The sequence below is a fragment of the Rhyacophila brunnea genome, unplaced genomic scaffold (genome assembly GCF_057557595.1).
Source record: "Rhyacophila brunnea isolate RB1 unplaced genomic scaffold, BYU_Rbru_1.0 scaffold_8, whole genome shotgun sequence".
Classification (NCBI taxonomy): domain Eukaryota; kingdom Metazoa; phylum Arthropoda; class Insecta; order Trichoptera; family Rhyacophilidae; genus Rhyacophila; species Rhyacophila brunnea.
In genome coordinates this window covers 17,504,727-17,564,083 of record NW_028233350.1, presented here as the reverse complement: position 1 = coordinate 17,564,083, position 59,357 = coordinate 17,504,727, and the positions used below count along the sequence as shown (strand labels likewise).

At 33.2% G+C, this 59,357-nt stretch overlaps 6 protein-coding genes and 1 long non-coding RNA gene across 12 annotated transcripts; 4 read left to right on the top strand and 3 right to left on the bottom strand.

Annotated features, from left to right (window-relative positions):
- Positions 1 to 1,728: 1,728 nt before the first annotated feature.
- On the bottom strand, positions 1,729 to 5,444 carry LOC147063994 (RWD domain-containing protein 2A). Its single transcript, XM_085959023.1, has one exon. It carries the CDS (start codon positions 5,014 to 5,016, stop codon positions 4,087 to 4,089), a length of 930 nt encoding a protein of 309 aa, XP_085815149.1. The 5' UTR covers positions 5,017 to 5,444; the 3' UTR covers positions 1,729 to 4,086.
- Positions 5,445 to 10,353: 4,909 nt separating this feature from the next.
- Positions 10,354 to 12,559, top strand: clos (closca). Its single transcript, XM_085959131.1, has 3 exons — positions 10,354 to 10,479; positions 10,980 to 11,453; positions 11,894 to 12,559. Exons 2-3 carry the CDS (start codon positions 11,043 to 11,045, stop codon positions 12,557 to 12,559), a joined length of 1,077 nt encoding a protein of 358 aa, XP_085815257.1. The 5' UTR covers positions 10,354 to 10,479; positions 10,980 to 11,042.
- A 473-nt stretch (positions 12,560 to 13,032) lies between these two features.
- On the top strand, positions 13,033 to 17,606 carry LOC147063992 (uncharacterized). The gene is made up of 3 exons (XR_015071972.1): positions 13,033 to 13,168; positions 15,918 to 16,168; positions 17,140 to 17,606. It is a non-coding gene; the product is annotated as an uncharacterized LOC147063992 (long non-coding RNA).
- A 176-nt stretch (positions 17,607 to 17,782) lies between these two features.
- LOC147063991 (uncharacterized) lies at positions 17,783 to 28,061 on the top strand. Its single transcript, XM_085958911.1, has 10 exons — positions 17,783 to 18,008; positions 20,254 to 20,411; positions 21,363 to 21,612; positions 21,699 to 21,954; positions 22,881 to 23,058; positions 23,149 to 23,359; positions 24,211 to 24,408; positions 25,326 to 25,663; positions 26,129 to 26,331; positions 27,509 to 28,061. Exons 1-10 carry the CDS (start codon positions 17,882 to 17,884, stop codon positions 27,807 to 27,809), a joined length of 2,220 nt encoding a protein of 739 aa, XP_085815037.1. The 5' UTR covers positions 17,783 to 17,881; the 3' UTR covers positions 27,810 to 28,061.
- Positions 28,062 to 34,337: 6,276 nt separating this feature from the next.
- RpL31 (ribosomal protein L31) lies at positions 34,338 to 36,877 on the bottom strand. Of its 2 annotated transcripts, none has more exons than XM_085958740.1 (3): positions 36,840 to 36,877; positions 36,382 to 36,610; positions 34,338 to 34,527 (listed from the first exon to the last, which is right to left on the bottom strand). In XM_085958740.1, exons 2-3 carry the CDS (start codon positions 36,603 to 36,605, stop codon positions 34,377 to 34,379), a joined length of 375 nt encoding a protein of 124 aa, XP_085814866.1. In that variant the 5' UTR covers positions 36,606 to 36,610; positions 36,840 to 36,877; the 3' UTR covers positions 34,338 to 34,376. The 2 variants fall into 2 exon arrangements, with proteins under 2 accessions (XP_085814866.1, XP_085814867.1); XM_085958741.1 differs by having other exon boundaries at positions 36,829 to 36,864.
- A 735-nt stretch (positions 36,878 to 37,612) lies between these two features.
- On the top strand, positions 37,613 to 49,024 carry LOC147063989 (BBSome complex member BBS7-like). Its single transcript, XM_085959130.1, has 15 exons — positions 37,613 to 37,714; positions 37,820 to 37,946; positions 38,047 to 38,161; positions 38,291 to 38,420; positions 39,300 to 39,490; positions 40,502 to 40,700; positions 40,943 to 41,076; positions 41,604 to 41,721; positions 41,821 to 41,970; positions 45,392 to 45,603; positions 46,995 to 47,156; positions 47,794 to 47,903; positions 47,986 to 48,088; positions 48,170 to 48,297; positions 48,864 to 49,024. Exons 1-15 carry the CDS (start codon positions 37,613 to 37,615, stop codon positions 49,022 to 49,024), a joined length of 2,142 nt encoding a protein of 713 aa, XP_085815256.1.
- Positions 46,536 to 59,117, bottom strand: LOC147063988 (tRNA (carboxymethyluridine(34)-5-O)-methyltransferase alkbh8). Of its 5 annotated transcripts, none has more exons than XM_085958606.1 (10): positions 58,849 to 59,117; positions 57,475 to 57,706; positions 54,136 to 54,462; positions 52,668 to 52,824; positions 51,941 to 52,166; positions 51,165 to 51,320; positions 50,282 to 50,458; positions 49,282 to 49,748; positions 49,000 to 49,163; positions 46,536 to 46,711 (listed from the first exon to the last, which is right to left on the bottom strand). In XM_085958606.1, exons 1-9 carry the CDS (start codon positions 58,990 to 58,992, stop codon positions 49,028 to 49,030), a joined length of 2,022 nt encoding a protein of 673 aa, XP_085814732.1. In that variant the 5' UTR covers positions 58,993 to 59,117; the 3' UTR covers positions 46,536 to 46,711; positions 49,000 to 49,027. The 5 variants fall into 5 exon arrangements, with proteins under 5 accessions (XP_085814732.1, XP_085814734.1, XP_085814733.1 ...); XM_085958608.1 differs by having other exon boundaries at positions 59,020 to 59,117; XM_085958607.1 differs by lacking the exon at positions 46,536 to 46,711 and having other exon boundaries at positions 49,028 to 49,163; positions 59,038 to 59,117.
- Positions 59,118 to 59,357: the final 240 nt, after the last annotated feature.

Genomic DNA, 59,357 nt, shown 5'->3' with positions numbered 1-59,357 from the left:
AGTTATGAATTATATACCAATGTTCTACATTATTTTTTATACACAGTCGCTTAGTAAAATTGCTAAATAAAAACCGATTAAACTAAAAAAATTATGAGGGAAAATATAAATATTTAATTTTTCTAGACATTAATAAGAGTTTCAGTTTACAATTAAGTAAATGCATTATTGATTATTCATCCAGCCTCTATTTGCTTTTAATATTGTATTTGTAATAAAAGTAGGTACTGCTTATCACAATTATTGTCACAGCCGTTTTAATAACTGGCTTGAGTCAGTTTTTATATCATAATGTAAAATCAAATGGAAAATTATTATTGATACTTACCTATACAATGTGCTGATGAAATTCTAAATCAGGTCAACTTTTGAATAATATGAAGGTTATATTTTTTACAATATGTATTGCCATAATGTTACTAATATGATACTTATTGGAATTTATTATAAATTTCATAATTCTTCATAGTATAACTTATATAGTGCATATCAAGCACCCATGTTGGTCAGGTTCAGTGATTCTCAAAGTGGGTAATATCGCCCCCGGGCGGCAGCAGCCTCGTATGTAATTGGGGGACGGTGGAAATAAAAATAAAGTAGAAGTAAATTTCGAAAAACCATTAGTAGTAAATTGTGTAAATTACAGTTAATTTGTAGTTATTTGAATATTTTCCAAATGAACACAAAATTATAATATTGATAATATGTTTTATTTACTATGTTATACCGATGTTCAGGTCTGCTGACAGGTCTTAACAAGCACTTAGTCCTGGATTATAGGCAGTACAAGTTTTTAATTGCATTTCCTTTATTATATTTGGTGGAATATGGGTTCAACGTGAAATCTTTTAAAATAGTAAATAAAAGTCGAATATTAATGATTAATAGCAGCACACCGGGTATATCCTTCTCATTAGGATTATTTGTATTCTAATTAGGTTTCGTTTTCTTAATTTTCCATGTTTAATAAATAATTTTTCAATTTAGGCATTATCTGATTTATAACACCATCTTCCTTTAGTAAGTACTTATGCAAGTTCTATAGGTAAAAATATAGATATGTTCACAAAGGAACACAATTAATTTACCACAACATCTTTCTGTTTCTTTTGCTTAAAGAAGATAGATTCTCATGGATTTTTTTTTTCAGAAAAGGCTGCAGTGGGCCAAATAAGTTTGGGAATCTATGGACCTTATAACGTCGTGGGTCCTAGGTTCGAATCCTGGGTCTGGCAAATATACATTGTTTTTCAATTTGTGTTTGAGTCACAGTATGGACCTAATAGGTTGAGCAAGTAGCTTACATCCATACAGACTCTAGTTGGTAGAGTACCCACCTCGGAAGCCGTGGGTCACAGTTTCGATCATTTGGCTGGTAAAAAATACATGTTATTTTCCATTTTGTGTTTAATCTAATGCAAGGATCCAATGGGTTGGACAAATAACTAACAACCGTTCTTTGTAAAATGTATGTTAATTATAGCCTCTACTCTTATACTCGAGAACCCTGTTTGCCATGTTCATAGGTTACTCCTCTAATTATCTCTATGTACGATTAAAAAATAGATACCACACATTTCTTTCATAAAACTATGCCAAGCCGATTTGTTTAAAATAAAAATACTTGTGTATCATTTAGAAAATGTATTTACTCAAATATGTCAAAAGTCGTATTTATAGTTTTTTTTCTGATGACAACCATGTAATACAAGAACAGTGATTCACAATCTGTGAATTAGATATTTGACATAAATTCAAAATAGTAATTAATAATAATATTGTATAATATGAAGATTTATAGGTACTTCATTTGGAATACCTATTATAAAATATGTCAAGTCTAAACATTTGTTATAGATGATGTAAATATTTTTGTCTTTTACGATTGATGATAAAAATATATGCCTACATATTTTTATCGTCAATTTTTACAGTTTTTAGCCATTAAAATTATTATTATATCATAATAAACTTGAATTTTCTATGTATGTATTATAAAATAGTTTCGTTTATTGTTTAATCATAGATAATTATTAGAAAAAACTATTTAAATTTTTTAAAAATCAAAATGAATAACTTGGAAATGAGGTGGATCGCAACGAAATACAGATAATATTTATGGTAAATATTTTTTCCATTCCCATGGCTTATTTTTTGATTTTTTCAATATATTATAATGAATTTATTAAATAACTGGTATAACTGAGTAAAGCACCACATCCACAAAATTCTATGGACCATACACCGCTGATGCATATCTTAATGCAAATGAAATTAGATAATAAGAAATTTTATACTAACGTAAGTACAAATATTTGAGCAAATAGTAAGAGATTTTTATTGTTGGCGGTAAAAATACATTTAAACAAAATACAATATAATATGTAGATATTTCGATAACACATAAATTATAATAAAAAGAGCAGTCTAGTAAATGAAATAGGTTACTGTGAGAATAATCTAAGTAAAATGAATGATGATTATAATAATAGTTATGTACCTACTTTATATTCTAAGTGAACATTGAAGGAAATAAATTTGACAAAATGCTTTAATTATTAATAACAGGTTGATCATCACTTAGCATTAATGAGAAAAGTTAATTATGTGTCTCTCAAAATAATGAATTACAACAATAATTTTAATGTCCGTGTATTTGTGTAGTGAGTGAAAGTTTTCAATTATAAAATTATAAACGAGTTAATATTCTAATATATTAACGTAAAACATAGATGAATACCTCATGGATATCCCTCGCATTGATATATTTTATCGGGATGCTGAAGACAGCAAACTTACAACCGAGTATAGAATACTCCACGAAAAACTTTTACATAAACCTACACAATAAGTATGGCACGCAATGTGAGTATTGACAAGATTGAGCACCTACAAAATAAGTAGAATAATAATTAATGCACTTATACAATATTGAAAAAAAAACTTAAAATTTAGTTATAAATTAATTGGGAAGCTCTTCTATTATTGCATGGGTTCAATTTGGTATTGTTTTAGATTCTTAAGAAGATTTAAAAGTACAGATAAGAAATGAGAGTAGAATAAATTAACATAATTTGATAGTCATAGTCTCTTTGACTAGTAAAATATTATAATAATGTAACTAAGTACATTAATATAATTATTATAAGTATTTATATTGTTTTTCATAAAAAAAGTCACATGAAACATTCATACAACCAATAAATTGTACTCCTAATAAATGTCATAAAACTATGTACATAATATATTGCAGTATGAAATAGGATTTGTAGAAATTTTCCAGGTCTCTCGATATTGTATGGTGCACGGAGTCGAGTTTAGATGATTTTTACTGACATTGTTTTTTCTGAAAACTATTTGGTTCACTCATACACATTCAGATGTATAATTTTAACAAGAATGTTCGCAAAATATTTTTAGTAACATGCAATAAAACCATTTCTCAGATAGTATCACTCAACAAAGTCAGATATTGGACGAGATAGAATCTTTCAAAAAGCAGATTCATGGAAACTTGTCGAGAAAAAAACGAGATGCTTCATTCCTCGCTACTGATATTGATGCACATTTATTGCAAGAAAATGGTAAAGGTACGTAATGCCTGCATTCAGGTTTGTAGAAATATTAATATAAATTAAAAAATAGCTCATTCTTAAAAATAAGAATGAAAGTTTCAATGGAGATGAGATTAAGTACTAGGTATATTATTAAATTCATTATGAAAATGTAAATTTTCTATTTATTAAAATGTCTTAATATATACTTGGTCATTCTTTAAAGTAAATTAGAATTAAGGGGTCTGGCTAGAAGAGTAGTGTTAAGAACTTAACAAGAGTTTTTCTTTTTTTTTTTTAATTAAGTAATACAAAGTGTTTGTTTCAGTATGTTCACATTTTGACCACTAATGCAACATGTAAATATCCGATGAAAACGGTTTTTGGTGACATGGTAAATAAAAAATCAAAAATTGTAAAAGCACTGTTGCCCCTCTTCTGTCCAGCTCCTCAATTACAAATGAGATTGCTTAGTTTTATTTTTGAAATAATATTATGCATCTTATTTTCATGACTATTCTTAGTCGGATTATCAATTTGGTTTTCCGCTAACTCCAAAATAGTCCATAAATATATAAGCACAATTATGTTTGTCTAAATACTTGTAGAGCTCTCCCATGTCCATGTGGTGCTCGATCCCACGATTATTGACATTCTTGAAAGAGATCTCTTCAAAAACTAGAAATTTATTTAGAACAGGCTTCGACTGAAAAGGATACAATTCTTTTTTACGTACTACAATCTTCTTCCAGTTCATGGCGCGTATTCTTGACCACCATTCTTCGCAGTCTTGAGATTCCGCCTCGACGCAAATGATGCCAGGTTTCCCGGGCAGCATGAAACCGGTGAGATTAAAATCTGCCGCCAAGGACAGTATCTCCTTTCGCTTGTTCTTGCTATAAATATGATGAGAGTAAATCCAGAACCTGGAGAATGATTTTTCTCGCTCTATCTTTATCTCTTCTACGAGCGGTCCTTCCTTGGCGGAATAATTCTCCGAATTCTCTTGTAGCCAAGATATAACAGAACACAGACACGTCTCTCCTCGACCTAACAATGTAATGTAATTAGTGACGTCTTCGTTTAGCAGATGCTGTTGATGACGGTTTAATACATTACTTCGAACAAAAACATCCGGTTCAGTCACTGGATAATCTTGCGGCAAATTCACGCAGGCTTCCACTTTCATTTTGTCAAATGTTAAATTAATTGAAAAATCGAACCTCGGGGGTATCTTGGACGTTTTTCCCGCGACATATTCGTTGACATCGATCATCTGACTCGGATCGTCCATTACGAACTCGCCGGGATTGGAAAACATCGATTGGATCATTTCGATTTCCAACAGCTGTTGCTTCAGACACTCCTCTATGTCGCTTCGATCACATATTTGTGACAGCTGATCCTCCAAGTCGCGGAAATCTAGAATGTCATCTGACATCTCGTCGAATTTTGACGACATACTGCTTCAGATATGATGAGCGATATACACAAATTTGAAAGAATTGAACTGTTTTCATAATTTTCAAGTAGACGTTTACGCTGACCTTACTTTCGCGAGGTGCAGTTTTACTACTTTACGATTGCAATGCAAGCACGTGTATATACAACTTTAATAAACAATATGAATGTTGCCTGTTCACATACTTCTGACGCTGACGTTTAATTTTACACGTACCTAATAAAATAACGAAGAATTCTACAAAGATAAAGTGTAATTATGCTATTTGAATTAGATAAACAACCAAAGAATATGTCAACTACTGTTGGTTTCTTTGAAGATGTCAGTTTGACATTTCCTGTTGACAGCTGCATAAATATTTGCCATAAATAAGGTTTTTGAAAAACGAAAGTCAAAAATAATATTATGGATACTTGAATGCTGAGTTCAAGGTCATTAAAAATATTGCCAGCATTGAAAATTTAAACAAAAATCAGATATATCAGCGATAACCAACCTTTTTCGTGGAATGCTTCAGAACTTTCCATTTATCGACCAAAAATCTTCATGATTGTTATTATTATTATTATTAAACAGGTATATAATTAAATCATAATGTGTAATGATTCTACCACAGAAAAGAAAAAAGTATGTAGGTACCTGCACCGGGATTTCCTAACTATCGACTCGTGTGGCACCAGACGACATGACGTAATTGTGACGTCAGCCAATACACGCTCGAAGAATGCCGCCCGCCCGCAGTGCCCACCGTAGATATTATTACGATGAAACACCTATATGTGTATGGTGACAATGAATAGCGCCGCTGTCGGAGTAGCGTTATATTCTCGAGCGCTATTATCACTCCGGTAGTACGTCACAATGATGTCATATGACTTCATGTCGACCGGGCAGCTGGCACTCGCAAGTTCTAACATCGGGCCCCTGGGTACCAAAACCATTATTTCTAGTCCAAGATATATTTTTATTGTGCATCATCACAGTGTGGTCGTATCTAAACAGATTTTACAGGGATCGGTTATTGGTCATCGAGTCAACTCTATGGGGTAAATGGCTAAATTCAAACATGTGTCAAATTGGTTGAAAAAACACCATATTGTAACAGGTAACTGATACCCAGCCAGCGGGATTTGAGCTCATGATCAACTAACCAGAATCGCATTTTTAAAAGTTGATATTATAAAACCTCAAAATGTTTTTTTCCAGAAATGAGTCGATTCAAAACATTTACTGAAGCAGGACAAATACTTGTACCACATGCTAAAACCATAACATTATTTTCTCACATGAATGTGGATAAAACGATGATTTGGCATGCAATAACACTGCAAGATGATTACAAAACTATGGGTGACTTTTTGAAGTTATACAAATATAACCAAAATGTAATTTAGACTAAAATAGTCATTCATACATAATCTTATCTTCATTAATTTTTTATAGACACTCTTATTTTATAGACCTAGTATACTAGCATTTATTTTTGGTACTTATAAAAAAATAAGCCAAATTTTTATTCATAATTATTGCCTCATTATTTCCATTTAAATTGACCACAAAAAATATTTGTTTAATAAATTCATATAAGAATAAGATTCTTTATTTTATTATGTACCTACTATGTCTCCAACGCACTAGAAAAGTTATGTATTCACTAAAACAAACCGAATTCACATTACACTTAAGTATGTCATTACACATTATGCAGTAATTGAGCAATTCAAGCGTTGATAAAATTTTCAAAACCCAACATCAACTTAATTAAAAATATTTTCAAACCAACACAGTGTAACTTCTATTTTAGCAAGAAACTTGGATTCTATTATGGACAGAAAGTGTAATGAAATCGTCAAATGTTTATACCGTTCCTGAATCTGATGGAACCTTATTAGTGGTCTCTCACAATTGTATGTCGTCTCCTTCGAGTGATGGGGTGACAGTATTTTATCTGGATGATAACAGTAGACTGAAAAAGATGCAATCGCTGAAGACTTGCCCATATTCAGATGTGTTATTATGGTAACTATCATACATATTATACATTATTACCAGGTTTTTATTTCAGTAAACAAACATCTTTCGACTGTTACGATAAATGGATGTCAGCCACATGCTCAACCTATTAGGTCCATACTCTGACTCGTACACACATTGAAAAACAATATGTGTACTTGCCGGACCCAGGATTCAAACCTGGAACCCACGGCGCTATAGGCTGACGTTTAAGCCCATAGAACCCATAGATATAAATCCGTAATATTCTTTTTTATACCTACTTAATAATATGTTTTTTGGAAGTATATATTGAATGAAAATGAAATAATATTATTAATTATGACGCGGGTCGAGCGTCATCTTAAACACTAATTGATGACGATACACCCGTTGGCTGCACAGAATTTACCGCTTCTGGACTTATCATTTCCTATGCAACGTTTTTATAATAATATGGAGAAGAAAATAGTTGACAAGAATAAATTGAATGTAATCTTAATTATAGGTACATATTATATTCAAATCTTATTTCAGGACAGCTGATTACACGTATTTAGCATTCGCTCGGGACCATACAGAGATAAAAGACAGTGTGTTATTTGAAACTGATAGTTCTATATACGTGTGGAAGGGGAAACACTTCAATTTTTTACAAAACTTTGCAACGTCCAATGCAAAAAAAATTACTGCACTTCAGATCGGCGCATGCCATTACCTAGCTGTTGCTAATCATCAAAATAACTATGGTTTGATATATATTTTTTAAAAACATTGCAAATTTACGATTCTAGAAAAACGGTCCTTGGAAGTTGTGAAATTTTGGAATCTCTACCTATTGTAACAAAATATAAAATTTATATTATTACTCTTTCTACACATCCTCTTTGGTTTTAAATATTGTCTTTATTAGTTTTAATGAATCATATTATTTCATTTATAAAAAAATATAATAGAGTAGGTGCCTATATACTTTGCTGTGTTAAAAATAAGATAGGTACCTACTTACATACATAATAGTAATCATTTAAAATAAAACACAATAATTATATTATAATACTGAGAATATACACAATGAGAATGTTTTATTAAAGAGCATGAAACCAGTCCTGATCTATATTTTATTAGATAGATATTAGGTATATAATAATACAATATCTTTCCACCATGAATTCACAGTCAGCACTATCAACAATAAGGTTTCTGAAAATTAGTAAGGCTTTGATAAAATTAAAATATCCCTAGGCAATATTAAGTTTTTTATGCCAATTATTTGATTTTTTTTTGTCATAATATCGTTTTATAACAATTACAGTATCTACTATTTTATTCAATTCAATTTATTTTAACACAAATGATTATTACATAATATAGACATCATTAATTATTTATTATCAGTTCAATACGTTCACAGCATGATATTTAGATAATTTTTTCAAACAAATACATACACTGAGAAAATACCATAAGAACAAAGCCTATTTTAACAATGACAATGTCCATCTAAATTCGCCAAAATTCACCCTGTTGAATGTTGAATATATCAATATCCAACGCAATTTATGTGAGCACAGCTATTTTACGTACCTGGATATTATTGTGTTAGGTTGGTATCTCTGATATTAATTTCTATCACGTCTTTATTACAGTTGCTTTTATGTTTTTAGTATGATAATGAGACTTGCAAAAGACAGTTACAAAACCTTACAAAAAAATCTCAGACTCCTTATAATATTACTAAAATAAAAAAAATAAGTTCTTAAAATGAATAGAAATTAATTAAATTATTATTTTGTAGGTGAAAAGAAAATATTTTCGGAAATATTCAAATATGATGCACATGAAGAAAAATTTTTACCCTACCAAAAACTGGCCTCTAACGCAGCGGTAGACATTAACCTCTTCTCGTTTATGGATGGCTCATACGAAGAAAGCTATCTACTTATTGCCAACGAATATACTCTTAACAGCCATAATGATATTGGATCCCACGCTGTTATTTACAAATTTGAGAAAGATGTATTTGTACCATTTCAGAGTTTATACGCTATCGGAATCACAGAATGGAGTTCGGTTGTGGTAATCTATTAGTTTATTTAATCCTTTGCCGCAATTAGTTAATTGGTGTAATTAACATATGATTAGGGCGTGTAAATGCGCTTTCGGCAGTTAAACAGTCACCATGATTATTTAGGCCCATAAACTTAAATGTTGCAAACTTTTCGATGCAATTTGGCCATTTATATGGAATGAAAATACATTTACAGTCAAAATAATGCAATGAAATAACAAATTACATTACAAAAATTTTTCTTGTACCTGAATTAAATTGTTCTAATATTTCATGCAAATTTGTATAAAAAATGTGAATTTCGATTACAATTTTAATTACGTCAGAGAGTACTCGATGCAGTTCTGGAGATAATTTTTTCGCAGCAAGTTGCTCTATATACTGAAACTTTTTAATAAAATACGAAAATTGCAAATATATTCAAATTACTCTGCGGACCACAAAAATCCTCTCACCGGTTGGGGACCGCTAGTTTAGAATAAAATGTTTTTTTATTAAATAAAACATAATTCATCTTTAGATAGAAAAAATAACATAGAAACTCATTCACGTTGATTTTAATTATATTATTTTTAAATTTAATAACCACCCCACCAATTTTACACGCACACCTAATTTGTTCTACAGGGGCTTCCCGGAGAATTTTTTATTGTTGCTGCATCAGAAACTAGTGGTCTTACTGTTTTTCAACACAACGGATGGTATTTTGTGGAAGTACCTTATGAGCATGACACATGGTTTCAAAATCCAGGCAGAAGAATCATAAAATCCTATATTTTTTATGGAAAACCAATGATTGGTTTGTATATTTTTAAGTTTTCTTACAAACATGTAATAAATTCTCTAAATGATATTAGATTGTTTGATAGATTATCATTGTATTATGTAGATGGAGTATAATAATATGTAGCATGACAACCCTTGCAATACGGAGTCATGCAGTTACCATGACCATTTTTAATTGGATGATTGTTTGCAATGTGAAAACATTTATAACAAACTTCTTTCATTACCTATTGCATTGTTTATGCCACAAAATTTGGTAGTAAAAGGTACATTTTTAAATAGATAATTGAAGTTATTGATCACTTGTTTTGATTTAATCTTTTGCAGCAATTTCAGACCCGTATTATAATGATGGCTCTCTTCCTAACTTATACTACGCATTATTTGATAGAATAAATCCTGCCCGAGAAATCAGCGACCAATTATTATCATGGTGCTCGAAAGTTCAGGCTCTATCTTTCTGCACTGAGCAGTCAAAACACAATCAGCATAACAAAATCCAAGAACTTCTGAAAGTGATCAAAAACTACCATGTTTTGGAGAGTAACCAGTTGCAAGTCAACAAAAATGTTAACTTGAATCTGGCCTTGATTGGAAAAATAAAAACGAATGCAGTAAGAAATACAGATTTATTATTTGTTTCATCATCATAACCATCAGCCGGGGTCGATTCACTGCTGGCCCTAGCTCCATCCACTCTTCTCTGTTCTTAGTTTTTCGCTGCATGTTTTACGGCATCGGGTTATTTATTTAACACATACTATAAATAATGAAATAGTTTTATATTATATTGGCATGCAATAATCAAAGCTGTGAACCGAATGCCAGAACTCTAGTGATTGAAGCCTTGTATCAGAATTTTGAAAACCCTAGAATTGTCCACACTAAAGTAGTTCTAACGGTTTCATAAATGTACTTGAAACTTAACAAAATTACTTTGTCATCTATGCCAGGACTTGTAATATACATAATATAGAAGGTTGCTTTTTGGTAATCTACCATACATAATATAAGTACCTATATTTAATAAATTGTGCACTTAACTTTGAAGTATTCCAACTGTTTGTAAAACATGTTATTGTGATGGACATATTTATATCTTTATTTTTTACAGCTACACGCCAATGATATTACTCTGGATACTACTGTAATACGCAATATAAACAAACTTTATAAAATGTTCGATCTTCAACTTTCATCCTTGAAATCGTTAGAAGAAATTTTCCCCAACGCCATGTGTGACGATAGTAATGTTTATTTGGAATCACTTCATATAAAGAACTTGGAATTTGATTGTGCATCTGAACCGTGTACTTTGAACGATGTGGAAATATTAAAACTGAACCATAACGACGTGATTAAATACCAAAAGGAAGTATTCTACTCGGAGTATATTTATGATTTATACGATGAAGTAAGCTTTGACAGTTTAACAGTGGAAGAGGAGTTTGATGTTGAAAAAATAAATGGGAGATCAATTGAGAATGTCGATTTGTTCATCCAAGAGCTGGCTAAAGTGGCCGGGGTTATCGTGGATGGAGACGTCTTTCTATCTAGTGGAGTTTCCGTCGCTGGATTACTCGATGATGTGAGATTCATAACAATATTATTTCCACCTCTTCTTATACAATGTCCATAATAAACTATTACTATTTTAATAGTTTGCGTTGATCATCATTATAGTGATCGACTGAGTCTACAAAACTTAGTAGGTAATTCTGTATACTTACCTACCTATCTCGAAATGACCAATTTTGCACAAATCATATCATAAACTGACTAAAGGTCATGGAGTTGGTAGATTTGAAAATGCAGGAGAATGAAAAACTTCACATTTGTGTATATTTTTAACATATAACCCCATTTCTATCTAAAAGAATAATTGCATTCTGTATAATGGCAGTACCCACACGTTGTTGCACTTCGACCCGTTTTTAATGTAAAGAAAATAACAAATTATCTTTCTTTTATAATTTCTATTTATAATCGGTATTATGATACACTAAAATGTTTTATTTTCCATCTCAGATCAGAATATCTGAAGAATTTATTTTGCTGAGCGATGCTGATCAAAACCTCGTTGGAACTTTTTCAATCCCACATATACAAACTGTACTCTTGGAAGCGAATCAAATAAACGATTTGAGTTCTAAAGCGATACGAGATATTGTCGTAAATGAAAACAAAACAACATCATCTTCATACTTCTTGGCTAAGTTAACTGTCGAAGAAGCTTTCATCGAAGGACAGATAAACAAAATAAGTATCGATTCTATCAATTCAAACGCTCTAAGATTATCAGGAGATCAAGATATTGATGGTTTCTCTGAAATTTCTATCATAGAAACAATGGACATGTTTCTTTCTCCCTCGCCCGATCAAGCGCTAATGGAAAGTTTTATTTCAATAAAAGACGGAAACTTCGATATCGATCAAGATTTACAGTTCGATACTGTCAATACTGCAAACATAAATATCAAGGAGCGGCTGAACAGTGTCCCGATAACCGATGGTGAACTGTCGCTATTAATGTTGGAGTCTTCGAAGATGCAAAGAGTCACCGGAGAAAAGATGTTTCAGAATGTGGAACTGATGGGACCTATAACTTTGCAAGGTCGAGTCAACAGTCGTAGCTTGGAAAGAAAAAACCCTGTGACGATGATTGAGGAACCTCTTATTCTTTCGGGTCAGTAGTTTACTATATCATTTAGAATGACAGCATTATACGACTTAATTGACACTTTTATAAACAGTTTAACAGTTATCTCATACGTTTTTAAATATATTATTTGCTGTTAAAATTCTTATTAGGCATTTAATTTAATGTCGTGGATGACTTTTCTTTTGATACATTATAAGTTCTATGAATGCATGCAATAGTTTAAATTTTGTTGTGTTCGCGCAGAGCAAAAAAATATGTACCTAGTTTAAAAATGGACTTTTACAAAAACAAGTCAATCAATCATTTAGTTAACATAATACAATACAAAATAAAATATTGGTGGAGGTAAATAGGTATTGATTAGGTCGTCTGTTTGCATGATGACAACACAGGATGTAGAAAAAAATCTGTTTTGTGGTGAGGTATTTTTAAAATAGCAGAATATTAATAATAACATCTAAAAAAAACATATTTCAGGTAATTACATAATACAGGGGAATGTTTCCATTGAAAGGATATTATCGTGTGAAAATTTAATAAGCGAAGATAATAGTCGATCGGTGAAACATCTTCAGCAAAGAGGACTAAAGTTGACAGAAGACCGCATTCCTATGCCGCTGTTCTTTTCTCAACCGCTTGAAGTGAGTATTGAATGTATGCATGACATTAAATTTCATATTTTATCATTTTACCATGGACATCCAGGGACAACCGGTATTTTTGAGGGCATCCTTCAAAAACAAAACTATATGGGAGATTAGTAATGATTAAATTAAATACATAAATAATTTAACAAAAGTTTTTCATGCTCAAGCAACACCAAATTTAGATATTTCAAAGTAATCTGAAGTATTTGGAAATTTTTGTTTAACGTCAATCAACGCCAATCCAGTTCAGCTCATTCAGTCGCTCTTGGCCCATTGTTGATCATAATCCTTTTTTTGTAAATGATCTTTTAGCGTCTCATTTTACCCCTCTCCCCCAAATATTAAAAAAACAAATTCATTGAAAATTATCATTTCCAGTGTTCTCATGAAATATTTTATTCTCAAAATTTGTGATGGTACATTTTCTACAACCTTAACTCCTTCGTCAGAAATTATCACACTTTTTAGGGTGTGATGTCATATATGGGGGACCCCTGTTAGCTAACAACCAATTCTCCTGAAAATATGTTATGGTATAAATTTCCAGTGTGGAGGTTCATATACATGATAATATACCTTTATGTTTTGATAATAAAAAAAATCGGTGTGTGTACTTATGTAAGCGCGTTAGAAGTTATACTTCTTTGGCGTAACAAAACAAAAACAAAATTTGTGATAAACTAGATTCTTTGACTAGCTCTTAATTATCTTGTTAAATTACACACTCAAGAAAAAGGACCGCTTATTGGAACGCTGTTAGTTTATTTCTATACACTTATACTACTTCTAACTTATACTACTTCTAACTTATACTACTACTAACTTATATTACTAAATTATATAATGGTTTGTCGTTGTTTTTATTTTTAACTGTACCAACTGTCACTCTGACGTTTAATCGTTTGTTTACGTAAGGAATTGCAAATGGACGACAATAATAAATTCGCTGCCTAGGCAACGGAACAATTCTAATCTATAATATTATAATGTATAATCGTCATGATTGCACTACCATACCATGGCGTAAAGGTAGTGCGTTCGACTGATAACCGAACAATTGGTGGTTCGAATCTAATTGCGTTTTTTTTTCATGTGAAAAAATAAATTATGTGTTACATGTTGATACCGGCCTTTCTCCGTTGAGGGGAATGGTGAAGACCGTATCACTAGCAGGCCAGAAGCGGAGTGGAATTGAGAGAAACGCACATTGTCGAAGGTGGCAGGAGTTTATTATATGTCGTTAAGCAGGGTATTGTCGTTAAGCGGTGGGTTGTAGACGCGGTGTTCTGGCTGGAGATGCTGCGGCTTGGCGTTCGAGGCGAGAAGTCCGAGCTTGCGGCTTGGCATGCTGTCGACACGGTCTTTTTCTGGCTGGAGCTGCTTGTGGCTTGGCGTTCGAGGCGAGAGAGTTTTTTGGCGGTTGTAGACGCGGTGTTCTAGCTGGAGATGCTTGTGGCTTGGCGACCGGGGCAAGAGAGTTTTTTGGCGGTTGTAGACGCGGTGTTCTAGCTGGAGATGTTTGTGGCTTGGTGTCCGAGGCAAGAGAGGAAGAGGGCTTTTCGCGCGCATCCAAGTGTCGGATCCGCGGCGTCATGTTTGTCTGTCGGTCGCGAACCTCTCTGTTTTACCGACGGATTGACTAGTGGCAGCGCTATCTCATGTGGCCGTTTTCGACAGACCGCTGATACCAGATGGAAGTCTCCCACAGGAGACCACCTCAAAGGACAGACCGAACCATCAACTTTCCCATAACACCACAGCCTACGTCCACTCTTCGCGGTTCTCGCAACCCTCGGCCGAGCGGAACCCGCCGCTCCTCAAATCCGACTTTCGAATTCGTCCACGCTCCCGCCAAAACACAGACACGGTCTGTCGAAATGGCCGCTCGCGCCGCCACTAGTCAATCCGTCGGTAAAACAGAGAGCGCGATGATGCCAGCAATCTGACAGTTGGACGCGCGCGAAAATCTCTCTCTCGCATCAGACGCCAAACAGGCAACAGCTAGCATTCCAAGCATAGATAAGCCACAAGATGTCCAGCCAAAAAGACCGCATCGGCAGCATGCCAAGCCGCAAGCCCTGACTCTCTCGCATCGGACGCCGAACAGTCAGCATCTCACCTCGGACGCAAAAGCATCTCCAGCCCAGCCAGCATCTCCCGCCAAAAAGACCGCATCGGCAAGCCGCAAGCCCTGACTCTCTCGCCTCGGATGCCGACTAGCTAGCAGCATCTCAAGCAACAAGAATCAGCAGCCCAGCCCGCGACACCACGTCTGCAGCCCGCCAAATCGCTATTACCAACCCACCGCCTAACGACAATACCCTGCAACAAAGATAAAATAAACCAGCCTCAACAGCATACACCGTACATTATCACGGTCTGCCATCTCCGCTTAAGCGTAAAGAAGGCCGGTGATACCGCGTCTCTGTGGTTTGGCGGGAGCACGGACGAATTTGAAGTTCAGATTTTCAGTAGAGGTAGACTCCGCTCGGCCGGGGGTTGCGAGAACCGCGAAGAGTGGACGTAGGCTGTGATGTTTTGGGAAAGTTGATGGTTCAGTCCGCCCTTTGAGGTGGTCTCCTGTGGGAGACCATCATCTGGAATCAATGTCACACGCCAAAAATACACTCTGATCTGATTTCCCAGCCGCGCCAAAAGAAGTATAACTCAACTAAACAAAACTAACTAAAAACTAAAAAAAAATTCTACATACTTCTAAATTTTATATTTTTCCTTTTTACAGGTTAGAAATATTGATTGCGACACAATAAATGGCATCAATCCTTTGTCGTGGATATCCAGTCAGGGAAATAGTATGTCAACCGTATCAGGAAGGAAAACTTTTCTTGGCGGTCTAAGTATACAAGGAAGTTGCTCCATAACACAGACCCTTAATGAAATCAATCCGACACTTTTAGACGGGGATACGCTGAAAATTTCCGGAGATCAGCAAATTACAGGGAAAATGTTTTTTGCTAATTTGACTACAAAAGGGTAATCTTGATTGTTATTTGTGTTTTGAAAATAAGTCAAGAATTAAATCCATGCATGCTCACAACACCAATCTTACTATAAGACACCTGACTTTCAGGAGTCTTGGCTGGTTTAATTCTCTACACATGTGGAGTTATTTACAAACATTCTAATTGTTCAGAATCAGTTCAATTCTAATTCAATCAGAATTCAGTTCTAATTCAGTCTAATTGGACAGTATCATCCATTTTTATAGATCAAATTTAATGATGTTTGTGAAGTTGATAATATATTATAAAGGGTACACGGCAAATACAGACTCATCGCATTTATTTCATTTTTGAGATTTAAATGCCAATTTGTTCAATTGGAAGAGGAAGTGCTCAAGAATGGTATCATTAAAACTACCAAAATCGATTTCATTGCTTTATAAATGAAAGAAGAAGAAAGTCGCGAATCAGCTCATTGTGTATGAAACTGTACAAAAACGTAGTATATGTTTTTATTATTTTTTTCACTTTTATTATATTTCAAAATAAATGAGAAATCAACATATAAATTCGTTTACTTTAACACATTGACTGCTGACCAGATAATTACTAATTAATTACAACATTTAAATATCATGCTAATTATATCTAATGGCCAGCTAATCGTTACTTAAGCACTACGCGTCTTTAGCACTGAAAGACTTAATATCAAACCCATTCTCCAACTGATAACGATTTCATTCTTCTTTTTGCTCTCCTAGACAATTATTATCATTTTGTCGATGAGCCTGTTTTTGCCGTGTGCCCTTCATATTGTAAAAAGTGTTTCCCAAACTTACGACATGCTAGTACCCCGTTTTTTTATAATTGGTATCTACTTTTTTGATTTTCAAATTTATATTTTTTACATATACATGACACTATATTTTAGTACATATGCTATAATTATATAGCGCCTGTACACGTGCATGGATTTACTTGCAGTTTGTTAATTCTTTTCAGATTAAACTGCCAAAATATATCATTCGGAACGCAGCCATTTGATTCATTATTAACAGTCTCACGCGATCTAGCGATCACTGGCGAGGTAAATATAATCGGTGATGCCACAATACATGAAGTACTTTCCGCGGAACAAATTGAAGTCACGGGATCGATAGCTGGATTCAATTTAAATGACCTCTTTGGAGATACAGTTATGACATTCAGCAAATCATCTGAAATAAACGGCAACATAGTATTTCAAGAACCGCTAACTGTTAAGACTTTAGATTTGTACGGCATTTCTGGTGTCGATATACAAAAACTTCTATCATCAGAGAATTGGAATAAAGAAATATTATTTGACGAGCCCCTGTACATTAAAAAAAATGTCACTATACGGGATATAACGTTTGATGTATCGATTGCAGGAATTTCTAAAAATGATTTCGGTTACAGCTGGTTATTAACCGATGACTCACAAATGTTTCACGGCAATCAGCATTTTACTGAAATCGCTTGTGATGAAGGAATATATTTAGAAACAGGAAAAATAAATGATCACGATCTGGCATATGTGTATTCAAACATTGTTTGGCTGGATCAGTATGCATTTTTCACAAATATAGAATATAAAAATGGTGTATGCATCTACAATTCCTTAAATTTTGGTGGATTTTTAAATAATTTAATAGTGCCACAAGATTTGATCGTCAACAGGAAATATAACGGTGATCAACAGACTGTCCTTGGTCACAAGATAATGAAAAAGAATTTATACATTTCTGAATCTTTGTATGCTGATTATATTTCTGGTGTCAACCTGCCTTATTTTTGCCAAATAATTTTATCAACTGAAGAAATGCCTGTTTTTGGTCTGTATATTGGTGGTAAGCAAATTATAAATATTATTTTAGTGTTATAATCTATTAAAAACCCTCTTTGTGAGCTGGCCAAGATCGACAACAGAATGTAAAGCCAATGGAAAAAATATCTGTATTAGATATTATACAAGGAACATAATAATTGTGTTGATTGTCTCTATATAAAAATTAAAAACAATAATATGTTTGATATGGTATAAAATTTTTAATCAAAATAAATGTTAAACGTGTTGAAAAAGGATGCCCCACAATGGGTGAGCGGTTACGCGTCAGGCCTATAATGTTGTAGGTCCCGGGTCTGGCAAATTCACACATTATCTTTCAATATGTGTTTGAACCATTCTCTGGACCTAGTAGGTTAAGCAAGTGGCTGACATCCATTTCTCGTAAAACCAATAACCTATTAATATACCCTCCACTCTGAGGAAGCCCATTTTATGGTCTTCTTAGTAGCATACATGGTTTAAAAAAATATATATTCTTATTTTGATATAAAGTGCTCTTAATTTGTATTTACAATTTTTTGCCTAACCGATTTTAAAACACTGTTTTTGCTGCCTGTAAAATAATATTCTAGCAAAGAGATTGGACGTTGCTTTAAGGGGGGACATGCTCAGCGTAGGTTAAAATGCAGCTTTTGTTCTATTTTCAAAGCATGATCCTGGACATACCTTAAACGTTGTAGATAATCTATTTATATAATTTTGAAGCCTTATTATCCTTTATATGTATTTTAAACATTTCATGACTGCATTAAGTATTTTTATTACATAAAATAGTATTCTTTTAAACCTCTCGCTCTGGGTCTAGGACGATTTGGCACCGGACAACTGGACGCCATGGAATTCAAAAATAAATAGACGTTAGGTACTTTAAAAAAAAATATTCAATATTATTATTTATATTTCAATGATTATTACGATTTAATAGTTGGTGAGAATGTAAATATGCAGACGTAAACAATGATTTAATCGTGCATATGTTTAAGTTCCAACGAAAAAAGAGTTTTTTATTTTATATAAAGCCTTAGGCATGGTAATTCTCAATCCGCAATAAAGAATACATTATGTTAAGAGTAAAATGAATTCAAACTACTAAGTAGTAGATAGAAACTGATTAAAATACCTCGTCTACACGTGTCTACGACAGTGCGGCGTCCAATTGTTCGGAGGCCAGTCGTCCCATTCCCCTCGCTCTAATGTTTTAGAATATGTATAGTCATATTTATTATCACTTACTGGGGGATGCCAAAAGAAATGGCGTATTTCAAAAAAACTCTACCTTATTCTTAGGTCAATAATTATTATAAAGAAATCATTATTCGTAGGATGTTTATCACACTTGAATAGTCGACATAGCTTATAATGAGTATCTTTAGAATTATCTTCAAATGTGTTAATCTTGCCCATTTTTTGAATAATAAAATGCCCAATTCTTGTCAAATTTGGGATCACAGAGATTATCAATATCATTTTTTATCGTAAATAATTCACTATAATAATGTCGATATAAATAATACTGATGGTTTTATAAATGCGTTAAAAAATTAATAAATGTAAAAAATCTTTAACACCACTGCACATTTATGTACTGAAATATGACTATACATATTCTAAAACATTAGAGCGAGAGGTTTAAAATAATACTATTTTATGTAATAAAAATACTTAATTCAGTCATCAAATGTTTAAAATAAATATAAAGGATAATAAGGCTTCAAAATTATATAAATAGATTACCTACAACGTTTAAGGTATGTCCAGGATCATGCTTTGAAAATAGAAAAAAAGCTCAATTTTGACCCACGCTGAGCACGTCCGCCCTTAATCTCTTTGTGTTCCAGTCTATGTATAACCATTTGGTTATACATATAAGAATTGTTAAATAACAACTCTTTAAAATAATGAACACTTCCATAATAATAATGGATGATTATTCACAACTTGGGTTTTGCATTTCAGCATCTACAAGATATAATATGTATACAATTTACTGAAGATTTATTAAAAGAATGTTTTTGTCTTGAGATATGCAAATTGTGTTGTTTTTAAATCAATGCGTATTCGAATCAAGAGCTTGGATCATGGTGATGTTCTTCACCAAATAAGGATTGATTGAATGTCTGATGACTAATCATCAGAAAAAAGGCTATTATAGCTGCCTGTACACTGTCAAGATCTATATTATAATATGCTAAATCTGGACATAATCAGAGATTTACCTTTATAAGTATTAAATTATTGTTTTTCAGGATCTCTGAAATTTTATAAGGAGCCTGATATAGCGAAGCTGAACCATGTTGTTATTGATGAATTCATAAAAAACCTTTGGCTATCGGATGAACCTTCAGTACTGTATGGAGACAATTTCATAACCAAAATAACATTAGAAGACATAGCAACTGTACAGGTGATTAATTAGTTTTTATTCAATTAATAATACTGAAGAAAACCTTCTTCTGTTAAGATGGAACCTAAACATAAAAAAGAAGCTGAAAACACGGTTACAAACTAAAGGCTGATAATCATTTTGCATTGCAAATCGATTTGTATCAAACATTACACTCCAACTTTGAGATTTGTTTGCCATGGCTAAAATGAGGAATATATTTGTCTTCCATAATGCAAACCATACAGCGCTCGATGGGAAATTTTACAAACCGGAGCGCTCAATAATTTTCTGAAAATATTAACATAGTTATAAATTATAAAAATATAAATGTGTTAGATTTTTATATAGAAAGGAGGCTATCGAAATTCACAGGAACTTTGAACATAATAATAGGGACAATGGACTACATTTAGTAACGTCATGGCTGTCGGAGACTCTCTGCAAGATCCAATTTCCTATCTGGTCGTTGCAACTGACATAGAACACTATCACACCCTTTTGACTCTGAGCAACATTTGGTCTCAGCTAAACATACCCCTTTTCAATACGCATTCACATTCCTACACCTAATAGTACACTTCAACAAGCCCGAAAGATCGAGAAAAGAAGAAGGAACCCGTGATGATAACCCAAAAATCTATTACAATAACAAACAACCACGAATGTCTCAAAAATTATATAATGAACAATCATTATATAATATGTAATTTAGGATTACATACATGTATGTAAGTAATCGTAGCAAAATGTCCAGCACTTCTGATTATATTTACCATAAGTTGCCAACACGCAGAATGTTAAATTTTCTGTATATACCAATTCCAATTTCCATGGTCCAAACCTTCAGGTTTTATTATAAATTATAAACATTAGTAAAATAATATCTTACTTCTATTTCATGACAATTATGCCAGTATAGAAAATAATGCTGAAGAAATTTATATAATATGTGTATTCTAATGTTTTTAGGGATCTGTTGGAGGCGTGAATTTAAACAGTCTCTCTGAAAATTTTGTAAGCCTTACTGATAATCAGGACATAGTGAATTTATTAGAAATATCGCATATTAATTGTGATAAAATAAAAGTATATCAGGAAACAACAGTGGGTGAACACGTGCACGGCTTGGCATTTGACCACTTTTGCAACAATACCTTACAAATTGACGGCTACCAAACCATCTATAAACAAATTGATTTTGATACCATTTTTGTTAGAGGTAAGATTTCGCGGAAGCATTTTTTTGTTGTTGTTTAAAACATAATTTAGTAAGCATAATCTATATGTCTAACACTAACATTTCAGAAAGCTTTCGATTGGAGGGAACCGTAAACAACTTGAATTTCGAAACAGACGTGTTTCATTTGAACGGTGAAAATCATAATACACAACATATGACATTAAAGGCAGCAAGAATTAACAGCCTTTCAATGCCAAAAGGAAGTCTACAAAATGTTAATATTGAACAATATTTCAAAAATGTAATTGATAAAACTACATTACACACTTCCATTGTACGGGGTACAAAAACCATTGAACATTGCAGTTCTAGCGACATTAGGTAATACAATATAGTTTTATGACTTATGAATAGTGTAATTATTAGTAATTAGTCTACCATTCTCACTAGTGTTAATCTATCTAAGAAATCGTGAACATTAGTTTTGATTTCCCCACTAACCTGCCATTCATTGGTGATGTTGATTGGAATGGCAATGCCTATGTTCAAAAAAATTGCTTGCTTCACATATTGACATATTCCACTAACATGAGTGAGTTCAGATGAACACTGTTTCATGATTTCTTAAAATGGGTCCGTTTGATTCATCTTGTAGACTCATCACTGTTCGCTACATTTTTATATTTTGTTTCCGCTATTTTCAGTTATAATATGTTTTTTTATCTAGATGTCGTCAGGTCTTGAATTAATAATTTGTAATGTCTATGATATTATGTAGAAAGTACATAAAGAAATAAATTGAAATTATTATTCATAATAATAATAATACATATGTAACTTACAGATCATAATATAAGTTAGTGGATAATATAATATTTAAATCATAAGGGGTATTTTGAGAGAGGTATATGTTTATGCAACATTTTTTATCATGCTTTATTACAATTTTGAATTATATTATTTTTACTTAATAAATGATGACCGAAGATTTTCAAAACGAACAAATATAGCTTTGCTCTGATCATTTACATGTGGAGTGGGCTAGATAAAATTTAGTAACTTATTTACAGTCAGTAAAGTTAATAATAGTGATTACATATTTTACTTTTATATTAAATGCACTACCAAATACCAAGTCCCATACATACTACATTTGCTTCGATAGAGAGCAGTACCGGATGGCAGCTAGTATATAATATTATAATGTATTATTTATATAATACTACTACCGTTAGTCATTTTAATCATTATAATATTGGTAATACGACTGAAATATACTTTTCTATATATAAAAAAATATGCCAAAGTGTTTCAGGGTACGTGAATGGGAAAAAAATTATTGAAGAAAATATTTTTACCAGAAATATTCCCCAAATTGTAACTGGGAGAAAAACAATCAGTTCCAAGGATGTTACTTATTTCAGCAATGCAAAAATCAGTAAAAATGTGAACAGTTATAATGCATATGATACTTTTAAATCACTGGTAAGTTATTTTTATAGAATTGTATACTATTGAAAGCATTGGACGGCTATATTTAATTATTCCATAACATTCAATGTGATATATTTTCAGATTAATAGAAACAACGAAGTAATTATACAAAGTCCAAAAGTATTGGAATCTCAGATGTATTCTGATAATCTCTTTGTGGACGGTAGTGTGAATGGATTGAACTTCAGCAGCATGACAAAGTCTCTAAAAAATCCACAGCAATTTAAAAACTACGACAAAGAATACACCGAGTTGATCAACTATTCCTATCAGATCTCATCAAATTTTGAAAGTATGTATGCTATTGAGGAGATTGCTCTCATTTGTTCACTGTTCACATTACGAAAACATGTATCTTTCGTGAATTATTGATATTTTTTATTAGCCATTTTATTTTTTATAGAACGCGAGCCTAATACTACAAGGTTCTAAGTGTTCGTCCTTGAAAAAACAAACTCAACAATGAAGTAGTATTCTAAGCCGCCACATTGTTACTTTTGTTTCGTCAAGGACAAACACTTAGAACCTTGTAGTTCTCCACTCGCGAGAAGTTCTAAATAATGGTATTGTTTACAGTTATTTTGTCATATATGTTTTCGGATTTGGCTATAAATATTTTAGTTTTGGTGTGCAATTGGTATAGTTACACAAGTTATAAATTTTAAATAGTGAAAATAAGCTTAAGGTATTTAAACAGTCCCACGATGTCCGCGTCAGCCTTTAGCGTTGTGGGTCCCAGGTTCGAATCCTGGGTCTGGCAAGTACACATATTGTTTTTCAATTTGTGCATGAGTCAGAGTATGGACCTAATAGGTTGAGCAAGTTACAGACGTCTATTTCCTGTAAAAACAAAATCAGTTAATACAAACCTCCACCCTGTGGAGGCCCATATTATGATCTTATTAGGATTAAACATGGTCAGAAAAATTTAAAAATAAAGATATTAATAATCCGTCAGCAAATCTACTAAAATTTGAACATAACAATATTTTAAATGCAAATAAGCTAAATAATTTTATGCATACATATTAGTTTTTTTTAATACACTATTTTATTATGTATTGAATTTATCTTGTGATTATATTTAGAAACAGCACTATTATTGCAATCTATTTTTGTTTAAAACATTTCTAATTTCAATAGGACATGCAAGAAAATTAGTTGATTTGAAGATATCTAATGTAATACCTGGAGAAATTCTGTGCATCACCTCTATACCTCAAACATCAGAAAATATTGTAGAAACACAAATGGCAATTGCTTTTAAAAATCCAGCTGGATTATCAGAAATCAGATTCTACTCATGGAACAAATATCATCATGTTTTTGAACAGAATTTTGGTAAGACATTCATTTTAATGTGTACTCATTTAAACAGGGTAATTTTTCAACGTAATAAATTCTTGGGATTCCACCGCGTGTACTTCTTCCTTCTTTCCTCGACGTTTCGTGCTCATTGCAGAGGCCATTATCAAGAGATGTGTTATGATGAAGTGTAGCATAGGTGTATGAATGCAAACATCGCCCTAAGAATGCCAAAAGGAATCCGATTAGCTAAGAGCAAACGTTGCTCAGAGTAATGTGTCAATCTTTACGATCAGAGGTTTCGAGGAAAGAAGGAAGTACATAATACACGCGGTCGAAACCCAAGAATTTATTATGTTAAAAAGTCTCAAACATTATCGGGAAATTTTTCATTTGTATAATTATTACGCGTATCAACTAATTATATATTATTTATCATAACTTTCGAGGTGGGATCTGAAATTTCCTCATCATAATAAATAATTGCACATTGACAACTGTCGGGCCTCGGCTAAAATTTTGATTTAAGTATTTTATCAAAAGATGGAAGTGATTTAGAGATCTGGTTATATAGTTATCAAAAGACAATTATTGTTAATTGTAATAAAAAAGATAATTGCATGCTAGTAATCTGTAGTTATGACCAACGTTCCCTCTAATTTTTCTCTTGTGTGTGTGGATCATCAACGTATCTGAGAAGTGGCATAACTAGACTGCAGCAAGTTTAACATGAAGCGTGGCCGTTTCGAGGACTGCAATACTGACAATCCTTTCATTCACCTTACAGGGAACATTGGTTATGACCCTATAGCCATCAGTGTGTGATATTATGTCTGATTTGCCAAAATATACATTTACTCGGGTAATCCCAGATAATATACCACTGGTCTATGGTAGAGAAATATGTGAATATTCACACAACTTTTTATTGATATTTTGTATTTGAATTTCAGGTATAAAGCCACTTGCTTACTATGAAATTGTTACAAAACTATTCTCGTTCGCATTGGGAAGATGGACAGTTCTCTTCATCGAGATATCTGATCCCAACGGTTATCGCAGAATACTTTTAATACCATTTGATGAAGGACTGCGTCAGTTTGATGAACAATCTCATAACCAATTTGATAGCAATGTCACTACAACTGCAGTGTCTCTAGAATCCACAGACCAGAATTGCATGTTCGTCTCATCTGTCTTTGGTCCATGCCAGTTGTATTGTCATGAAAAGCACAGCAGTGTTCATGATTTGCGATGGCATCAATCTATACCTATTTACAACAGTACAGAGGTATCTACAAATTTAATAAAACATTTAATAACACAGTTTTAAAAACAGAAAAAACATTGAGAAACATCTACCTCTCTGCATTTTGATATTGAACATGTTGATTGTGTTGATGCATTGCACATTGATGTTTATATTTTTAATAACTATTGTCAGTCAATCCTTCACTCTGCTTACTTAAAAAATCATCTTATGTTTTCAACACTCCATTTCGTTTAAATATGTTGCAATCTATACCATGTAGGTATATTATGAAAAGATTTTTCACACAAAGAAATGAGGTATGCAACACTGTCCACCAAGGTCCTCGTGTAGGACCTTGCGTGCAAGTCCGTCATTATTAATCACGATCTTTAATAATTTTCAAGCTAAAATAACTGTTAAAATACACACGCCATTACTCACCTTTACTTGATAGCACTAGAATAATTCATAAATTTAATCTGATAATTACTTTATATTTTATAGATTGGTGTACTGAACATATCAGGTATTGTCCATGTCCTGGTCGCAAGTTCAGAAAGCATACAAGTTCTCCGGTGGGTGGGAACAGGGCGCGGCACTCTGGCCACCCTTCAGTCTCTACCTGGAGCCTCGTCTTTTGCCGCAGCCACATTGGACTATCACCACTTTGTGGCAGCAATACACCAGAATATCGTCACCATTTACAAGTAATTAATCTATTTTCCTTTTGATGGAAATTGAGCGCAAATTGTGAGAAATCCATTTACTCCATCCTGAGTGATCCTCACATGAATACAATAATTTCTCTCGAATTCAGTATTCTCAATATGCATAGGTAAAAAAGGTATATTACCATCTTCGTTCCCATCCGCATCCATCATGGAAGTTGTAATATGCTGCTTATATGATAAATGGATGGATATAGCCATTTGCCCAACCCATTGGGTCTTTGCTTTGGATCCAACCGATGTTGCCAACCGTACTATGAATATTATAGTACAATACCATAATTAATTACCCGAAAAATGTAAAATACTATAATAATTACGATTGCAATACTGAATCAAACACAAATAGAAGACATGAATTTGCCAGACGTACGACTCAAACCTGTGATTTTAGCGGTAGACAGTCACTGCCCCACACAGCCGCAGTACAGACGAATTTTTTTGACTGTTTAACTTCAATATTTAATTAAATTAAAGAATGTAAAATTCTCTGTTGAAAATTGGTTGCCATTATTGACAGGATTTTAAAACACCCTAGATGTGTAGTTGTTGGGTAATATCGGCATAGATAGTATTGGAAGTCAGTAGCTTAATTAGTAAATCGTAGGATGTGATTCAAATCTCACTCGGTCCAAGATTTGTTCTACTAGGTACTTATATTTCTGATACACATCTTGAAATTTAAATATTTTAGTAGCAGTTTTGCTTTGAAGATTTTTAAATGTGATGTTGATCATAATAGTCATTAATAAGGTATAATTCCAACCTTCATCAAAACACACTTTCAAAAAGTCAGGAATCGAGGGCATCCGTTGTTTGTTCTCCCAAGATGCAGAATTAGTGATGCCGATTGGGAGGGCACTAACCATGTTTAATAAAATCGCTTCGGATATTGATATACTCCACCTACGTGAGGATGAGATAGGTGGACATTGTTTTATAAACTCTTAAAATAGGGACTGCTTAACTCATCCGGTGTACTTATCTAATTAATATTTTTTGTATTTACACTTTGCAACTGCTTAATAACTTAATACTGGTCTATCTCTTTTTTATGTAATACTGTTTTAATATTTCTTAAATACTTCTTTCTCGTCTTAAATTAATAATTTGTAATGTTCATTTTATGTAAAAATAAATAAAATTTGAATTTTAGATTCAACAGCGATGTACAAAGATTCGACATGCACCAACAACTATTCGGTTTAGACGGTGCAGAAAAATTGCAGCTGATTGTTCTACCAGGAAAGCAACTAATATTATACATTTTGGATTCACAATCACGTCTCGCCGTCTATGTTGATGCTGGCATCGCAGGATTCCAATTGGAGTTTATGCATTACGCTTCCATTCCCCACATATCCAATCTGATGAACATAATATCACGAGATGGCCAATATTTTATAGCTCTTGTATCTACTAATCAAGTGCAGATAGTGGAAACCATTTTAAAATAGTCACAATGTTATCGCTTCAATTTTCTAAATTAAAATACTTTTAAATGCAATTCGAAGTATCGAAAATGTATCAGAATTTTATTAATTGTTATAAATATTAATTATTTATCATTTAAAACTCACAGGCATGCAACATTATGTATAGAATATTACGTACCATTATTTAAGTAAAGAATACTTAATTATTTTCTTGCCTTTTTTTATAATTATGGTCGAGTGTTTACTATATTATTATAAAACTTGTTTTTATTGAATATTTGTTTCATTTTCCCACTAAATGTCTCATTACTAATGCATACCCAGACAGGGTGAATTTTCAATCACTTAAAAAGACACACTGATTACTAAAATTGATACAACTCATTTATTCAAATAAATATTTATAGGTATTGAATTCTTCTATTATTTTTTTTAATTTAAATTAATTTTGTGCATCAGTGGAATCAAAAAACATGTCAAATAGTTTTTTGGCGTTTTTAACCTTCTAGTAAATAATAATGAAAGAAAGATAATATATTAAAACTGGAGCTAAATATAATACTCTTCAAGATATTTAGACGATGGAGGGGCTATTATGTTTTTACTCTCTGAAAGACCTCATACCTACCAAACCGATCATTATTTTGACAAATTTCAATAAAAATCGATTTTATAAATCAAATAATTCTTAAAAAATATATCGGACTGTATATAACTAACATCACAAAATGATAGCGACACCTATTTAGTAGTTTCAACTTTTAAAAAAAATCAAAATATGATTAAAGTTGGTTGATTTTCACTGTCCTGCACATGGCCCCCACAAAGGGGGGGCAGGGCTGACAGGGCTAGAGCCTGGGGGCCCGGCGTGGCGGGTCGATTAAGCAAGATAAACACACATTACAAATTCGCGCTAATAGTAAAAAAGTCGCCTGTGGCGCTATTTCACGAATAGAATTTTATTTTATAATTATTTTTAGTGTACTTCCTGGCTAATAAAACGACTATTTATCCAATACGGCGAAAGGTCGCATGTTACTTGGCTATCACAAAAGGTGGTCGCGATCATCGCTTCATAATATGATAGGTGCTGACAATTTAAGTTGATTTATTTAAAAATGCCAGAAGCCTGCATTTCCGCAGAATACCATTTGGGGATCACTATTGTAGCACATTACACGGCTCTTAACCTTAGCAATAGGTAGGGGGCCCGCCAAACATCTTGGACTGGGGGTCCGCTTCAGGATATGGTCCTGCAACAGCAGTGCCGATTGGGTCCAATAGGTTAATATTATATCATTTTTTGCATGAATGAGAATAAAAAGCTTTAATTATTGTATATCGAGGGTATACTGACAGAAAGCATTATCTCATTAAAACAAGTTCTGAGATAATCGCAAAAAGGACTTTAATTTTTTTTTTTTTGCGTTCTCCCACATAGATTTTTTTATGATTTAAAAACATTTTTTCTACATTATAAAGACTAACCTTTATAGCAAACACAACATACGACATGTTACAAGTCCTGTATTTTGTATACGCAGAACGCATTAGGTCATTATCATGTTTTCTATCAGAATAAAAAAATAACAATATGATTTAATAATGTTTCTATTTTCTCACCATTATATCCTATACCTTTGTGCGTTTTACCCAGGACGTAGAGCGTAAAATTGTATACATTTTGGCATTTAAAACAGAAAAAACTGAAATAATGCGTTCTGTCAGTATACCCTCGATATACACTAGAACCCTACCGGCATAAGAAGACCCGCGAGATGAAGCGGGGGGAAAAGAAAGAAAAATATTGCCAGGTTCAATACATATTTTGCCTCGTTAAATAATTAATCTTTGCTTCTAATAATAATAGTTTTATAGAAGTCCATTTGTGTAATAATTAAATTATAATACATGGAATTTTAACGAAATCATATGTAGGTATAGAACGTATAATGCACTATTAATTATTGATGAATGAACTCATTCAAAAACTCAGAACATTACATCACCTTAAAAATGTATGTGTCCGAAAGATTTAAGACAGCACTTACATAAAAAAATATACTTACCTAATTGTTTCCAAGAATTTAAGTAGGTATGAGCTTCGCCCCAGACAATATTTATATTTTACAACCCCATGTGGCATCCATGTGTTTGGGACTTTGGGCAGTTTGGAAGTATTTTAGGCGATTTAAAAGGCAGCAAGGCCTATTGTTTACTTAATTGGTATGCCGGTCTTTGTTATTGATACGAAACATGAATTTGGTAGGTATATGATAATATGCATTGAAATAAGTAGGTAGGTATATAATATTTATAAAAATTACTTATTTATTTGACACTCCTAAAACAATGAAAACATAATAGCGTACATAAAAGGAATGGATATTAAGTGTATATAGGCAGGTACTTTTTGTAGTTATAAGTGTAGATATTATAATTTGCGCAAGAAAAATAGAATAGTTGGTCTGAGTGGGTACTAATACAAAATACAATAGTCATATTAAAGCACACATTTTCAAACACTACTTAGAAATCAATGTCTTTTTGAAACTATTACAAGAAATAAAAATAAAGCTTCATTTTTTTCTTTAAAAAATATCAAACTAAATTTTAAATTATTGAGTATATTTTATCAGCGTATGGCAACATTCAAATATATAGCAAGACCGTACACATGTCATCATGGACACTCTAAGACAGTCTAAGAATTGAATTTTGCAAAGGGATAATGACTTGCTTAATCTCTACTTCTTCATCGCAAAATTTTGCAACGTTATAAAACAATCTCCCTGGCAGGTCCGGGTATTGGTTTTCCAGACTTTGAAGTCATTTTGTAAGAGATATTGTTAAAATATTGGAGTTGTTCGCGGTAAGTGTTTACTGAATGGAATGTGTCGCTGGACATGAGTGGACCTATCACTACCCCCACCTTTCGCAAGTCTTTCCTCTCACCCCGCTTCATCTCACGGGTCTTCTTATGCTGGTAGGGCTCTAATAATTAACTCTGCCAAGGTTTGCACTAGACTTTCCATCTTCATGTAGATCAATGGTACTCAACCTATTTTTCTTCGGGCAAAATACATATCGACTGTAAAAAGGAAAAAGGGCGTAATCCACACAAAGCAAATTTTACAGGAGGAGCAAAAAACGTTTTTTCAATGATTTTCTGTCAAAATCAAAATAAAAAATATACACAGACTTAAAGTGCATAATGATTAATAATTTGGTGTATTATTTTCCCAATCTGACATTAATTACGTAAGTTATTAGAGAAAAACCGATAAAAATGATGGTAACATCCTTTTTCCTTACCAATTTCAAATGTCGTATTCATAAAATACAGTGGACTTACGCAGCAAATAGCCTTTTTTCACACTTATTTTTAATTAAATTCATGGGAATGTATTTCTTTATAGTGTTTCACTAGGTGTTTATTTAATATTTTTTCATTTCCTATGGTTTAATTATATTATGTTTAAAATTAGAACAATCATAATTTATTATTTTCAGAAAAAAAGTATTTTATTAAACCATAAATGACACATAATCATTACATAATAGTAATAATGATAATAGTAAATATAGCAAATATTTTATTATATATAGATAGACATAGTATATTGATTCAAGCTAATCTTAGTTATTTACAATAATTATAACAAATAACCAATATTTGCGGATGTATTTGGTTCTTGACAATCACTTGTCACTTTGATCAGTGGCTATTGACAACAAATTAAAACAAAACGCATTTTACTCGAGATTTATGTTATTACTATAAATAATACGGTGCATAATTATAATTTTTGTCCATTAAAATGATTTTAATCGTAAATATAAGCGTACATAGGACCAAGTTCAGTTTAAAATTGTGTTTGACATGTCACATAACCTATAAACCGCACGGCGGTGTTTGAAGTAAATATAGCAAATATTTTATTAATTTTATCATCTAATATGAACAAGAGATCATTAACCAATGATTAAGACACAATATAAGTTGTAACATAATGTTTTATAACAATTTACAGAGAATTAATGATGACGCTTCACTTGTGCGGCATAAAAATTTCAAGGCGTAATTTTAAGGTCTTACCATTTTTCTTTGTGTTGTTTATTCCATCCATGTTAACACCACACATTTTAAGAATATTTTAACTTCTTTCTATTGCCATTTTCACTGGATTAGTATACTTTAAATGAATTTTAATGGAGAGAGTGTCGAAAAACGTGTTGGACTGTCAAACGAGCGAGCGAAACTATTAGGTGGCTTAATCTTCATTATGGTTCATACCTGAGCCAGCCGGCGGTCAGCGTTTAGTAAAACTGCCATTATCCTCATACATTTACGGATTAAGTTGCTTACCGCCCTTTTCCTTACCACAAAAGATTGCTTAAACGACTTATAATGTCATTAACGTGGTTTGAGCCCCTTTTCCTGGACGTAAAATTCACACGCCCTTCATTTCTAAAAACTAAAAGCTAAATTTTCATAATAATTCGTCATTTGCAGCTTAAATCCTTTGGGCATACCATGTATTGAGTTGAATACTTTGCTAATAACAAATAAAACCCACTTTGCAAAAACTGAGGCTTACGCCCCTTTTCCTTTCCACAGTCGATATATTTGTAATGTAACGTGGGCCGCATCACTACTGGTGTGACAAAAAAAATCATGATATGCCGTTTCTAGAGGTCAGGGTTACGTTTCGACTTATGACTACTAAATGATTATTTTACACCGGGAGAAGCCCGCCTGTAACGGGTGTATCAACGCCTTTTGCAATTTCCTCATGCGCCCCCCATGCATTACCCCCTAAAATCATACATGTTAATTTCAAAGGCCCCTAAAACGGTAGTTGAGTTTCAAAGTCCCCTAAAATGAAAATCATTTGATTTTTAATAAATTCTCTCAGTAAAATATGCAAAGAGTGAGTAAGGGATACTAAATATTATACTCTTTATAGTGTATAAATCAAATAATAAATACATAAAGTTCACGCATTCAATAGATATGACTTTTTCTCAGAACTGTCAAAAGTCGTTTTAGGGGCTTTTGAAACTAGACGCTTCATATGATGTTTTACATATGAGACTATATTATGGTCAATCTCATTGACACAAAATTTATATATGTTTGTATGGATGAGGATTTAGGTATGTATTATATACATATATATTATTAGGTGAGTTATATATATTATAATTAAGGGAGTTTATATGTATATTTTTTAAAAAATAATCCTATAAAAGTAGGTACCATGTAAGAGTATTATTAAAGACTAATATCTCATTAGTTAACTCCATTAATTATTTTTCTTAGAATTGACGATTTACACCTCTTGAGTGTAATATTTTTATTGTTTATAAAGAATAATGACCTATTATTAGGTTTGACGATTTATTATAATAATATGCTATCCAGTGTATTGTTATTAATAAGATAGGGTTTTTACTAATTAGGTTTTTTACTGATACTTCAACTATTCATAAATTGTTTGTTGTATTTTTTCTTTTTTGTAACCTCTGACTAGATAGGTAGGTAATGGAGTTTTTACCTACTCTATTGTATTGATTTACTATATAAGGTAGAGTTAAGATTGTTCGTTGTCAGTGTGTGTTTGCCTTTGGTGAGTGTACACAACGCCTGAAGATGCCGAAAGGCGAAACCCGGGTCGCGAGAAACGACTTAAATGGAATAGTACAGAGCTTGAGTCATGTAATCAAAGCATGCATTCAATATTGGTGATATTTGAGGACATTATTCTGAGGCTGTATACGTCAAGCATTTTAGAGCTTGGCTGTCATCAGTCATAAATAAAATTCGGCTTCAAAATCTGTGTCTATAGAGCCTGGCTTTACATTTCTATCATATTAATCTGTTGTGGATATACTTTAAATATAATTATATATACGACTATCACAAAGCTGTATCAACATTTTTATTTAAACTATTTTGATGAGCTAACTTGATGTACACATAAAATAAAACACAATAATGATTGAATTCCAACCTAGCAAAAACTATATGTTGGACAAGTTAAATGTGTGTGGGCGAATTTGTCCACCACCATTTCTCACAACAGCCCTTTAGCTGCCCACATGTTCCACTAATCAGTGAAAATGGTAATTTCCCTTTTCTTTTTATAAACGCAGCTGCTCATTCCAAATATTACATTTTATAGTGACCACAGAACAGATTAATAAATAGAATTCTGTTAGGCTATATTCCAATACAGTACATTTTGACGCAGGGTTTTAAATGCGTGTCCTACGAAAATGAACATTACGGACATGCAATAGTATGTTGTAACCTTCAATACACCAATATTAAATGAGTGTCATTGCATAAACAGTTGTCAGTATTCGACGCATATTTTTGACACATGTTTAAGTTTACCCCGTATTTTCCACACTCGAGATCGGTTGCCTGCTTTTCCACACCCGTTAGGTATTGCAGTACCCATTATTTCAGAGTTCCCTGATAGTGACATTGTCTCAAGAAATAAATTTGAAATGAGGGATAAATAAATAAAAACAAGTGAGTTTGTTTTTCCAAATTTAATTAGAAACTATAGATAATTTTCATTCTTGGCTGGCGTCAACATTCTCAGTTTGCAGACCCTTCAGAGTGGGTACAGCGACGTACGTTACAAGGGTGAACAGTTTGTTTGCGGAGTCTTCGTCATCATTTCGGCGGCGAGATAAACGGACGCGGACTCTGAAGGGGACATTTCTATAACAAATAGAGAAAATATTTCAGTTTAATCAATCATATTAATAAACGTCTACACTAGTAACTGTTTATACACCTGAAGACGAGTGCACAGGCGGCCCATCCAAAGAGATTTGAGTAATGTTTCTGTTCTAAGTATTCTCGCTTCCATATTCATTTACTATATTGAACACAATATACAGTAGAACCTCGTTAATAAGAACACGGATAATTCAAAATTCGCCGTAATTCGTAATTTTTGCGAAAACGAGGTTTTACTCATATATAAATTATTTCATTTATGTAGTAAACTCTGAAAATAATATTTGATATTTAAACGAAACTAGTGTTCGATTAAAAAAATATGTACCTATATTGTGGTGGAAACCAACTGTTAAATTTATTATGAATTATCACTAAGTAAACACTACATCTCTTTGAAGATTTTGGTCTGTACCTTTACCAAATTTTCCGACACTTATTCCACTATGATTTGATTTAATTTTAAATTGGTCATATGTGGCTACAAAAGTATAATTTAGCCATATCATAATCATAGCGCCTGTACACGTGCACGAATTTATTACCAGCAATCGATAGCTTGTACATTAAACCATGACGATAAACACACAAAAATGCCAATTGTTGCACCAATCTCATTTTCAAGTACCAGCAAGACACATTGGTCGGTGTTATGTGCATGTTTTCTACAGTGCGCAGTTTAATTGGTTTGTGCATGCATGACTTATCACGTAAATTCAGAAGCCACTAAACATTTTTGGGTAAATGTGCCATGCCGTAGATGCCCGCATGAGTTTTTTATAACTTTCTTTTTAGACCAAACCCAACCTAACCTAACCTACACCAACCTAATATAATCTTAGTGTATGATAATGATGCATCAATATGTATGAAAATTTCAAATTTTAAATAAACAATTATTGGATCGAAAAGCATCTGCGTCAACAGAAAAAAGTATTTAGTATAATTGTCTACATGGAATACTGTTTTCACAAAAAAAAAAATTATGAAAGCTCATCCAGACATCTGCAGCATAATTACCCCTTTTTGATACATGCATGCAGTCTTGCAACTTTCACTATAATACGTTTTTCGGTACTATACAGTTATCCTGGATACTGCGGCAAACAAATTTTGAAAATAGCCGATATACTGGATTATTTGTTAGGATAACCTAAACTAACCCAAACTAACAAAAAATCCAGTATATCGGCTATTTTCAAAATGTGTTTGCCGCTGTATCCAGAATAAACGTATAGTACCCGTTATTCCACTTGCATTTTATTATTACGGTAGCGACAGTGCGTACCGCTTCACAGTAAATCCATATACGTTAAAACGAGGTATTACATCCTACTGCATTTCTGACCAAACAAACACAATTAAAACTCTTTTCGATGTTCACACTTGTCGCTTATGAACATCGGTGAAATGTTTCAAATATTTTTCTCACCGTATTCTCACTACAAATAATATTGAGTATTAGAAGAATAAATGTATGGTTGATCACTGATACTTGTTCCATGCATCTCAACTATGAAACTTTGCATAATTAATCACTCAATTCACTTTTCACGGACACAAGAAGTTTTCACTGAACCAAGAATCTGATAATAAAAATGTCTATGGTTAAGTATATAATCTTTCAATTATACATCTTTCGATTTGAATTGTTATTGTTTGACATAATGAAATATTGACTTTCCGTTGATGGTCAATGTATTAAATTCACCTATTGCGTGACGTCAGTAATTATTTTCAGTGGTCCGAAAAAAAACAAGGGGCAAAGGGCTATTAGCCAATGTAAGGTTATGTTAAAGTTGGACCAATTTGACAGCAACAAAGAATTCGTACCTGATTCCCTTAGACCATAAGAATTTGTTTAGTCTTGTGTCAACTCGAACATCGGGGGTACCCATCTGCTTTTCGGCGAACTTCCTGATTTCCTTGATGGCTCTGGGCGCCCTTTTCTTGAGGCCGACTCCATGTAGCCTTTTATGAAGGTTCACGGTATATTCCCTTGTGACGACTTCATTGATGGCAGATTTGCCCTTCTTCTCGCCTTTTGTTTTGGCCATGTCAGCTAAAATATAAAATTAATTCAGAAATATTATCGTGTAAGTACTCGCGACCAGTGACAGATCCATCAACACGGGTCGAAACCCCGTTCATCGCGAAACAACTATGTCGGACAAAAAATCACAGCGTTCGCACATTCTTGGGGAATATATCTAGGAGCTGGATGGATGAAAAAGCATAATTATCCATTAAATTAACAGGATTAAAACAGATAAAACATACACCACGCGTACCTTTGACAGTGAACGGATTGGAAAGAAACAGAAAATGTGGCGACAGCTAGCGTTAAAATTTGACAACAATTGCTATCGTTGCCATTTTTCTGATGTATTTTTTTACACTGGCGACACACTACATTAAAATATTTTTTATTACAAAAATAATTATATTGTCTAAATAACAGTTCGTAAAATACAACTAAAATTATTTGGCGTGAAAATATTAATTTTCGGGTATTTTTATTAAAAATAAATACAATGGTGGTATTTTAATGACATAAATATGAATAACCAAAGAGTTGGACTCCTCCCAGTCTTCAATCTCTTTGCGAATAAACAATAGCTGATAATAAATAGAAAATAAATGTATTGTACAAACATATTCTGATACTACCTCGGTATATTTTTAATGAACAGAGTTTCAAACTATCTACATCTCTTTCTGTTCTGGAAAGTACCTACCTATGGTGGTCGCGGACAAATTCATAGATAAAACTATTTACCTATTCGAAAAAAGAAAAGGCCTATAAACAAAGAGGTCACCTTGCCTATAAATTATTTTTTTATTGAATATCAATTTCATTCAAGTATTAGGTACATAAGGATAATCCAAATATTATTGTATTCTATAAAATCTGGCAATGATATAATAGTAAAATACTCTTGTATAAGTAGGTATTGTGTTGTGTCCTATGGTTGCTATGACTCTTATTGATTAGTAAGAAATTAAATGAAAGATTCTGACTTCCTCAGTAAACTATGTTCATATTTCTTAAAATAGTATCATTATGGATTTAGATTTATCTTACACTGACTATACGGTAATCGGGTTAACATTACCCAATACCCTAAAACTTTTACCGTCCACTGGAACAAAATCAGGTCTCAAAGTTGGTACTCTCATAATTTTTCTAATTATTATACCATGATATAATAATTGTACACATGATTACAAATTAATTTCTTTATCCTTCTTAAAAAATATTCATAATCAGGTTGTAACTGGAGATCAAGACGGAGTCCTGCAAGTGTGTTCATTTAAAAATGACGAAATTCAACTCAATTTTAAAACATTACCCGGTGAACCGATTACATCGGTTCATCTTGGAGGCTCAGCCCAAGGTTGGTGTTTTTATAAATAAATATATAAATAATAGCATATTAAAAAGCTATTTCTATTATCAACCTGTTATTAATTATTAATTGGTAAAAATTCTTGCAGGCGGATTGACTGACAAAATATTTGTATCGTCTGGCACAGAAGTTCGTGGATATACAAAAAAGGGAAAATTATTTCTTTCTCTGGAAACCAATTTAGCAGAACAAATAATCGCTATGTGAGATCATTTTCCATAATGAATATAATATTATTTATGCAATTAAATTATTAATTGATATTCTGTTTTACTACCTATCATTAAAATGACGTGTTATCCCATAAATACATTTTAATTTGCAATTTTTAGGTGGGTGCACGAAGCTGATCTTTTAGTAGCTGGTACTCACTGCGTGACTCACTATAGAGACTGTAAGGAAGTCGGCAGTTACTTGTGCGGAGATACAATAATTGATTTGGCAGCAATTCAATTACCTAATGTAAGATTGTACATAAGGTTTTCAAAAATGTTTCTAATAAATAATATTATGTGGGTAGATAGATTTCACTTACTGCTGAATTCTACGCCACACAATGCCCGTATCAGTGGAAGACACCAGTGGCGCACTCAGGAATTAATATTGGGGGTAACCCAAGGAGGAGAATGTAATAATTACAAGATAAAAAGAACTTTTTATATACAACGTTTTTAAATTTTCTGATGAATCATATAAACTTGTCTTGACTAGCTTAAATGATCAAAAAAATTTGTACTTGATAGAAAATAATACTGAAATGTCATTTTGACATGTCATATTGATTTCCATAGTAACACTCGTATATATTAATAATTTAGTTGCTAGGACCCGAAACCCCTAGCAACCAATAATGGTGTCGAAATAACTTTTCATACAAAACAAAATTAACTGAAAATGAATTCAATTCTACTTAAAGATGACATAGAACAGACGCTAATAATATTCCTAATAATTATAACTGTCAGGTCACACGCATGCAATAACCACTTGTGGATGCGACCGGTTGCAACAACTCGTAGGTGAGCACCTGTGTTATAGCCGCAGGCTACTGCAAAGTGCGGAATATCTGGGTATAAAGGATGTACCCGGAAAGTCTGCTGTCTGCAGGGTAAATGCGGAAGTCAATGGCAAATGCTAGATTTTTGATCCCCGCCGCCTTATAAAATTAATAATAAATTATTGTGCATAATTTTTTGAAATGTACCCCCTTCATACTATCACTAATGAAATGATGTATACTTTGGACATTTTTGGAATGCGGAGTATCAGCTCTTACTCTGGCACGGAACAGGCACTACATCAGGAAGGAAATGGAATAAAAGTGTAATATTTTTTTTGCAGAGCAGTCGTTTGGTAGGGGTGGTGTCGTGTGGTGGAGGTGCGGTGCGAGCTATCGAGAGGGGTCGCGCACTGGCCACCGGGCGACTTCCCGCCGGACCACGAGTCCTTTGCGGACCTCTGCAACCTCGTCCTCCGCCATATTTACTTTGCGGCGCAGACAGTGGATCTTTGCATTCGATTTCACTGGACAAGTACAATTTTCATATTTTCTAACAATAAATAATTACTTCAGAACAAGCTCTGTATTTCCAAACACCAATAATATCCACTAAGTATATTATCTATCTATCATCTAAAAAAGGATATGAAACTATTCTTTAATATCTATGTAATTTCACACAATTAGCAATAATCTCAAATTTCCAAAACCCACAAAATGTAAGTAAAAAATTGTTCAAAAAGTTAATGACTTGAAATTGATACAACTAAAAGATGCCTAAAAAAACTAAGAAAATGCCGATATATCTATGTAATTCTATTGAAATATTGGATAAAAATGGGCATTATGTTCTAAGTTTAAAATACAATTCATACAATGGAAAACAATCGAACGTTAATCGTTTAAGCTTGAAACACAAAAATGATGATCATTACAAATGTGAGCATATCGGTATGTATTTGGAAAAAAAAATCCTCATACAGTGGAACCCCGATTCTCGCATAAATCGTTTTCCCGCACGGATCATTCATTTTTGAAAGTCCCGCCAAACACCCATAAGAACAATGTTAAATCATCCCGCATTAACCGTTCCCCGATTTATCGTTTTCCTCGATCTATCGTCTAAATATTATGGTCCCGTCACAAATATTATCCCGATTGACCGTTCTTGTTGAATATTTTTCATTTCGCTTTCGTAGAATTGTTTATGATTACGGACTATTACAGACCTTTCAGTCGCGTCGCTTTGTTTGCACAGGTTTGGTCGACGCTCAGGCTTGCCTCGCATCTCGTATCACAAATTTTTCGCAAAATTTATCACGAAAAGTCGCAACAAAAAATGCCCCCCATGAAGAAAACTAGAACTCTAGCTGAGAAACTGAGACGACATCGAAAAAATACAGGAGAAAATTAGTTTAATTAATTTTTTTGTATATCTCGCATTTATCGTTTTTTTTCTAGGGTCCCTTGAAAATCGTAGAATCGGGGTTTCACTGTACATGTATGTTAATTGTGTATTGAATTAGTTGACATTACCTTTCAGAGAGCACGGCAGTATACTGATCCAAGATTTTACCGGCATAGAATGTGCCGCGGGGGTGACAGCAATGGGCTGGTGGGAGAGCGGTTCATCGGCAGGAAGCGCTCCTCTATTTCTTTTGGCTCGCTCGGATGGACTCGTCCAGGTGTACCGACTACAGCCCGAAGAACCCCAGAACACGGCGCAAATTCTATTTTCACACGTGTGTATTATTCCAACATTATTGAATATTAATTGGTATAACGAATGTATTATAAAGTCTTCGGCTATTGTGGGCATAACACCCCCCCCCCCCCCCCACCACCCATTTCTCGTAAATCAAAACTCTGTTAATACAACCTTCACTCCATGAAGGCCCATTATGATCATCTCTGGATCAAACACGGTTAACAAAAAATAAAAATGAATATACGGTACGGTAACTGTATTAATTTGTTATTGTAGAGATGCGGTGAAAGTGTAACGTCAATATGGGGCTGGAGTGGAGGAATTGTTTCAGCGACACGCACGGGTCGTCTCTTTGGATTGTCTCCTTCCATTTCTCCGGCTACAGCTGCTGCGAGACTTCAAACCCTCAAGTTTGTACATTATACAGGTCACACACTAGGGATTGCAATTCCAATTAAAATTTTCGATCCCAGTATCCTGTTAGACAAAAACAGGTAAAATCTATCCTATTTTAATTTGTTTATGATACTTACCAAATTATTACAAAAACATAAAAAATGACATTTAGTAGCACTTTTTACAATAATTTCGTTAGCCATTGTCTAATTATGCATATTATTTTTCCTAATATCACAATACTTATAAAATTACCAAATTAACACATTGGTTTGTAGAGCCAATGAAAAAATAATGCTTATTATCCATTCAAATAATTATTCTTGTATTTTCAATATGTACCTATTTGTCAGATTCAAGATTTGAAAGTATAACCTTCAGATTTAAAAACTGATGCTCTGGCACTACTCCACAGTGGGCAGTACATTACATTGCAATAGATAATACAATAATTATTGTAAGCTACTACAATGTAATTTTAACCTTAGCTGGAATAAAATTTGTAAATATAAGTAATATTATTTTTTCTTCGTAATACTAGAAGCGAAGTAGATGAGCTAGAAGTGAGAGTTGAAAAGGAAAGAACACGCTATAGAACTGCCACTCAACCGTTATCTCAAGGATTGTCAGCAATACCAGCACTTCAGATCAGCGAAGAAGTAAGCAAATCATTTTACAATATTAAATGACTTGATCAAATTAAACCATTATTACATTGAAGAAAAAAGAAAACGGTAATGCAAACTTTTTTATTTCAGTGGGGTCCTGTAGAGGGTGATGGTGCAAGACGTGTTTGCGTGTCATTGGGTGCTCCATTAGACACACTCCTTCTTCAGAGTTCAGCGCCACTGCAATTACTTGATGCAGCCCCTAATACTGCACTCCTTACACGAGCATGTGATCCTCAGGTATAAATAACTACATAATAAAGCATTGAATATTATATTTTATCCAAGGGATGATAGAGACACCCTAAGTTCTTCCAGGTGAAGGTCATAAAGGTGAAGAGGCCTACGAAAAGCGGTAAATAGAAGATAGCCGACCATAAAAAATTAAAAAACTCTCTAATTTTTTCAGATAAACAGATGTAAAAACGTTTACAATTGAAAATATCAACAATAAAATAAGGGTTTTAGAGTGTCGGTATTTAATGACTTTTTAATACTTTCGACCGAAGGTACTTGATGGAATTTGAATTTAAATTCTAATGGATTCAAGCTCTGTACTATTCCATTTAAGTCGTTTTTTGCGACCCGGGTTTCGCCTTTCGGCATCTTCAGGCGTCGTGTACACTCACCAAAGGCAAACACACACTGACAACGAACACCCTTAACTCTACATATAGTAAAACAATACAATAAAGTAGGTAAAAACTCCATTACCTACCCATTTAGTCAGAAATTACAACAAAAAGTACAATAAACAAATTATGAATAGCTGAAGTGTCAGTAAAAAACCCAATTAGTAAAAACCCTATCTTATTAATAACAATACACTGGACAGCATATTATTATAATAAATCGTCAAACCTAATAATAGGTCAAAATTCTTTATAACAATAAAAAATACTACACTCAAGAGGTGTAAATCGTCAATTCTAAGAAAAATAATTAATCGAGTTAACTAATGAGATGTCTATAATAATACTACTTACAAGGTACCTACTTTTATTTTTATAACATTATTTTTTAACAAAAACAAAATTATACATATAAACACGCTTAATATAATATAATATATAACTCACCTAATATAATATATATATATATATATATTATACAATTATGCATACCTAAATCCTCATCCCTAAACTCTCATACAAATATATATAATCTCATACAAACATATATAAATTGTGTGTCAATACAATTGACCATAATATAGTCTCATATGTAAAACATCATATAGGATATAACAAAGGGCTACTAGGAAAGCTGAGTTGATCGTTCAATATAGGTAAGCTCTGCAACTGTGCTCTATTTATTTCTAATATTTCTTGGTAGAATAATTTATAATCACCCGTATGACTGTGAAGTAGTTTTGCACCCTTTTCAATGTCAAACGTGTGTTTTTCATTTAATAAGTGGTTAGCAAACGTTGAAGTATCCTTCTCCAATCTTTGGGCTGCTAAATGTTCTGAAATTCTAATATTTAGGCTCCTCGTAGTTTTCCCAATGTAAAATTTAGGACAGTTGTTACAGTCTAATTTGTAAATACCGGATTTATTTTTAATCTCTATGGAGTCTTTATTATTTATTAAAGAAGGATGTTTTGGGAGTCTTTAATAAATAATAAAGACTCCATAGAGATTAAAAATAAATCCGGTATTTACAAATTAGACTGTAACAACTGTCCTAAATTTTACATTGGGAAAACTACGAGGAGCCTAAATATTAGAATTTCAGAACATTTAGCAGCCCAAAGATTGGAGAAGGATACTTCAACGTTTGCTAACCACTTATTAAATGAAAAACACACGTTTGACATTGAAAAGGGTGCAAAACTACTTCACAGTCATACGGGTGATTATAAATTATTCTACCAAGAAATATTAGAAATAAATAGAGCACAGTTGCAGAGCTTACCTATATTGAACGATCAACTCAGCTTTCCTAGTAGCCCTTTGTTATATCCTATATGATGTTTTACATATGAGACTATATTATGGTCAATTGTATTGACACACAATTTATATATGTTTGTATGAGATTATATATATTTGTATGAGAGTTTAGGGATGAGGATTTAGGTATGCATAATTGTATAATATATATATATATATATATTATATTAGGTGAGTTATATATTATATTATATTAAGCGTGTTTATATGTATAATTTTGTTTTTGTTAAAAAATAATGTTATAAAAATAAAAGTAGGTACCTTGTAAGTAGTATTATTATAGACATCTCATTAGTTAACTCGATTAATTATTTTTCTTAGAATTGACGATTTACACCTCTTGAGTGTAGTATTTTTTATTGTTATAAAGAATTTTGACCTATTATTCGGTTTGACGATTTATTATAATAATATGCTGTCCAGTGTATTGTTATTAATAAGATAGGGTTTTTACTAATTGGGTTTTTTACTGACACTTCAGCTATTCATAATTTGTTTATTGTACTTTTTGTTGTAATTTCTGACTAAATAGGTAGGTAATGGAGTTTTTACCTACTTTATTGTATTGTTTTACTATATAAGGTAGAGTTAAGGGTGTTCGTTGTCAGTGTGTGTTTGCCTTTGGTGAGTGTACACGACGCCTGAAGATGCCGAAAGGCGAAACCCGGGTCGCAAAAAACGACTTAAATGGAATAGTACAGAGCTTGAATCCATTAGAATTTTAATGGCTTTTTTATTAACTACAAAATGTTTATTTAGCTTATAAAAAGTATTTTAATATAAAAAAATTCAACATCAAAGTTTCTCCAATCCTTGAGCAATTCGATACTTACATATAATACCATTTTACAATCAATTTAACAAATTATGTATAAGCCAGTGGCGAAGGTTTGATGTAGGGTGTTATGATCCAACATAAATAGTTCACATTAAGATTTGTCTGTCATACATATTTGTTTTCATTGAACTAAGACTACAAATTTCAGATAGTATTGGCTAGTTTTTAAAATTTAATTAAACCCTGCATTAACCAAGCATAATCAATCCCTATTTTGCTAGTCCGCCATATTATGCTGGATACACCTTACCATGTTTCTCAACCTATTAAGACTTTCTATGTAAACCAAGCCATAGATTAATAGATAATAAACAAAAAATATTCATCTGCATAGAAAATATCTAAATTGTGGCATTAAATCATACTTCATTTTAGATATTTCATAGATAGAAAAATGTTGTTTATCTATAACGATTTGGTTTAGGCATGGATAACGTGAATTTAAAAAAAACTAACCATCATCTGCAATTTGTACTCTTAATTCAATGAAAATAATTAATTGTGACTGACAAAGTGTATACTATTTTTATCAGATCTCCACTATAATGGTTTGCTTTAGGCAGGGTTTAATTTAATTTAAAAAAATAACCAGCACCATCTGCAATTTGTATTCTCAGTTCAACGAAAACAAATAAGTATGACTGACAAAGTTTATGTCGGATCCTAACTGCCTACCACCACCCTTCGCCACTGGTATGAGTAGAAAGTACTATAATCTGTAACAGTTGTGTGTTTACCATAGTTGAACATGCATCGTGCCTGAAGATGCCAGAAGGCGAAATCCGTGTCTTTAAAAGGAATTCGAATGGAATAAGTACAAAACTTTTTAGACAGTTATATTAATTAGACTATTATTAAATCTTTTCAGAATAGCAACAGTCTTTTGGCTACATACAGATGCCAAGCTAATACTCAGAGATTGGAAATGAGAGTTGGAGCTACTAAAGAAGGTCTATCGGCAGCAGGAGACTTGCGCATATATGTAACACCGCTCCTGCAGCCCAAATGTAGCCAACTTCTTATTTATCACATCCCTCCCCTCTCTTGGCATGTTTCAATACAAGATATAGACAGCGATAGGTCAGTAACTGAACTGTTTCTTTGAGTACTTACCGAAATAAATAATACAGTAGAGCAGGGGAGGGCAAACTGCGGCCCGCGGGCCGCATGTGGCCCGCCGGGTTTTTTTGCGGCCCGCCATCATTAATTGTACTTCTGATTACGAATAACTTTTTTTATATATTTTTTAAAAAATATTGAAAAATTTGAAGAATTTGTTGTTTCGTTAATGTATTATCTCAGTACGTCTTCCTTGCGTCTCGTCTCACACTATGTAACCACTATTTTCTATGTTGAACATCGTGACACATTTAAATACTTTTAACTCTGCGTTGCAAGGAAAAAAAATATATGCCCACGATATGGTGAAGAGTTTGAATGGATTTCAATTAAAACTCAAGTTGTTCCTTCGACAAATATCGAATAAGAACGTGGACCACTTTCCAACTTTGAAGTTGCTGAATATACCAGAATATAAATTTGATGAATATGGTAAAATTATTAAAGCTCTGAATGACGATTTTTTACAAAGATTTGGTGACTTCCGAAAAACTGAGACAAGTTTAGCAACAGTACGCGATCCATTTTCAATAGATATTGATAGTGTACTGACAGAGCTACAACTTGAGATTATTGGTCTGCAGTGTGACACTGATTTAAGAGAATTGCATCGTCGTGAAGATATATCCAAATTTTACAATGCCCTTAATTCAGACAAATTCGAACAACTTAAAGATTATGCAAGAAAAATGTTCGTTGTTTTTGGATCAACCTATATATGTGAACAAACATTTTCGATCATGATCCTCAATAAAAATTCTTTACGATCAAATATCTCCGATACCCATTTACAAGCAGTTTTTAAAATATCGACCACAAAATTAACACCTGAATTTGAAAAAATTTACAACACTTTCATTCTTCTCATTAATTTTTTTGTAATGTTTATTTTTCGTGATAATAAATAGTGTATATCTAAAAATGGTATTTTACTTGCGGCCCGCCGCTCATTTTGAATTCTTGAATTTGGCCCTCCATCCAAAAAGTTTGCCCGCCCCTGCAGTAGAGTCTCACTAATCCGGCACTATATAAAATCCGACGGTGCCGGATTAATAGAATGTATGGAAAACTGAAAAATAAAAATACATGAATTTTTAAGTATACACACATTACACACGTAAAGTTTAAGATAATATTATGTATTTCCTACGAATACATATGAATTTTGTAAATCAGAGTTTTGATTGTTCAATTCTCAAATTTTGTGAATTATTCGTTAAATAAAAAAAATCGTTACAAAATATATTATATAATATCGTCACCTCACTAATAAATCACTCCACATGTTATGTTGGAATAATATTATGTAGTACAATAATGAGAATGTCAATTTAAAATGAAATAATTTTCAGAGAATACAACACACTGTCAGTAAAGGGAGCATTTAGCCGAGCAGAACTACACGCTTGGCTGGCTCGCCTCTTGCCAGATATTCCATCACGAGCACCCACTTCTAATGATCCCCTGGTTCTCCGATCAGTTATCACCGATACTATCTTGTATTGCTCATATCAGTAAGGCAGAAAACATTTACTCTGTATATAATAGATATGATACATTATTCATCTATATTCACCAGAGTTGGAAATAGAACTGGAATCGAAACAGTGACTTCAAATCTTGAGAACCCTAAACCGGAATCCCTTAAAAATGTCCTATTATTTCTGGTCATCTGTCACTCATGCTGGAACTTAGTTAAACCATTTATTCTAAAAAACTATATTAATTAATGTATTATACATTCTGACACGTTTCAAAAAGTTTTTTTTACTAATGTAGTTGAAAACCTATAAATTGTGGTAACCATATGCTCCACCTAGTAAAGATATCTTGACATAATAGTATATACACCTACTTTTTGTGATAATTATTTATAAATCAAAATAAAATATAGGTGTAAGTGGGTAAGCATGTTGATTTTTAAGTTTAGTTTTGAATATTTTGATGGAACCAAATTCAATTTGATTTTTCCACTGGAACGGAACCAAAACCAAACCTTTTAAAAAAATGGGTATTCCAACAATTCTAATATTCAATACTTCAAGGAAAAAGGTCAAACATTTCACACAAATTAGTGATATTTACAAAATGTTGGACACTACTGAGCTAATTATATATTGGTGACTTTAATCTTGTTTAATGATTAATCAGGAAAGGAGAAGCAGATTTCAAATCCGATAATGTGACAACAATATCGATTGTTAAGGATTTTTTGTCACTTGAGGCTACAAAAAAGAAAGTTCGATTGGACATTTCATGTAGTAAGTCTTCAACATATTGTAATAATTGATTATTTTCTAATATGCATACACATGATTTTATAAAAAGCTATTATCATTTCAGACGTTAATGATGAAACAATAATTAGTACAATAAAGAAATTGCATCCCAAAATTGAAGAATCCGCCCATCAAATCAAAGAAACTAAGCTTCTAGACGCTTTGAGGTGATATATTTTTAAAATTGTATAGCAAGATTTGGGTAAACTATATTCAAAGTTATTAATGCTACATAAACTATTTTTTAGAGAACTTGAAATCAACAGCACAGACATGATGCTAGATGACAAGCTTTGCAAGGAATATGCAGATGCTCTACGCAGGCCACCGGCTTCATCAAAAGAAAATAAACAACCGAGCCTGTCGCAGTTACAAGGTAATAGTGCCTGTACACGTGCATGGATTTACTGGCAGCAATAGTGTGTATTTTAAACTATCGTGACAATAACTGTTGACATGTAAAAGTACTGACTGTCTCTCCAATCTCATTCTTCAAGGGTATTTATTGTCATTTTATGGTACTATTTGACAGGTTGTAAAATCGGTTAACCTCAAAATGAGTCTCTCCGTGGCGTAGTTCGTTTTTTTGCCGGCAGGTTTGCCACTATCGTTCTACTGCGTAGGCGCAGATTGAAAAAATCCAAACTGTCGCATAAAAATTCAGAAGCTTCCGAACTTTTTTGATTCATGCATGCAATCTTGCAACTTGTATGACAATACGTGTTTACACGTACATTTTCTTGTTATTTCCACGATAATACATACTGTCAGCAGTAAATCCATGCACGTGCACATAAGTAATGGATTCTTAGTTTAAAACAATAAAATTAGTGTCACTTCTTTTTACTTTAGAATGGGTATGTAAACCCAGATATGGTATAGTTTTTTTATAAAGCATAGTTGCTTTGTAATATATTTTATAATTATGTAAATTGAACAAAGATACTTATGGATTGTTTTCAGATGTAATAGCAGATTTGTTTATTGACCGGAACAGATTGAAAGGTGTCAATGTGAAAAGCAAAGTTCCTCAGCTGAGAGAGCTGTTGGAAGATTATAATCTGGATTCATTACTCACATTCTTCAAAACAATTTATGTCTGAATATTATGTCCGTATCATGATGGAGAAAAATCTATAAGACTGGTTTGATGGCAACACACCATTCTTGTTCCAAACAGCTATTTCTAAAATACCAATAGCTACATGGATGATATCCAACGAAGTAGAAGAAGCGGATAAACTAAAAATTAATATAATATTTAATAAAATATGTAAATATAAAGGCCACTTTCTGATTTCAAATATATATTTTATTTTTTACAAAATATCACGGTAAAGATTTCTTTAAAATTACACACCAGTTTCCTTGTTCGTAAAAACTGTTTAAAACTATTGCTCCAGGCACTGTTTTACACAGACTTACTAACTCTCCTTCTTCAAAGACATGATAAAATCTCATAAATGTGTGCTCCTTCTCATCATTATCCGATGCCATATTATTATCACTATTAATATTGAGGTTTTTTAACTTCCACGGGACAAGTAAATCCTGATGCAAAAACTTAGTCCTGTTCACGTGGACTGGCAAGTTAATATTCAACGAAACACCGTTGTCATCTTTGATTTCTTCCACGGCAGAGGTTTCATTGGTTGCCAGACTACTATCTAAGTTTTGTCCGTCTGGTTTTCGGTTTTTTCTACTTTGTTTAAGGTAACTAGTTTTACTGTCCCCTCTGGCTTGGTCGCGAGCCCAAACCGATATCAAAGCCTGCCCGTCTGGCTTCAGCACTCGGATAGCTTCACGAATCGCCTGACGTCTTCTCTCCTAAGGAAATATGAAACAATTATAATGTGCAGTGACAATTTCTTCAGATGCATGGCAACAATATTTAATCTAATTTCAATTACGCCAAAAATTTAATACATAGAATAATACAGTTTTATAAGTGATTATAATATTATCATCAATCAAATTGGCAACATCTTTTTTCTTTCTTTGTGCCATTCATATGTTGGTTTTGTTCCATGCCAGGTAAATGTACGCTACCGACTGAGACATCTGAATGGCATACGAAAAAAAAAACTGGAGTCACGTGTCATTTGTAATTCAAATGTACAGCTGTAACACAGGCCTCAGCATGCTGACCGCTTACCCATTCAATGTCATACCGATACTGTATCTACCTGTCAGGGAGCAACCTACTGCTGTCAACCTAATTTCGTTTGAACCACATGGCTGGGCTCACTAATAATGAAAAAAAAATTTTGAAATAGAGGTTGAATTATTAAAATACATATTTTGTTTTTCTTCCATAATATAAAATCAATCATAAAAAAAGTAACACATGTAGTCAATACCTCAGTCACAAGATGGTGGTAGACCGCAATGCTAATGATGGCATCGGCGCAATCAGATAGCAGCGGAAGCTTCAAACAGTCAGCCTGAGTCACTTCGACAGACTCCTTGCCCGCAATCCACGCATCTCCTCCATACTTTGCTAGTTCTGCCAACGCAGCCGTATACTCAATGCCTATCTAAAATTGAATACCTATATAGATAAATAATTGATCAAGATACACCTTTACGTATTCAAAAAGTATTACATAATTGACACACTTGAAACATTATTTCTTAAGGGGTGATATCCTGTGTAAAGGTTAAAATTAATAATTTGAGGTATATTTGATAGCATAAAGATGTTATTTATTGAAAAAAAAATAAAGGTATACTGCACGCATTGACAAAAAGTACTTAAAGGCTGTAAAGAACGACTGCTGTACCAAAATATTCTCAATTTTAAATGACGATGTTTGATTTTTAGGATGAAAAACTATAGGACATCAATAATGCCACATACACTTGTCCTACAAAATCGACAGATTGTTCAAGCTTGGCTCTCAAAGATACCCCAAATTCTCAACATTTGATTTTTACACAGCATGTCGGCCATTAATTTATTTTTGGTACCTATTACAATATATTCTTTAAAAGGCCTCCCCGATGCGGTCACAATATTATATTTATGTGATTTTTTTGACTGGGTATTTGTGATTGTTTCACTTTCATTAATTACTAACTACACTTCAGTTTGTCATTGGGCCTTATGACCTGTTGTAGCGTTAAAAAGAAAAAAGGACTGAATAATAATACAATGTTGCCAACAGTGAACAACTAAAAAACTAAAACTGTAGAAACAATATAAACAACATTAGACGTGTGCAATTGAGATTATGTCTTTACCTGCATGATATCAGTTCGCAGTCGTAAATTTTTACCATTCCCACATCCGATGTCGACGAGGAATGAACCAGCAGAAAGGCTCTTCACAAAATTACTAACACTCGGCCATATTTTAGACCGAGTTTCACTAAAATGTGATGCAATCTTTTCATACACCTAAAAAGATAACAGAAATTCATATGAACACATAAATACTAAAATATTTTAAGTATATAACCCATTTAAAATAATAGAGTTTTGTAAGCATAGACGTCTTATGCATTCTTAGGGTTCTGTGTAGTCATGATACCACGTTACTTAGAATATTACATAATAATTCTCATTCCATACAACACATAACGCATAAACCTACATATTTACACAAGTATGACCATGCCTAGGTACATTTCAATATAATAAAGTTTTACTCAAAGACTTTGGAAAATAACACAAGTCGTATGAATCTTTTGTATCAGAACACTTTCGGAACGTTTTTAGTATTTAGTATTGGTAAGCATAAAAACATTTATATAGTGTAACTTGGTGCATTGAAATATTTGAAGTTTACGTATTGTGTACGTGTGACCAGGGTTTGAAGCCATTATTTTTTTTCATTTCAGTTTTCGTTCCGGTTTAAGTAAACAAATATATATGAGTTCGGTTTCGGTTTTCGTTTTGAAAAAAATAACAGTTTTTCCGGTGTTCGGTTCAGCTCTGAGTGCTTAGCATATTTTAAAATATGCAAACATTAAGAGTTTGCATTGTTTGTAATGATTGCATCAAAGTAATTAAAGTACCTGATGGACATGCTGTTGTTCTATTATTGGGGCCAGCAGTTCCATGCTGGAAGTCTTTCCTGCAACTTTAGTCATAGATGTGTCGCACTGCTGAGGGAAGTTGCACTTGCAGACAGCGTCAGGACGGACCCATCGAAAGGTGAGGGAGGTTCGCTGACCTCTTAAGACAGCCCGTCCGTCAATCAAGTCGTATGCGCGCGGAGCAATACCGTGCGTCCACTCATACCTGAATCGTAAAATCACTGGTTACTCACCGCACGACATAATTAATATGTAATAATGTCTATAGTGGGCCAAAAAATGTCCCCAGCTGTTAACTCTCATATCAGAATGTTCTCATATTAGTAGATGATCCACAATTCTAATAATTTAAGCGAGTATAGGAGCAGGATGTGAAAATGGTATGGCTGATATACACTCACATCTTGCTTTAAGGTTGAGATACATTCCAATAAAGCGAAATTCTTTATAACCGTTAATTTATTTTTATATGGTAAGTTCTAATTATTATGCTCGCGCACTCGTAACGCACACTTGCGAAAGAATTCTGCCATGCAACGAATATTAGAAAAATAATATTAATAATCAAGTAAGGTCCAGTTTGTAACACCTCAAACCTACAATTCCCATTACCTCAACTATTGTAATGAATAAGATAATAATTTTAATATGACAATAAAGACTATAAATAATAAGTAAATAATCTTCATAAAAAAATTGAGTCTACCTTGTAGCCCCACCCATCATGAGTAATGATCGAGATGTCAGGATCTTATTGTATTTTTTATCTCCAAGTTTAAATTCCATCACTACAGATGAACCGAGTGAAAGTGATAATATTGGACTCAAAAATGCACTGTGAGTGTCCACATGAGAAGGAATACCTAGTAAAGAAAAATAATTGATATGTTTATGTCATTCAGAACAGTACTTCTCAAACTGGGGGCCGTGGAGCTCCTCCCAGGGAGCCGCGAAATCTTTCAGCATTTGAAAAAAACATAAATCATAACGTGATCACTGGACGATACCTGATACAAATCAGTCAAAATCTCGAGGTTGAATTTTTACACAATCGTCTTAGAGTCTGAAACTTCTTGTTTCAGTTTCCAATTTTTCTTAATCAGATTTCGGCTCTGGGCCGTTCTCTGCAATTTCCCATAAAATATCATTTTTGGTAACGTTTATAGGACGCCATCAATTATGACACACCTCGAATTCAGACACACCTGACATAATGTGTTGATACCGGATGAAAGTCTCCCACAGGAGACCACCTCAAAGGGCGGACCGAACCATCATATTTCCCAAAATACCACAGCCTACGTCCACTCTTCGCGGTTATCGCAACCCTCGGCTGAGCGGAGCCCGTCTCCTAGAAATTCGAATTCGTCTACGCTCCCGCCAAAACACAGACGCGGTCTACCAAAAACGGCCACTCGAAACAGCGCCATCGGTAAAACAGGGAGGTTCGCGACCGACACGACAAACAGGACGCCGCGAATCTGTCAGTTGGATCTGGATGGGCGCGAAAAGCTCTCTCTTACATCGAATGCCGAACGAGAAGCTTCAAGCATCTCCAGATTCTCCAGCCAAACCGCAAGCCCCGATCCTCTTACATCGGACGCCGAACGAGAAGCATCAAGCATCTCCAGATTCTCCAGCCAAGCCGCAAGCCCCGATCCTCTATCGCATTGGACGCCGAACAGCATTAAGCATCGCCTCGGACGCGGAGCAACAAGCATCCTAAGCTAAAAGCATTCCGGACAGCCCAGCCAGCATTTCCCGCCAAAAAGACTGAATCGCCACGCCGCAAGCACTGACTCTCGCCTCGGATGCCAAGCATCAGCAGCCCAGCCGCGACACCACGTTTGCAGCCCGCCAAAGCGCCAATTACCAACCGACCGCCAACAACAATACCCTGTATCAACGACTTAAAATATACCAGCCTCAACACCATACACCGTGCGTTTCTGTCTCCCACCCCCGCTTTGCCCTTGACATTATCACGGCCTGCTATCTCCGATTAAGAGCGCGCAGAAGGCCGGTGATAGTGTCTTATAATTGATGCTATACAGTATGTTTGAAGTTGTAAATACCATAAAAACCAACTGAATCAGTTGAAAAAATAAATAATGATGAAAACATTTATATTATTCTTGAAAAATAAAACAATAATATAAGAGGGTCGTACAAACCTTGGCCTGGATCATATTGATTGATAGTGAGCTGGTTAGGTGGATTTTTAAATTCCGGCCAAACCTTTTTCAATCTCTCCCATAAGAAATCACAACAATCTGGCACTCCGCACGGAAGCGGATTGTTTAGGTCGATATTATTTTTACCGTATATAAACTCGTATCCAAAATGCTTCACTTGTCGATGTTTCATATTTGCATTGGGGTTTGTATTTTCAAAATTGAAATATGCGAGAAGGTTTTGTTCTTCGACTTCATCAACGAAATTTTCTTGCAGAATTAATCCATCAGGGGCACCTTCGTTAGATATGTTATTTACGGGAGGAACTGAAAACGTTTAAAACGTTTAATCACGTCTTAAAACAAACTTATAACTTCGCGACCCGAGAACTACAAGGTTCTAAGTGTCGATTTTTGGCCAAACTAAAGTAATAATGAGGCAATCTTCCAAGTCACATTATCTACATACTATATCAATATGAGGTCGATATTTCTTATATTTTTTCATTAAACCCCAATACTACCGAGTTCTATGTGCAATTTACAAAATATCTGTGGTACTACAGAGTTCTATCATAATCCAAAAAGATTCGTCGTTCTACAAAGTTCTATGTGCTTTGACATTTCGTGGTTGTGAATACATTTAAAGTTCTTAAAATGATTTTAATTGCAATATGAAGAGTAAAATCTTATTGTTTTCTATTTTAAATTTATTATTAAGACTTCATGCAGTATATTTAACTATAAACCACGAGTATTTACATAAACTACTATAACTTCGAGATACATAACCTCAAAAAAATGTTTCGTGAGATTTGATATCAACAGAAAATAGTGAACTCAATAATAAATGAATGAAACATAAGTAAAATTTAATTATATTATCGTTATTTTTTTAAATTTCGTTACAAACGACGTTACAGTTACATATTCACAAACCGTTAATTATATTACATACATAATTGATTATTTTCATAATGTGAATGTCGAACGAACATTGTACATTTTATTCTTTAACCTTTTGTTAATAATAATGTTTAAAGAGAGTATTTTAAGGCAATTTCATTCATGATTTAATGTTTTAGGTTTAAAAGTCTTCCTGGAAGTGATGTAAATGTTTGAAATGTGTCCAATCTCAGTTGATGAGGTGAAGAAATGGTTATGTTGTATTCTAAAATCCCTATTCCTGAGAATTCCCACACTATAGAGATTGAGTATATTATACAATATCATTATGGATCTGAAAGATATGCCTCTTGCTGGCTTAAAGTTTATTCTAAAACTGAGGCGAATAAAATTTAATAGAAGAATTTTTACACAACAGTCCCTCAGCCATTAGTAACAACAATCTTGTATACAAAATAATTACAATAAATGTATCTGATGTAGATGAAGACAACAAGCCAGTTGAAATTGAACAATAAACATTGGGCTTGTTGCATCAACAATAGTTTTATATATTTAAATTATATTTTCAACATAATTTTCATTTTGAAATGGTATTAAACAAAAATTACAAAAAAATATTTAAGCTTTTCTGAATTTCCCATTTTCCCAACAATTTCCATACATTTTCTCCGGGAAAAAATATTATATTAGGTAACATTCATGAATTTTATTTATTTTAATATGAAAAGTGAAACCACGTGTCCTGAAACACCAGAATTTCCATACAAATTTCAGTTAGAACCTTGTAGTAAAGGCGATTTGTTTGAGTTTCAGGTGGACAAAGTTCTAACTGAATTTGTGATATATAAAATTAACCATTAAAAACTAGTTTTAACGTAGTTTTATTGATAGTTACAACATAACAGTACCATCATTGATATATTCAATCAAAAAAATAATTGAAAACATTCACAATTAACAAAATACAAGCGTTCAAAACTTCAACAGCCCATAACTTTTTTCCTGCAGTTGTCCACTTAGAACCCTGTAGTTCTCGGGTCGCGACTTAACAAATCATATATGTAAAAAATTGCAAATTTATTCATGTCATAATATAATCCGGTGTTATGTTCAGTCTCAGCGAAAAAAATATATCAAACATGAACGAACCGATACTTATTAATCATTTAATTGTATAAAACCTCATAAATAGTACAATTCACTGCTAATTATTATTTTAAATTTGTAACTCACGTAACTTTTCAACCATATTGACAGTGCAGTCCAATGCGTAAGGCACTGGCTTCTCCTACTGGGTGTTTCGGGTTCGATTCTAGGTGAGGTCACAACTATGTGAAGCCTGGGTGTGTCTGATTATTTCACCACTACTATATCACTGTAATTGGACTTTGTGGCCAACATACGACAAAAAGTCACATCTAATTGACTTATCAAAAAGGCTTTTGGCTTTTTGATTAGTCAATTTTTTTTAGAAATTAATATTAGTTTTAGCAGTATTGATTTTATAAATGTAAATATGAGGAATAATTATTATACTTAAGCAATATTCTTTAATCAATTTTAGGATTTTTAAGACACTTTTTTTAGAATAAATTAACAAAGTTTAACCCATTCACTGCGTCCAACGCAATTGGTGCGTTGCCCATCAGGTGGCCATTAGATATAATTAGCATGTTAATTAAATAATATTAATTAAAAGGTCCGCGGCGAATGGGTTAAAGGATTATAATATCGTCGCCCTAGTATTGGTTTTGTGAATCTCCATTTTTGCATTTTTGGCGAAATTGACTTTTTAATCCAGTTCATTTTTTTTTATATAAACACATCGAAATCGTTGAAAAAAATATTATATTTTTCATTAGAAACAGAGATATTTTAAACCACGGTATGGACCAAACGGCGCCAAGTGTTATTATGCGAGTACCACCCCTTCTACTACGTGATTGGTCAAAGGAACGCGTATCCTTTTTGTAATATTAGCGTTATCTACCTTTACTGACTACGTCTTCATTACACATTTGAATACGTTATAATTTTTATATTAATTTTGTGAGAATTCGAAGCAATCGCTGCTAAAGTGCAGTATCTGCTGTTAAATAAATACAAATTCTTAATTAAATGAGTAATATCGCTGGATTATCTTTTAATATATTCTAATACAATGTATCTCTCACTATATCAAATAAATAATTATGAAAGATCTTCAAGCATTGAAATATAAAGCAATGAACTTTGTTTTTCGTCTCCTGAACATTTCACATATTGTCGCTTTGGAAAAACCAATTGGGTGACGATATTACAATTTAATCTTTCATTATTCTGGCTAACGAATGGGATGGCATATCTGATTTGTTCTATGAATTGTTTGAGGAGCCACTGTACTATGATTTTTACCAAGATACGAATGAAAGATAAATTGATTAAACTAACCCGATGGTATGTAGCTAAGGTACAATGGTCTCTCATCTTGTGCTAAATTTACAATGCCGTGCATGTTTGTATAGGCATCAACTGCGGATTTAATGTCACAGAAGACGATGAAGCAGTAAGACTTTCCAAGCAGCATGATGACTTGTTCAACGTCTCCGTACTTCATGCAGGCCGAGAGTAGATCATGTTCCCTGAGCCCAGTAGACAGGCCAGCATTGCAGATAGCAATATTCTAAAATATGATATTGTAATGTAAATTATCGGTAGAAAAACATCGTAATAATTTTGAATTTAAATCGATGCGATAGAAAGAATATCATTTATTATTGAATGTTAAAGTATGATCATCTATAATACTATTTATTGTCGAATTACGAATTAAGGAAGGACTTCTTGAGAAAGTTGCACCGTTTAACATAGTTTAGAGATCTCTCAAATACAATTCAAAACACAAATGTCCAATAATACAAATATAGAAGAGCAATCTAGGGAACTAAAAATCCACTTCCGCTCTTTTGTCTAAATCTCTATGTCCACCCTTACTTCAACAATGCATACAATATGATTCGGGCACAATAGAGAAGTCACTCTATAGATTTCTATAAGAATGAGTTAAAAATACTGGAGTACTGCAGCAAATCGTCAACAATAACTGTGAAAGCAGCTGAATTAATCAACACCTTTGTAAGGAAGACTTTGGAGCGAATATATAAACCCAAAGTGAGAGTAGGTTTGAAGAATCAGTTACAATGACGAGTTGTATCAAAAAATTGGTAATTGTGCAACAGATGCCGTCATGAGCTGTTATGTTTTTTTTTTACGAAAACAGTTTATTCCATGTAGACAATTATAATAAATACCCTTTTCTGTCGGTGCATAGGCTTTTCGACCCAATAATTGTTAATTTAAAATTTGAAATTCTCATACATTTTGATGCATCATTATCACAAACTAAGATTATTTTGGGTAATATTAGGTTGGGGTAGGCATGACGGCAGCTGCGGCAGATTTAACAAAAAATGTACCAGGATTCGAAATTTAAATATCCGGCTTCAAGCTCCAGCTTCTCTTGCGGCTAAACTGGGCCAGCCATGTTTAAAAAATGATTCTTTTGGGATCAAATGTGCCGTCAAAAGACTCCTTCACAACATAAATGACCTGAGAAAGAGAGCAGAGGATAGGACTCGCTGGACAAGATTAAGGCCAGAAACCAATTGTTAAATCTGTAACAACGAAGACTGTTAAATCTCGCCACAATACTAACTAACTTCATACCTACAAACTTATAACATCAAGAAAAGGGTAAAATTAAACTTCTATGTCAGGAGATAATATGATACAGTTTAAGTATATCCTAATTTATTGTCTTTCAACCTTTTCCGGATTATCCGTTAATTTGATGCCAATGTCAGCCGTTAGCATGTGCTGAAGTCTCTTTTGTTTGCGATATATTTTTCTCTGTTGGGCTGATTTTTGGGAATTTTTCTCACAATCGTTAGGTTCATTCTGAATAGACATAATGGTATATATTTAATAATACGTAACTTTATTCAAATGATTTACCGAAACGGTCAGAAATATATTATTTCAATTCATTCGAGAACTGACAGCTGTCAAAGGAACGCTATTTTTGTTTTTACCATGTGTAGTTTTATTATCTATGGTACGACATTATAGTATTTGTGTAAAAATTATAGTACGCGTTCACGTTATGTTGAAAATGTATAGGTTTTTTTCCTCTCACTAAAAAACGGAGAATATGAGAAATTACGAGACCCCTTTTTATTTAGGTACCTAGTGACGTTACCCCGTTCCTGGTAAAGTCTCAAGGGCGTTATATTCTCAATCGGCCCTGCCCCTATCAGGTTGAGAACCCCTGCTTT

What these genes read in the sequence shown, in the direction of transcription:
- LOC147063994 (XM_085959023.1), bottom strand. Translation starts at nt 5,016, where the DNA reads ATGTCGTCAAAATTCGACGAGATGTCAGATGACATTCTAGATTTCCGC.
- clos (XM_085959131.1), top strand. Translation starts at nt 11,043, where the DNA reads ATGTTCGATCTTCAACTTTCATCCTTGAAATCGTTAGAAGAAATTTTC. An exon ending in TCGCTGGATTACTCGATGAT is followed by an intron (nt 11,454 to 11,893) that starts GTGAGATTCATA and finishes TTTCCATCTCAG; the next exon opens with ATCAGAATATCTGAAGAATT.
- LOC147063991 (XM_085958911.1), top strand. Translation starts at nt 17,882, where the DNA reads ATGAAAAAGAATTTATACATTTCTGAATCTTTGTATGCTGATTATATT. An exon ending in TTTTGGTCTGTATATTGGTG is followed by an intron (nt 18,009 to 20,253) that starts GTAAGCAAATTA and finishes ATTGTTTTTCAG; the next exon opens with GATCTCTGAAATTTTATAAG. An exon ending in AATATCGTCACCATTTACAA is followed by an intron (nt 26,332 to 27,508) that starts GTAATTAATCTA and finishes TTTGAATTTTAG; the next exon opens with ATTCAACAGCGATGTACAAA.
- RpL31 (XM_085958740.1), bottom strand. Translation starts at nt 36,605, where the DNA reads ATGGCCAAAACAAAAGGCGAGAAGAAGGGCAAATCTGCCATCAATGAA. An exon ending in TTATGGTCTAAGGGAATCAG is followed by an intron (nt 34,528 to 36,381) that starts GTACGAATTCTT and finishes TATTTGTTATAG; the next exon opens with AAATGTCCCCTTCAGAGTCC.
- LOC147063989 (XM_085959130.1), top strand. Translation starts at nt 37,613, where the DNA reads ATGGATTTAGATTTATCTTACACTGACTATACGGTAATCGGGTTAACA. An exon ending in GCAGAACAAATAATCGCTAT is followed by an intron (nt 38,162 to 38,290) that starts GTGAGATCATTT and finishes TGCAATTTTTAG; the next exon opens with GTGGGTGCACGAAGCTGATC. An exon ending in CACGAGCATGTGATCCTCAG is followed by an intron (nt 41,971 to 45,391) that starts GTATAAATAACT and finishes AAATCTTTTCAG; the next exon opens with AATAGCAACAGTCTTTTGGC.
- LOC147063988 (XM_085958606.1), bottom strand. Translation starts at nt 58,992, where the DNA reads ATGTCTATTCAGAATGAACCTAACGATTGTGAGAAAAATTCCCAAAAA. An exon ending in ATGATGGGTGGGGCTACAAG is followed by an intron (nt 52,167 to 52,667) that starts GTAGACTCAATT and finishes TTTACGATTCAG; the next exon opens with GTATGAGTGGACGCACGGTA. An exon ending in ACCACCATCTTGTGACTGAG is followed by an intron (nt 49,749 to 50,281) that starts GTATTGACTACA and finishes ATATTTCCTTAG; the next exon opens with GAGAGAAGACGTCAGGCGAT.